Source organism: Rutidosis leptorrhynchoides, chromosome 1, assembly GCF_046630445.1.
Source record: "Rutidosis leptorrhynchoides isolate AG116_Rl617_1_P2 chromosome 1, CSIRO_AGI_Rlap_v1, whole genome shotgun sequence".
NCBI classification, from domain to species: domain Eukaryota; kingdom Viridiplantae; phylum Streptophyta; class Magnoliopsida; order Asterales; family Asteraceae; genus Rutidosis; species Rutidosis leptorrhynchoides.
The window spans coordinates 291542537-291614625 of record NC_092333.1 but is presented as its reverse complement, the minus strand read 5'-3'; the positions used below and the strand labels follow the sequence as shown (position 1 = coordinate 291614625).

General features: G+C 34.2%; 3 protein-coding genes across 3 annotated transcripts; 1 reads left to right on the top strand and 2 right to left on the bottom strand.

Moving 5' to 3' along the window:
* The first annotated feature begins 38535 nt into the window (after positions 1 to 38535).
* LOC139870050 (O-fucosyltransferase 15) lies at positions 38536 to 42366 on the top strand. Its single transcript, XM_071857904.1, has 10 exons — positions 38536 to 38852; positions 39334 to 39423; positions 39522 to 39627; positions 39776 to 39837; positions 39971 to 40059; positions 40141 to 40261; positions 40346 to 40489; positions 41025 to 41344; positions 41418 to 41658; positions 41902 to 42366. The coding sequence occupies exons 1-10, from the start codon at positions 38631 to 38633 to the stop codon at positions 42241 to 42243; spliced, it is 1737 nt and encodes a 578-aa protein (XP_071714005.1). The 5' UTR covers positions 38536 to 38630; the 3' UTR covers positions 42244 to 42366.
* Positions 42367 to 42457: 91 nt separating this feature from the next.
* Positions 42458 to 55414, bottom strand: LOC139898504 (subtilisin-like protease SBT2.4). The gene is made up of 9 exons (XM_071881248.1): positions 55172 to 55414; positions 54750 to 54826; positions 45615 to 45759; positions 45088 to 45488; positions 44453 to 44548; positions 44281 to 44350; positions 43298 to 44189; positions 42946 to 43218; positions 42458 to 42870 (listed from the first exon to the last, which is right to left on the bottom strand). Exons 1-9 carry the CDS (start codon positions 55412 to 55414, stop codon positions 42458 to 42460), a joined length of 2610 nt encoding a protein of 869 aa, XP_071737349.1.
* A 1805-nt stretch (positions 55415 to 57219) lies between these two features.
* On the bottom strand, positions 57220 to 59293 carry LOC139898495 (uncharacterized). Its single transcript, XM_071881241.1, has 5 exons — positions 58569 to 59293; positions 58042 to 58384; positions 57773 to 57921; positions 57648 to 57670; positions 57220 to 57599 (listed from the first exon to the last, which is right to left on the bottom strand). The coding sequence occupies exons 1-5, from the start codon at positions 59291 to 59293 to the stop codon at positions 57220 to 57222; spliced, it is 1620 nt and encodes a 539-aa protein (XP_071737342.1).
* Between the last annotated feature and the right edge of the window lie 12796 nt (positions 59294 to 72089).

The window sequence follows — 72089 nt, the reverse complement described above, 5'->3', positions numbered from 1 at the left end:
TTGACCTAGTCAAGGGTTGATCCCTTGTCAAGTTTAGTCCCTCAACTTTCGTTCGGGTGCGTGAATTACCTAAACGAGATAATTTAAAACGCGTATTAACGGGAGATGTTATAAGCATATAACGGAGTTTAAAATAGTATAACGAAAAAGTAAACGGAAAAAGGCGGGATGTTACAAAAAGCACGTTAGAACGATTGCATACGTGTTTGGTTAAGTTTGACTAAAAGTCAAACTTTGGTCAAGGTCAAAGTCAATGAAAAAGTCAACACGTTCGGGTCGGGTCTCGAACAATTTTTCTAAGCTTAGAAGTCATATATAAGCATGTTGGCCAAGTTTCATGTCAATCGGAGTTGCGTAGCATAGTTAGAATTTTACGAAAATTGATAATTTTGGACAGCCCCATTTTCATGCTTTAAGCCGCGCCGTGGCTAGAGGAGCCGCGCCGCGGCTTAACACTAGAAAAAAATGCTGGGATGTTTCATGTATATGCTCGAACCAAACTTCAAATAAACATAACTTATGAATCGTAAACATTCAAAACACGTATCTTATATCGTTGGAAAGGTAATTTAACAAGGAATACAACTAAACACATTTCATTAAACAAAAACATCATTTAAAATTACCAAAATCTCGCCGAAAGGTCATTATTTAACGCTTCAAGCTCAAAAATGCAAATGGTGATTCGGGAATCCAATTTACACATACGATACGCCGTTTTGAAGGTAATTAAACATACATTGTAACTAAATACTTACAAATAACATTGCAAAGCATTTAATGCATCAAATGTTTGTTTTAAGATCTATCAAACCCTAACCAAGAATCACATAATCAATAATCAAGTTAATGTAAGGTTTTCATGTCATCCAACATACCAAAACGAAGCTAATGATACTAGTAACACTTTTAACACATAAGGTTTAACATCTAACAACATTTAATCAACCAAAATCAAGGATTTAACAAACCCATTTCAAGTGTTCATGCTAGTTACTCAAAACATCACGAACAAGCAAACAAATCACATATTCATGTTATAAACGAGCCATAGACACTAACTAACACCATTTCAAGTATATAAAATGAATTAGAGAAATCTAGAGTTTTAGAAATGTTACCCAAACGAGATGAAATTGGTATCGAGTTGTAGAGGATGAAGAGAGGATTCCAAAAGTACAAATCGTTTTGATGTTTGATTGCTAGATTGGAAATGGATGATGAATCTTTTCTTATGAAGAAATGAGAGAAAGAAGTGTCAAAATGGTGGGGAGGTGGAAATGAGTGGTGGGGAGGTGGTGACTAGTTCAACTAGTTACCACTTTGGCCCAATGGCGAATTTAGTCCCACGAGTTTAAAAGCAGGTGCGTGAATTAATCGAACGAATTATTTTAAAAACGCAAATTAACGAGAGATGTTATAATTAAATAACGGGAATATTAAGAACGTTAGTTAACGAAAGATACGAATTTAGATACTGAAAGATATTATCTAAAAAAAAAGACGGGCGTTAAAATAAATTAATGAAAAAAGGTGGGATGTTACAGTCCATCGGTCATAATTATAAAATGCTCGTCAAATTAACCTTATTCCCGAAGTCAAATATTCCAACTAATTAGGGATTTAAACTGTAACAAGGTTTTAATACTTTGTTAATATTTACACCAGGTTATCGACTGCGTGTAATCCAAGGTTTTAATACTTTTTTAACAATCACCCCAATTACCCTTGTATGTAATCCACCCCTGTTTTAATAAGATATGAACATTAATTTACCCACTTGATCAGTTTGAATAATCAATTACCCAACCCGAATAATTAATTAAATGATCGTAAAAGATGTCGTATAGACGTCACTAAATAGGACATGCATAATCATTTAATAATTATTAGATTAACTAATTTGAAGATAGGTTTGACAGATTTTAATGAGTTGTCATTCGATTAGACAATACCCCCATCTATTAATAGTCCATAGTCCAATGTCCACAAGTGTCGGTCTTTTGTCTAAACCCGAATTATGGTGCAAAATCCAATAACCCCGTCTTTAATATTTAGTCTAGCATCACGATTACTTCAACTTGAATAAGCATAATAAAAACTTACTTATGAGACATTAATTTAAAAAGAAAAAACATAGCTTACAGTGGTTATTAATAGCGTAGCGTTACACGGACAGAGTTCCGACTTTAAAACCCGTAAAACATTTCTTACAATAACCCAACTAAACCATAACTTTATTATTAAAATTAACTTAAATTAAAATTATAATATAAATATATATATTGAGAATCAGAGAGTAAGATAGATGATGGTGTAATTCATCGAGCAGACTGCATCGCCTTTTATAGGCATATTTTGAATTACTGTAGCCCATGCGATCGCATGGGCTTGAAGTGCTTTTGCCATGCGATCGCATGGCCGCTGTTAACACCTATTTCCTTATAAGGTAAGGCTTAGTATGTCAACAAGATACTAGAGGTTATCTAGCTTTAGGAGGACGGAGTGTTGCCGATTGATTTTTACCCTTGGGAAATAATCCCTACAGACCCGGTTAACAAGTGTAGAAACTTATGGGGTGGCTTAATCAATCTGTCGTCCGTAGAGCGTAAAAGTGCTAGTGGGATGACTTATAGTGAGAGAAAGTAGAGAGAGAGAGAGAAGTGAAGTCTCAGCTCTCAAAGTTGTCAGAATATCTGAACTGTGTAAAATGACGACCCAAGGGGTCTATTTATAGTGTCAGATCCACCAGATTGCTCAGGGACACGTGTCAGATGATGATACGTTCTGTTACTTGTGATCCAAAATTTACGCTGAAGGTGGCATTCTCCGGCCAGGGCTTAAGCGCTAGGCGGCCTTCAGGGCTTACGCATGACGGAGCAGCCTGTACAGTGGAGAACGCTGGACGGATAACTCCACAAAACTGTTGTTTCCAGCCTTCCTGACGCTACTTTTATGCAACCATTATGCCTTTTATGCATGTATACGATAGGATATACCATTAAGTCCCCCCAGTTTAATGACTTAAGCATTTGAAAAATGTTTAAGTTATTAAACTTTTGATAACGCATGCCAAACTAGCCTGCTCATTGCCCACTTGCATCGGGGAAAACATTACAGGAATTAAATGTAGACGAATTTTACTGACGCTGTTATGATTAATTTTGCACGGTTGAGATCCTCCACACGCCTCCAGCTGTAAAAATTGTTATTTTGTACCCCACGTTCAAACTTACCCATACACATGTCTTAATCGTGGCCATAAAAATTGCATCGATGAACTCCTATATAAACCGTCATAACCCTTTTACCTTCACTTTTTTACCTTTGCCAAGATCTGAAAAGCATATTTCTCCCCAAATCTTCATCGCATTCTTCAATTTTCAACTTTTTAAGGTTTAGCATCTTTCCAAGGTCAGTTATACTTCATCATTTTGCTATTTTCTTCTTGTTGGTATCTTTTTACTGTATTTATCATGGCTTCTACTCCAAGTACTGGCCAAGAACACGCAAAGCCTTCTTCGTCAAATACCGCTAACATTCCAGAAGTTAGCACGATGGCCTCATCATTGACGAGTGAATATTTAGATGGCTTAAATATTGCCTTCCGCCATCTCAATCAATACAACCCTGTTCTTCCCACCAACATACAAACTGCCGACAACCCTCCTGAGGGGAAAATTACTTTATACGCCTTACAAATTACCCACGGCAATCTCCGTGTTCCCCTTACCAACTTTCTTCTTCGCCTTCTTAGATATTATAAGGCCTGTCTTAGTCAGATACATCCCCATGGTCTTCAAAAAATCATCCTTTTTGAAATGTACTGCAATGCTATTAATATAAAGCCTTGCATTAAAGTTTTTATCTCTTTGTTTAGAATTCGCACAATTAGTGACTGCTGGCTTACTATTGATAGTAAGCGAAATAATCATTTTGTTGGTACTAATAGAGTCTCAAATTTGAAGGACTGGAAAAGTCCATTTTTCTTTGTTGATGAGACTGTTATTCCGGAGGAGTACTCCGTTGTCCGGGAATGGGGTGCTATTGATGCTGGTCTAGGAAAGGGTGTTAAGATTTCTGCCGCAGAGCAGCGGATAGTAAATAGCTTGAAAGAGCTCCGCCTTCCGCCCAGATCATACGAGAGGTATGAGGGAATTCTTGTGCTATGCAAAGTGAGTCAAGAATGGCCAAGCAATTCTGTGCCAGTACTTCGTGAGAAAAGCCAGGGTAGGATGTGATATGATCATCCTATTATATATAAATGTGTGTCCATTGTTTGTCATGTTTTTGCTTATATTACTGTTCATGTTTAATTTTTGCAGCCAACTCCGTGATGCAGGTTCATTCTGCTCTTTTATCCGTTGATCTTGATGATGACGTGGAGGTCATTGCTCGTTACAAAACTGCTAAAGAGCTAAAGGCGGAGAGAACTGCAGCTGAGGCTAAAGCTGCTGCTGATGCTGCTGCTGCTGAAAAGGGGGAAGAAATCGTTGTTAGCAGCTCGGACGGTGAATCTGGGTCTAAAGAGACAGACACTGAGCGGACGGTGGACGACACCACCACCGCCGAGCAACAGACATCTGGTTCATTTGATATCATGGGTGAAACAAATCCCACCCCCCTCCAACCCAAAAGACAAGGAAGAAGAGCATAGGCTCTAAGAGGGTGAAAAGTACAGAGGGGGGCCAAAAGCAGAAACGCAGGAGAAGTATATCCATTCTGCTCTTTCTTGATAATGCACATGTTTTTGCTTATAACTGTTATGTTTGTTCATAATGCTAATTTATTCTTGTTAGTGATTTCAGCAGAATCTGATGATAGCCAAGGGAAGGCTACTGAGGGCGGTGAACGGGTGCCGGAGGAAAACCGTGAGAGTGAAGGAGATAAAACACTAAAAACTCCAGACCACAACTTCACTCCCTTTAATGAATCTGAGTTTGAACAGAGGGCGGAGGATGATGCCTCTTATCGTTCTCCTCCTCCCAACATTGGCAACCCTGCTGTTACATCATCAAATGTGCAAGTACCACAAGTTCCTGCTCATGTTAGTACGTTGCAGGCACTCATTGATTATCCTGCTACTAAGAGCAAAGGTTTTGCAACTGCTCTTCAGGTATTAACGATTAAATCATCTGTATGCCTGTACTTGCAATTTATTTATGTAATCTTGAAATATTTAATCATAATATTTTGTTGTTGCAGGGTTGTGCTATCCCTGAGTTGAAACCTCATTTAAACGCTCTCCGTTCTGAACAACTCAGGGAATCAACTGCTGCTACTCACTTACTACTAACCAATCAGTTGGAGTCCGTCTTGCAATTGCAGGAGCATCAGGAGTCTATTCTTGCTTTAGCCCGTAAAGATATAGCTGAAGGTGCAAATGCTCATAAGAGAGCTGTTGATGCTAAGCGTGCCTTGAGTGACGCTCAGAAAATAATAAAAGCTAAGGAGACTGAGCTAAAAAATGCTCTAGATGCTGCCACTGCCCTGCAAGAGTAGAAAGACAAGTTGGTGGATGCTGAGAAGAAAATGGTTGAGGAGGATCAGTTGAATATTGCTGAGTTGGAAAAGCAGCTATCTGCAGAAAGGGAAAAGTCTGCTGGGCTTCTCCAGAGGGCGGAGAAGGGTGAGAGCAATTTTGCCGAGCTTAAGAAGGGTATACCGGGTTTGATAGTGAAGGTACTTGAATCCAGTCTTATAGGGAATCCCTACAATGATTATGTTGATGCTATACGCACCCATGCTATTGCTGATGTGACAGACAAATTAACCAGACGCCTTGCTCCAAACACGTCTCTCTCCGCTGCTATTATGAATCTGATGCCTCCTGGAACCCTGGAGAAGGTTAATGAAACTAGAGACAGATTGATTAATCTGAAGATAGATGTTTATGATGAAGTATGCAGCAGAGAGGAGTCTTCTGCTCAGGATGTGCTCAATGTTAAATTTTCATAAATTTCTAACCATTTGATGAGCAACCATTTGTAATAAACATTGATAACTTGAATGCCACAAATATACGCTTATTGTAATGATTATACCTTGCTTGTGTGCTTGCACCAAATACTTTAATGTTTGTTATGTATAACGCATCTGTTATGCACGAAGCATATCATAAAATTTTATGTACAACTGTGTATTGTACAACTGAACAGAGCATTTTTAGGGTAATTCGTTTTTGAATTGTTTTGCACTGTGAACTTCTGCCAAAGGAATAACACATGCAAAATTGAAATCCAAATATTATGCCTTCAAACAAGTAATAGGAGATTTAAAGTATGTTGTACGCCTTCCACCATCAAATTGATGAGGAATAGTTTTGGAATGTTCTTTGAAGAGTGATTATAAAATAATCTTTCCGCCATACGCCTTCCGTAATAAAGTATATGAGGAAGAATTGCTAAATATTTTTGCCTTCATATAAAATATAGAACTTCGTTCTGTGAAGTAAGTTTTTTATAATTGTTTGTCATGACAAGTATCTAAGTTTTGTATCATGCCTCGGTGCGTTCTAGTAAAACTTAAATATTTTCTAGCCGATCCCTTGTGCCTTTTGCTGGCCGACACAAAAGCTTCTTCCATCGGAGGTATAAAAATACACTCCTTCTGTGGGCAGGATATAAATGCAATGTTCTATATTTGTCACGGGTAGCACTTTGTTTAAAAAAATACAAAATTTATTGATCAGTACTGAGCGATACATAAACGATTGATGACGAATTTAGGTGGATCAAGCCTAATTAGTACATCATGAATGTTTAGTGTATGCTTATTGCGAATACATGCACTGTAAAAATGACCACAATGGTCTACAGTAAATTGATATACGTTGCTCTTTGGAAAATGCTAATAAACTGCGTTTATTGAAATGATAAATTCTGCTCTTGATAAAAATAACAACAAATTGTTTCTTCATACGCCGAGCGCCCAGCGCTGTCCGGCCCAAACACTTGATTATGGAATGAAAAACTCCTGAACCTCATCTTCCCTGAACAACCGATTTCTCCTCCTCTGATTCATATTGCCTTCTGGTATGCTTGCAAATGTGGATCGCTCCCTTGTTGGTGCCACATACTGTGAGTGTATGGCAGCTACTCCGTTAGGAGTTGGGAATCTGATCTTTACATGGGCCGTTGATGTTATCGCTCCAAACTTTGCTAACGCTGCCCGTCCAAAAAGGACATTGAATCGTGAATTACCATCCAAGATAGTGAAATCGATTGTTTCGGCTCTTAATAGTGGAAATGTTCCCAAAACGACCTCCAAACGAACTCTTCCCATTGCATTTACTGGCGCTCCTGTTAGCCCTGAAACTTTTAAACTCGTCCGCCTAGCTCTTACCTGCACATGCCTTAGAAAAGCCTTGAAACAATGCCAATAAATGATGTCAGCCTCACTGCCTGTGTCTGTGTAAATATGGCTGACGAACTTGTTTGCAATTTCTGCTGAAATAACCACTGGCTGAACGGACAAAGCCCAATTTTGAATTGGTTGAAAAATAATTTGAGCATATATCCAGCTATCAACATTGTTATCTGACTGCTGACCGTCCTCGTAGCGACTTCCGTTCAACCACACCATTTTGATTACAATGTCTGGAGTTGACTCACGCTCTGTTATCCGGTTTCCGTACTGATTTCTATTATCTCCTCCGCCATGCTCTTCCCGTCTTCTGTTATCTCCTCGACGACCTCTTCCACCATCATTCCTTTTCCATCCAAATTTCCTACGAGGATCATTCCTCCTATATTGCTTGCCTGGTAACAAGTGGTTTAACTCTCCTGCTTTGATCTTTGCGATGATCTCTCTCATCAGGGATTTGCAATTATCTATATCATGACCCCATGCTTCATGAAAGTCACACCACAGTTCACTTTTTGGACCCTCTCTTTCTTCCATGGGTGCCAGCGGATTGAAAGTGGTCCGGATTGGTTCAGTGAAAAGAATCTCTTTCGGAGTTTTAGTTAGCGCCATTATCAACGGATGCCTCTCTATTGGCTTTCTATTGTGATGAAAATCATTGTGATGGTTGTTGCCTCTCCATCCGCCATTGGAATTGTCATTCCTCCTCTGATTTCTGTCAAAGTATCTCCCTCTGTTATGCGGTTTGCTAATCTGCTGCCATCAAACTTATTCATCCCCCGCTCACCGGCTCAAACATGCTTCTGTGCAACTTCCAACGCCTGATGTAGAGTTTTTGGCAAGTCGTACCTTAACGCATGAACAAGTGCACTAAACCGCCGCTGATCCAGACAAAAAATAAAACCAGATACTAGCTGAGATTCTGGACAATCAGGTATCTTATGTGCTTCCAGTGCGTATCGCTTCATGAAATTACTCAAAGATTCATTGTGGTGCATTGTAATCTCATGTGCATCAAGATGCGTCAAAGTACAGCTTCGAAGGTTTTGATACTGCATAACAAACTTTGCACGGAGGTCCAAATAACTGGTGATGCTTCTTGGCGACAAGCTGGCAAACCATTCCCTTGCCATTTTCTGCAGCACCATTGGAAACATATGACAAGCTACCTCGTCATCCCAATGCTGCAACCTCATAGCACCATCAAACATGGTGAGAAAATCCTCAGGATCTGTTGTACCATCATAAACTCCAATTGCCAGTATGCCAAGATTCCTGGGCAACGAATAGTTGGCAATTCGATCAATGAAACACTGAGTGGATTCTACCATAGCTGGTGGCTTTATAGCTTTCTCTCCAGTAATGAGGGCGAAGAAATTATCTACAGCCACAGCACGGACGGCGGGCTGCGCTAAGCGTTGCTTATATTTAACCGGAGTTGTCTGCTTAAGAATGTCATTCAAAAGCAACACTGCCTGCTTCTCTGACATGAACTCATCTTTGTCAGTTTCATCATCAGAGTCATTATTATCATAGCTCAGGTCGTTATCATCCCCGGAATCATCAATAAGACTGCCCAGCTTGTCAAGTAGCCTAGATAACTTGTATTTTGATATAGATTGCCTTTTCATGATTTACTTGTCTTTGCCATCCGCCATCCGCCAAAAAGGTATAAATGATGGACATCACCGTGGTTGCATCAATGGTCGTCGCTCTGGATTAGTAACAAAATTTGGAAGTCTTTCTGCACTTTTGGTTGTCGTTTCTTCGATTACTAGCCTTTTCTCTGAATTAGTTGCAAATGTTTAAGCCTTTCTGCAGTTTCAGCAACTGTTTCTTCAATCGTACTATCTAGTGGCGGAACAGGTACATCTTCGACAGTTATCATGTCGTCATTTGATGGATTGTTGACTGCTTCAAGTACAAATGGAGCTTCAGTTATTTTTGTTCCTTTTCCGTTTCGTGTGTTCTTTGCATTAGTGGATGGCGCCATTGTTAACACCTATTTCCTTATAAGGTAAGGCTTAGTGTGTCAACAAGATACTAGAGGTTATCTAGCTTTAGGAGGACGGATTATTGCCGATTGATTTTTACCCTTGGGAAATAATCCCTGCAGACCTGGTTCATAAGTGTAGAAACTTGTGAGGTAGCTTAATCAATCTGTCGTCCGTAGAGCGTAAAAGTGCTAGCCAGATGACTTCTAGTGAGAGAAATTAGAGAGAGAGAGAGAAGTGAAGTCTCAGCTCTCAATGTTGTCAGAATATCTGAACTGTGTAAAATGACGACCCAATGGGTCTATTTATAGTGTCAGATCCACCAGATTGCTCGGGGACACGTGTCAGATGATGATACATTCTGTTACTTGTGATCCGAAATTTACGCTGAAGGTGGCGTTCTCCGGCCAGGGCTTACGCGCTAGGCGGCCTTCAGGGCTTACGCATGACGGAGCAGCCTGTACAGCGGAGAACGCTGGATGGATAACTCCACAAAACTGTTATTTCCAGCCTTCCTGACGCTACTTTTATGCAACCATTATGCCTTTTATGCGTGTATACGATAGGATACACCATTAGCCGCCTTGGCCAGCTCACAATCTTTTGTTTTCTTCTTTGTCGACGTACTTATTTAATATATATATAATTTATATAATTTATATTAATTATATATATATTATATTATATTCTTGTGCATAGATGACTCGTAATTTTAGGTCCGTTGTCTCGCGCGTTGATGCTCGGTTTATGTCTCAATTCCGGATTTTCGAACTTCCATTCGTACACGTAGATATCTTGTACTTTGCATTTTGCAAATTGTAATTTGCACAAAAAATTATTTTCCTTAACTCCCAAAATCCGCGCAAGTCTTTAACTCACTTTTGAGTGCACTATGGCTTTAGTGGCAAATTTTCTTCAATTCTCTAATCACCGTGCTTCGTCTTCTCATTTATTTATTTAAACGATTACAACTTAAAAATATAATAATTACAACTAAAAACTTTACATATTGGGATGATATTGTGACTAAATATATGTTCATTTGGAGCACTATCATTTATGCATTGTTATGATTTAGTATATTATTATGGCGGTTTATATACTAATGTTGTTGATTGTTGTATGTGGTAATGCTAGATTGCTTATATGTGTATACGGGTTATGTGTTGGGTATGCGTGTAGGTAAACTATATATGTATGTGTATAAATGTTTTACTCACTAAGCAATTAGCTTACCCTCTCGTTGTTTATATTTTTATAGGTTGCAAGTGGCGGCTCGAGTTTGCTTGGGGACTAGTGCTTTACGGATTGCTTTATACTTTTGATTAGGATTGGGTAGCTTTCCCAATCACCATGCTCGGTTTTGGTTGTAAAGTGAACTAGTCGGGTCATGAACTATATTTTGGATACGTCAAATGAGTCCCGGGTTGTATTCCCATTTTGTAAACTTAATTTATGTATTGTATGTTTTAAAGATGTTTAAACTTAACATTGTAATGATGATGTTTTCAGAAACGTACATGGACTAATGTTGCATATATTATTATGATAAAAAGAAGAAAAAAAATTATGGGCTGAAAATAAGACGGGTTGGGTCGTTACAACTAAACTTGAAAATCGACGCTGGTCAAGGCAGAAACTAAAACTAGACACAAGTTGAGATTTTGGTATATCAGGTATTTTCTGACACTCAATAGTATAACGCTTCACAAAGTTGCTTAGAGACTCGTTTTGATGCGTAGTGATTTCATGTGCATCTAGATGTGACAATGTGTAACTCCTCAGACTTTGGTATTGCATGACAAATTTGTCTCTTAAATCGAGAAAACAGGTAATACTCCTAGTCGGAAGACTTGCAAAACACTCTCTTGCCATCTTCTGCAGCACCATGAGAAACATATGACATGTAACCTCATCATCCCAATGCGGCAATCACATAACTTATTCAAACATAGTAAGGAAATCTTCTGGATCTTTCGTTCCGTCATAAACAAATAGATGGTATCCCTAGATTTCTTGGAAGTGGATAATCTGCAATTCGAGTGACAAAACACTGAGTTGACTCTGCCATTGTTGGAGGCTTAATAGCTTCATCTCCTGTGATTAAAGTAAACAAGTTATCCACCGCCGTTGCACGGATGGCGGGCTACGCTAGATTCTATTTGTATTTCAATAGCGCTGTTTTTGTCAAGATCCCATCCAGTAATTCTCCTACCATTTCCTCAGACATGAATGGTTGTGCTTCCTCTTCTCTGTATTCCCATGTATTTACCAGAAAACCTTCATCATTATGCTCTTGCTCAGAATCATCCACTAAATCATTTAACTGATTGAATAAATTGGACAATTGCTGTTTGGAATTTGCCTTCCCTTTATTTGAATGATTGGTGTTTGCATCGAATGTTCTTTTAAAAGAGATGTTGTGTGTTCCCCGCTGTACTTTCCACATTCTCCCATTAGGGTTATCTAGCAACATTTTCTTCAAACGTGTTGCTGTGTCATTCACATGTTCTTCTTCTGTACCTGTATTCACATGATCCTCTTCCTCAATTGAAGTTTCTTCCAAACTTAATTGATCAAATGGTATGTTCTCGGCGAGGTTTTCAGTAATTGGGTCAAGTGGTGTTCGTATTGAAGTCATGTCAGTTGCTTTTTCGTTCTTGGTATTCTTATTGTTCTTCAAAACGGATGGCACCATATGTTGGTACTATTTTTCGTATAGTGGATGAAAGGTACAGTACAATTCTATAACATCCTAGTGTTGAGCGATATGATGTCGACTGATGTTTACCCTTGGGAAAGAATCCCTGCAGACCCGGAACACGGATGAGAAATCCGTGGGGTGGCCTCAATCAGTCTTTGAACCAAGCTGAAGTTGGTCCGTGTAGCATTCTGTTGCTAAGCGGTTAAAGTTTTATAGTGAGAAAGTACTGTGTGCGAGAGAAAGTGTACTTCTCTCTGACTGAAGTTCAAATGTAAAATGTGGTGACCCAGGGAGTCTATTTATAGGCGTAGAATGTCCAAAATTCTCAAGAACACGTGTCAAACGCTGATTAATTCAGTCATGCGATATATCTGAAACCGCCTTTGGCGTGTGCTGACGTGGCTGTGTGCAGCTCATGCGCTTAATCAAGGGCTTAAGCACAGAAGCTGCCTCCAGGGCTTACGCATGACGTTGGACGGCCTGGCTGAGCGCTGGACGAAAAATGCTAAAAATGGCAAATATTGCTATCTTTTGTGCTTTTTGATCTTTTCTTTTGTATAAAAATGATGTTTTTATGCGTGTATCCCCTAGGATACACCATTAGTTACGCTTGATCTATTTTTAAAATTCAATTACATAAGTCGTTAATCTTTTAATGTGAGTTAATTTACGATGCAAATTATGCTTCAACACTTAGGTGATTTAGACAATTAAATAAGTGATTTCAAGTGATTATGTCATTATTTTAATTGGTGATTGAAAGAGTTGTGATCAGCATAATCGTGTAACTATTTCAAGTGATTGTAATAGTTAGGGTTTTATGTGAGTTTAATCCAAATCAAGTCTCATTAGGTTAATCAAATATAGTTATGTCTTTTGAAGGAGAGCTACGTGAGTTAATAAACTTTAATTAATTTAGGGTTTATGAAAATTTATAAGACTATATAATCAAACAATAATCTGTAAGAATTGTAGAAGAACAATCCATATCGGTAGTGAATCATTCAAGTGAACACCGTTTTCTCTTATTTGATAATTCGTTTAGTTAATTTTGCTTATTCCTTTGATTAGGACCAAAACTCCCTTTTAGTTTTTAGAATATTAATTAAACTGCACTCTGTGTAACGAACTAGTCTATTTGCTTACTAATTACTACTTGATCAAGTTTAGTTGCTTGCATTGTGTGTTAGTTTTTAAGTGTTTTTAGAAGGTTATTTCAGGTTACGATCTCACACATCACTCGTAGTTCCTCCATTATTAGTTTTTGATACAGTATTCACACAACAGCGCTTACAACAACCTCAACAATGCTACATGGGAGTAGGTTCTTTATTTTCTCTAAAATATTTCGAATAAACAATTCGTTGAGTGATCCAAGTTTTTATAGTTTTGATGAATTTAGTAGTAGTTGCATAGTGTTGTTTTGATAAGAAAAAATGGGTTAAATGGGGTATAGTTGAGGGGGTAAAAGTTGTAAGTATTTATGGGTAAAAGAGCGCAAAAATGTAACTTTAAGGGTTAAAATAACTTTTCTAATTAATATAATAATCATTAGATAAAACTCACTTAATTTTTTGATGAGTTTTATCTTTTCGCTGCGATTTTGGTTTCTCTGCAATCACCGTTCAACTCAAAATAATTTTACAAATTAAATGCAATTAATTATATTCGAAACGGAGCTTTTTTAAATAAAACATTCTAGATAAATTTTATTTATGTATATAATAAACAAACCAACTAATTATATCAACCGGATGTCTAGAGCAAGTTGCAAGTTCTATGAGTTTGTAAGTAAAAAGACCCGAGTTCGAGTCCTTCCGCCCTTCCTTTTTTGTTAGCATTTTTTTTCCTAGGTCTCGCTCAACATTAGTTTCGTAAAAGATGTTAAAAAGTTCCATGTAAAGACCCGTCCTAATCCATAAGAACGAGTACAATAACATATGATTACATTGCGAGGTATTTGACCTCTATATGAAACATTTTACAAACATTGCATTCGTTTTAAAAGACAAACTTTCATTACATTGAAAGTTGACAGGCATACATACCATTTCATAATATCCAACTATAAATGATCTAATCTGTCATTTACTTAAAGGTTCTGCTTTACTGAACTCAACGACTTGAATGCAAGGTCTTTTGAAATATGCCATGAATGACTCCAAGTAATATCTTTAAAATGAGCAAATGCACAGCGAAAGATTTTTTTAATACCTGAGAATAAACATGCTTTAAAGTGTCAACTAAAAGGTTGGTGAGTTCATTAGTTTATCATAAACAATCATTTCCAATTATATAATAGACTACAAGATTTTCATATTTATAAGCAGAACCTCTCGTCTGTATAAAGATAAAATCATTCATATAAATTGAACACCTGGTAACTGACAATAACTTTAATGCATAGAATATCCCCAAACAGAACCTCTTGTCTGTATAATAATAATCTCGAAGTACTAAAGCCATCCATAACCTGAATGGGGGTTGTTAGGCCTAATAGATCTATCTTTAGGATTCGCGTCAATTAGGAACAGAACCTCTCGTCTGCCTAATTCTTAGGTTACCAAGCTAAAGGGGGTGATATTCGGTTTAATAATCTAACCATAGAATATAGTTTCGATTACTTGTGTCTATTTCGTAAAACATTTATAAAAGCAGCGCATGTATTCTCAGTCCTAAAAATATATATTGCAAAAGCATTTAAAAAGGGAGAAAAATAAAACTCACAATACGATATTTTGTAGTAAAAATATGCATACGACGGAACAGAACAATGCAAGGTTGGCCTCGGATTCACGAACCTATATCAGTTATATATATATTAACACATATCATATTTAATCAACTAAATTTAATTATATTTTATAATGTGTTAAGATTAATATCTTTATGTATATTTAATTACATTATTGCTTATAATTTGTCATAATATATATATGATATATAATTTATGTTATATCAATATGAATACTAATATATTAGTTAGTATATTAAAACATATTAGTTTTTATTATTAGTTTACTTGTAATATATTTTTATATAGATATCATTCGTTTATTAAAATAATACTAAAGTAATAATAGTTTTGCTAAAAACAATAATAATGATTAAAGATAATAATAATGTTAATAATAATAAAAGTGTTTAAAAGTAATAATAATAATAATAATAATAATAATAATAATAATAATAATAATAATAATAATAATAATAATAATAATGTTAATAATAATAATAATAATAATAATAATAATAATAATAATAATAATGATAATGATAAAAATAATAATAATTCTAATAATAATAATAATGATAGTTTTTAATGATAATAATAATAATAATACTTATTTTAATAATAAAAATGGTAAAGTTATTAATAATAGTAATAACAATAAATAGTGATAATAATAATATAGATAATAATAATAATAATATTAATAATAATAATAATAATAAACAAAATAATAAAAATGCTACCTTCATGAAAAAAGCTTTAAAAAAATTAAACGCCCCTGCTCGGGCTCGAACCCACGACCTCACATTAACCTGAATAACCCCTTAACCATTACGCTATTTCAGCTTTTCTAATTTAAATCAACTGCTAAAAATATATAACCCGTATTTGTTTCTGTTTCACCTTATTCCTCATAACATCTGGCCCAACAGAAAATCAATACCCGACCCAAAATAACCTCAGCCCAATACACACAACAGTCCATTAACCCTAAAAAAATAACCCAGTTACAATTCAAGTGTCGATTGAAAAAGCAAGTTACAGTTTTGCTGGATATACAAACAGGAAAGGAAACAGAAGCAAAATGTAATAGCTTTGATTGAATAGCAGTCCTTTTCTTTCATCATCATAATCACACGTTTGTATCATCATCATATTCACGATCATAATCTTTTCATTACCGTCACACCTCATCATCTACAACATGATTTCATGTATAATCATATCTCATCAGCTCTCGTCATTATCAATATCATAATCATCACAATTTTGCTCTAGATGAATATGAAAATAGAATGATAAGGGTAGCACGGTTGTAACAAGGCTAAAGAAAAAAATATATATATATAGGAACAAGTTATGTAGCAGAAGTAGGTTTCGAATAAATTGGTTTTTGGGTTTGTGGTTCGTGATTTAGCAACCAGAAAAACAGAAGTATAGCAGCACTATTTAACGAAGAGGATGATGATGGTTTGGGTTTTCTTTTGGTCTGATGAATTTCTTTTGCGAAATCTTAGTTAAAGAATGAAGATTACACTTAACTATAGTATCAACAAACCCTAAAGTTTCTTCTTCTTCTTCACGGTACCATCCTCTTCGCGTTTAACTCAAACAGATACAGCAGTAGGTGTGAGTGATTTTGTGGTGGTTTGTTGTGGTTAATGGGTGTCGATGGTGGTGGGTTTAGTGGGATGGTAGCAGCAACCAGGTAGTTACAGCAGCAAATTATGATGACGAGTGGTTGTTTGATGAGATAGTTATGGGTGTGGTTTTTGAATCGTATAGAGTAACAGAAGATGATGATGCATTGGCCATGGATATGAATCAAAATGGTGGGGTGTTTTGGGTTTGGTCTTCGAACAGAACAGAAGTAACACACAAACAAATAGACTCGAGCTGCAGTAGCAGTAACTTCATGATATTTGATAATGGTAACCTTTGAGAATAGAGATAGAAAAACATAATAGAAAGAAAGAAAAAGCAAAGAAGATGACGGTTAGCAGTGGTGTTTTTTGGTTGCTACAATCGAATGAGTTACAACAAAAACAGAAAAATAACAAAAACAAAGGAAACCGTACATTAGTGGCGGTAGTAGGTTGTTTTTGGTTGTCGATGAAAGTGAGGTTCAAAGTTTTCGATAAGGTGTTGTGTGATGATGATGGTGATTATGATGGTGGCGGTGGGAGGTGCTCCGGTGGTAGATGCCGAGGATGGTGAGTCATGGTTGAAGAAGGGGTTGCATGATTGATACATATATGTCACTTATGTACATGTATATATAATATATATATATATATATATATATATATATATATATATATATATATATATATATATATATATATATATATATATATATATATATATATATATATATATATATATATGGGATGAGATATTTGAAATGAAGTCAAAAGTAGAAATAGTAAAACATGATCATAAATTAATTCTCGTGACCTTTAGTTGATTATATGTGCCGACAGTTTTCTCACACAGTGTATCGTTTCCATTGCTAAACAGTTAATATCTAAAAGTGTTCTTAAAAATCTCAAAATTTTAAATTAAGTCCATTTATTTATTCTAGTCATTAAATGTTTGAAACCTGATTAAAAAGGTTCGTCTAATATTTATTTGTAGTTCCAAATAATATGTACGGAGTATTAATATTTAAAATAAAAAGGTAAAAATATATTTATCAAACCTATAATCTTCGTAATAGATTTACAGTTCACCTTTTATATTAAATCTTCATAAACTCGTATTAGATCTATATGAATACTAACGAAATGCCAACCGAGTATTACAATCATTTACTTTTTAAGCTCGAAATCATTTATTTTCAATATACTATATGTATATATAAATACATTTTTAATATCAAGTTTTATTATATAACTAAATATATTAAATATATATTTTCAAATTATATTTCAAATTAATATATATATATATATATATATATATATATATATATATACATACATATTTAAATATATATGTATCTATTTAAAAATAGTTGTTCGTGAATCGTCAGGAACAGTCAAAGGTCAATTGAATATAGTTTCAAAATTTTTAAGACTCAACATTACAGACTTTGCTTATCGTGTCGAAATCATATAAAGATCAAGTTTAAATTTGGTCGGAAATTTCCGGGTCGTCACAGTACCTACCCGTTAAAGAAATTTCGTCCTGAAATTTGAATGTGATGGTCATGGCTGACAATAAGTATGTTTTCATGACTCATATGAGTTGGAAATTAGAGTTTTATCGTCATTAAGTAATATGGATAAAATAATTCGATTATTTGAAGCGTATGAGTGAAGCTATCACAAAAGAGTGAAATGAGAGAAATAAAGTTTCGTCTTAACTTTTTACGTAGTCATGGTTGATTTCCGGAATTCAAGGGACTTAGAGAAAATCTTCGTAATAAGATTTGATTCTTCGGTAATTAAGGAAATTAGGATCTTCTTTGGTTAAATGCGATAATCTGTTTTGATTGCTCTGTCGGATATTTCACTATAAATTCACTCCCTTCGTTTCCTTATTTTCACAGCTCATACCTTCTATTCTTTCTCCCTCAATTCAAACTTTTGTTTTCTCTTCTCGACTTTAAGTCAAGCGAATAATGGTTCAATATTCGTAGGTATGAATTTCGGAATGAACATAGTTAATGTTCTAAGAAAGAAATGGTAATGGCACGATCTTGAATGGTTAAATTACCAGAAGTTACGGGAAAAGATAGAACTATCAAGAAAATATGTTCTTGATTGTTTAGAGATTGGGTAAAATGTAAGAGTCGTGTAATCTAGCACATGATGACGTTATTGTCTGTGAATCATCAAGTTCCATTAGAAACTCAGTATGACTTACTGTAATATAATCACGTTGATCAAGTGTCATTATATTATACTAACTCATGTTTCAGTCCCCAACACTACTTCAAAACATTCATATTTTAAACTCGAAGGTTTATAGAATATAGAAACTAAATAGTTTCCTTTTTGATGTAACTCTGATATTGCGAAATGATAAATGGTTTCAGATAAGAATAGTTATGAAATATCTTTAGAAATATCGAGGATATTTATAATGAAAGATACGATGATATCTTAGAATTTCTAATATTAATGGATGATGATGAAGATTTGTTCGTAAAAGTGTAGAGTCAGGAGTAAGGTATTCGTTAATAACTTTAACAGATACTGAATCATTTAGATTCTTTGAAGGCAGGTTTAGTCTTTGTGATTTGTCCACAGCCTTCTTCAAGATTTGCTCAATTCGTTTTCTAGTTCCAATTTCTCTTTTTCTGAGCTTTTCCAACATGCTATTCTTTATCATCAAACTTTTGGCTGTTAAGGTTGTTTATAGTTTGTGCTGCTTCATTCATCTTTTTCAACATTCCGAGTGTTGATTCACAGACTGGATGCTTTCTAGAATTTCAGAATGGAAGATCAAAATTCTAAGAGATAAATGCTATATGTATACATATAATTGTTGATGTAGACATGCTGCGAGATTTCAAAATACTGATTGATGATTCTCGATAATTGGTATGACAATTCTTGTTATAATATTCGGATGAGTATATGATAAGGTTTAAATGAATATAATTATTTTTCGGAAAATCAAAGATCGATGGAATTGCTGGTAAGTTTAGTGCTAATGTGGTGGGGTATAAACGGTTTCCCGATATCGATGACGAAAGGCAAACTTATATATCAAAGTTATAATAAGGTTTATTCGAATGAAAAGTCGAAGTTGTCTAGCTGGAGCTGTGACAAAATTTGCTATTTTGAAAAGGGATTGCAAAGTTATTTTCGGTAATAACAACGCCAAAGGAGCTAGCACAGATATGTGTTAACTGTTTACTCAGGTTCTGATTGCTTTCAGGTGCATAACTATATGTATCAATATTTTCTTCCGTAGATGAAGTGCGGTTGGTTCATCCTCTCGATTGAGGTGTTTCCAAGAATCATGAAAGGTTTGAACGCAGGTTGTAACCGTCAAGATACAAATGAGGTTTAAGATGAAATCAAGTGGCAGATTTGAAGAATTATTTAGTTTCATATGTTATAATCAATATTTTAATTCATTTTTATTGTCCAATGTTGGTAGTCCATAGTTAGTAGTCTACAGTTAGTAATTCAGTAATTCATATATAGTTTAATATATAATATTCGAATTAATTAATACGTTTCGTGACCCATTGAATACATGTCTCAGACTCGATCACAACTCAAAGTATATATATTATTTAGAATCAACCTCGACCCTTTATATGCTAACTCGATCATTACCGCGATATAGAGTGACTTACAGTTTTCCAAATAATATATATAGATGTGTCGATATGATATGTCAATACCTTGTATACGTGTCCCGATATTTAAAGTGCGTAAAATAAATAACAAAAATTAAATGACGATAAATAAAATTGCGAGAATATAAATTGCGATAAATAAAATGTAATCAGTTAGCTAGTAACAGTTAGCGTGGATTCTTAAAAAAAAATTCTCATAGTTAATTTTTTTGTTTCTAACAAATTTTATTTTGTTCAATGTTTTCTTCATTATGCCACTTGTTGGATTCTGATAGGTCAAAATTCAAATATGAAATTGAATGAAAATGGTTATTCTGTGGTGAATGGATACGTATATATGTGGATGTATGTAGGATAGTAAATGATCTTTGAATCAGATTCGAAGAATGTACAATGTAACTTATTAATGTGAAATCTAAATATTCCTCGGGTATTACCTATCCATTAAAATATTTTCACCACTAACAGTTTGTACGAAAGAATTTTTAATTACAATCTTTATGAAAACGTATATACATATATATTTTCTTCAGATGTAGTCATGGATTTAATGAGTTAATATGATATTAAACTCATTTGATTTACCGTTAGAACTAGAATACATAATCTCTAAAACATTAGAAATTATATAATCGTCATGTAGAACGAAGAATAATGATGTAGAACGATTCGTAGAACGATTCTTAGAACGATGATTATGCTCGAGGTACATATTGAGATGTTGAGGTGTGTGATGTTTAAACTTGGGTTGTTGGTGATACTGGTATTGATGTTGGTGGTACTGTTGGTGTTTGATGATGTTGCTGAAGCTGGTAAGTTTTGCACCATATTCTCCAAATTGATTATTCAAGCACGAAGCTCGTTGACTTTTTCCACTATTTCGGGATGATTGTCGGTCAGAATGAGCGGATGAATAAGGTTTTGAATTTGAGATGGTATATAATCCTGCGAGATATTCGGGAAATGAGGGTGAAAATGGTGTTTCGGACTGGTGTGCCGGTAAGTGCTCCAGGTTCATCGCCAAGAGGTGAATGTGATGGATGGAAGGGATCACCTTCTTTTTGTCTCCAATGATTAAGTAGGCTACGAACCCATCAGATGAATTGGGGATGGCTGATTGGTTGATTCATTCTAGTGACGCTGCTTCCAGAGCTTAGGTGAACATCCATGTCGGAATAGCTGTCGAGTTCCGAAGAACTTGCACTAGTGACGAGTTTTATTTCATACGATTGAGTAAAGGATTTTTCGATAGGAAATGATTTCCGGCTATCGGATGGTATTCTAATTATATAGAATATCTATATGTATAGAACAAAAGATTTCATAGATTACGGAAGAATTTACAGAATATGTCAGTCAAAGTTTACAGTAACAGATACGCTAAGATATAAATTTTGTCTATACACTATTCATGCAATCAATGCAGTAAGATGTGTCTAGACTTAAGAATGATAAGCAGGTAATTTTCGACATGAAATGATAAGCAAAACTTTTGACATGCAGACACGGTCGAAGTCCAGACTCATTAATGCATCCTAACAACTATCAGTTAGACACACTAATGTAATACCTGGTTCGCTAAGACCACCACTCTGATACCACATGTAAAGACCCGTCCTAATCCATAAGAACGAGTACAATAACATATGATTACATTGCGAGGTATTTGACCTCTATATGATACATTTTACAAACATAGCATTCGTTTTAAAAGACAAACTTTCATTACATTGAAAGTTGACAGGCATGAATACCATTTTATAATATTCAACTATAAATGATCTAATATGTCATTTACTTAATCATAATCTTTACTGAAGTCAACGACTTAAATGCAACGTCTTTTGAAATATGCCATGAATGACACCAAGTAATATCTTTAAAATGAGCAAATGCAGAGCGGAAGATTTCTTTAATACCTGAGAATAAACATGCTTTAAAGTGTCAACCAAAAGGTTGGTGAGTTCATTAGTTTATCATAAACAATCATTTCCAATTATATAATAGACCACAAGATTTTCATATTTATAAGCAGAACCTCTCGTCTGCATAAAGATAAAATCATTCATATGAATTAAACACCTGGTAACAGACATTAATTTTAATGCATAGAATATCCCCAAACAGAACCTCTTGTCTGTATAATAATAATCTCGAAGTACTAAATCCATCCATAACCTGAATGGGGGTTGTTAGGCCCAATAGATCTATCTTTAGGATTCGCGTCAATTAGGAACAGAACCTCTCGTCTGCCTAATTCTTAGGTTACCAAGCTAAAAGGGGTGATATTCGGTTTAATAATCCAACCATAGAATGTAGTTTCGATTACTTGTGTCTATTTCGTAAAACATTTATAAAAGCAGCGCATGTATTCTCAGTCCCAAAAATATATATTGCAAAAGCATTTAAAAAGGGAGAAAATGAAACTCACAATACGATATTTTGTAGTAAAAATATGCATACGACGGAACAGAACAATGCAAGGTTGGCCTCGGATTCACGAACCTATATCAGTTATATATATATTAACACATATCATATTTAATCAACTAAATTTATTTATATTTTATAATGTGTTAAGATTAATATCTTTATGTATATTTAATTACATTATTGCTTATAATTTGTCATAATATATATATGATATACAATTTATGTTATATCAATATGAATACTAATATATTAGTTAGTATATTAAAACATATTAATTTTTATTATTAGTTTACTTGTAATATATTTTTATATAGATATCATTCGTTTGTTAAAATAATACTAAAGTAATAATAGTTTTGCTAAAAACAATAATAATGATTAAAGATAATAATAATGTTAATAATAACAAAAATGTTTAAAAGTAATAAAAATGATGATAATAATAATAATAATAATAATAATAATAATAATAATAATAATAATAATAATAATAATAATAATAATAATAATAATAATAATAATAATAATAATAATGTTAATAATAATAATAATGATAATGATAAAAATAATAATAATTCTAATAATAATAATAATAATGATAGTTTTTAATGATAATAATAATAATAATACTTATTTTAATAATAAAAATGGTAAAGTTAATAATAATAGTAATAACAATAAATAGTGATAATAATAATATAGATAATAATAATAATAATAATAATAATAATAATTATTATTATTATTATTATTATTATAATAATAATAATTATAATAATAATAATAATAATAATAATAATAATAATAATAATAATAATAATAATAATAATAATAATAATAATAATAATAATAATAATAAACAAAATAATAAAAATGCTACCTTCATGAAACAAGCTTTAAAAAAATTAAACACCCATGTCGGGCTCGAACCCACGACCTCACATTAACCTGAACAACCCCTTAACCATTACGCTGTTTCAGCTTTTCTAATTTAAATCAATTGCTAAAAATATATAACCCGTATTTGTTTTTGTTTCACCTTATTCCTCATAACATCTGGCCCAACAGAAAATCAATACCCGGCCCAAAATAACCTCGACCCAATACACACAACAGTCCATTAACCTAAAAAAAATAACCCAGTTACAATTCAAGTGTCGATTGAAAAAAAAAGTTTCAGTTTTACTGGATATACGAACAGGAAAGGAAACAGAAGCAAAACGTAATAACTTTGATTGAATAGCAGTCCTTTTCTTTCATCATCATAATCATACATTTGTATCATCATCATAATCACGATCATAATCTTTTCATTACCGTCACACCTCATCATCTATAACATGATTTCATGTATCATCATATCTCAATAGCTCTCGTCATTATCAATATCATAATCATCACAATTTTGCTCTAGAGGAATATGAAAATAGAATGATAAGGGTAGCACGGTTGCAACAAGGCTACTGAAATATATATATATATATATATATATATATATATATATATATATATATATATATATATATATATATATATATATATATATATATATATAGGAACAAGTTATGTAGCAGAAGTGGGTTTCGAATAAATTGGTTTTTGGGTTTGTGGTTCGTGATTTAGCAACCAGAAAAACAGAAGTATAGTAGCACTATTTAACGAAGAGGATGATGATGGTTTGGGTTGTCTTTTAGTCTGATGAATTTCTTTTGCGAAATCTTAGTTAAAGAATGAAGATTACACTTAACTATAGTATCAACAAACCCTAAAGTTTCTTCTTATTCTTCACGGTACCATCCTCTTCGCGTTTAACTCAAACAGATACAGCAGCAGGTGTGAGTGATTTTGTGGTGGTTTGTTATGGTTGATGGGTGTCGATGGTGGTGGGTTTAGTAGGATGGTAGCAGCAACCAGGTGGTTACAACAGCAAATTATGATGACAAGTGGTGGTTTAATGAGATAGTTATGGGTGTGGTTTTTGAACCGTATAGAGAAACAGAAGATGATGATGTTATGGGTGTGGTTTTTGAACCGTATAGAGAAACAGAAGATGATGATGCATTGACCATGGATATGAATCAAAATGGTGGAGTGTTTTGGGTTTTGTCTTCGAACAGAACAGAAGTAACACACAAACAAATAGACTCGAGCTGCAGTAGCAGTGACTTCATGATATTTGATAATGGTAACCTTTGAGAATAGAGATAGAAAAACAGAATAGAAAGAAAGAAAAAGCAAAGAAGATGACAGTTAGCAGTGGTGTTTGTTTGGTTGCTACAATCGAATGAGTTACAACAAAAACAGAAAAATAACAAAAACAAAGGAAACCGTACACTAGTGGTGGTGGTAGGTTGTTCTTGGTTGTCGATGAAAGTGAGGTTCAAATTTTTCGATAAGGTGTTGTGTGATGATGATGGTGATTGTGATGGTGGCGGTGGGAGGTGCTCCGGTGGTAGATGCCGAGGATGGTGAGTCATGGTTGAAGAAGGGGTTGCATGATTGATACATATATGTCACTTATGTACATGTATATATAATATATATATGGGATGAGATATTTGAAATGAAGTCAAAAGTAGAAATAGTAAAACATGATCATAAATTAATTCTCGTGACATTTAGTTGATTATATGTGCCGACAGTTTTCTCACATAGTGTATCGTGTCCATTGCTAAACAGTTAATATCTAAAAGTGTTCTTAAAAATCCCAAATTTTTAAATTAAGTCCATTTATTTATTCTGGTCATTGAATGTTTGAAACCTGATTAAAAAGGTTCGTCTAATATTTATTTATAGTTCCAAATAATATGTACGGAGTATTAATATTTAAAATAAAAAGGTAAAAATATTTTTATCAAACCTATAATCTTCGTAATAGATTTATAGTTCAACTTTTATATTAAATCTTCATAAACTCATATTAGATCTATATGAATACTAACGAAATGCCAACCGAGTATTACAATCATTTACTTTTTAAGCTCGAAATCATTTATTTTCAATATACTATATGTATATATAAATACATTTTTAATATCAAGTTTTATTATATAACTAAATATATTAAATATATATTTTCAAATTATATTTCAAATTAAAAATTATATTTCAAATTAAAATATATATATATATATATATATATATATATATATATATATATATATATATATATATATATATATATATATATATATGTGTGTGTGTGTGTGTGTGTGTGTGTGTGTATGTGTGTGTGTGTGTGTATCTATTTACAAATAGTTGTTCGTGAATCGTCGGGAACAGTCAAAGGTCAATTGAATATAGTTTCAAAAATTTTGAGACTCAACATTACAGACTTTGCTTATCGTGTCGTAATCATATAAAGATCAAGTTTAAATTTGGTCAGAAATTTCCGGGTCGTCACATTCCACCCAACACGCGTGCCATTAGATATATATTTGATGTGGGTGTGACCACGAGCTCCAAATTTCAAATTGATAAACTTGGGTTAATATTGAACACAAATTAGTTCATGTTTAATTCCCAAGTATATTCTGTTTTAAAGGGTCATTTCATGTGCACATCAGCTGGTAATGATTTTGAATTACCTACCATGTGTAGAACCAGCTTTGAAGTCAGCTCCTTACTCATCAAATGTCTTAAGGCTAGCTTACAACAATCGGGTCAGCATGCAAAGTTTCATATTCCATGTGGACAGCTTTGGCGTCCACCAGAATGATGAACAACGTAATTTGGGATCCTTTCAGTTTGAGTTTTGATTAGAATATAATCTACTCAGATTGGATGGATATGTTAGTGTTTATTTTGCAAGAATAAAGTTTTGAAGTTTTCAATGGCTAACTAGCTCGGAAGATAAACCAGCACGGGTTGTTACAATTTAATGTCAAGGCAGCTCTAAACAAAGTTCAGGTTAAAATAGGTTGAAGACCAAGTTCATTCAATTGGGTTTGATCTGGTTATGTTAACTCAACATTGAAGGGGTTATTATGGTGCATCTTAATATTGAGCTGTCATGAAGAAGAGCCAGCACAACGTTGAATCAGCTCAACGAAGGGCCAGCAACAAGTTGAACCAGCACAACATTGAATCAGCTCAACGAAGGGCCAGCAACAAGTTGAACCAACATAATGTGAATGATCAATGAAGGGCCAGCAACAAGTTGAACCAGCTCAAACAAGAGCCAGCTCAAAGAACATATGATTAACTTTCAACTTTTAGGTTACTTAAGAGGCAGCTTCAAATGAAGTTAGTTCGACCAGCAAATGGACCAGCAATTGGTGTTAGTTTAACCAGCAGAAGTTGTTAGTTCAACTAGCAAGAAGAACCAGCATAAGTTGTGAGTTCAACCAGCACGGGGGATCTGTAGAGCCAGCAAATAAGAGTGAGTTCAACCAGCATGAGTTTTACTTAGTATACAAACTAAGCACTCATCACGATGGAAGCTAGTTCACTCAGCTCTTATAACTAATGTTGGACCAGCACTGATCTTTGATGCTTAATCAGCTTTGGAAGTTAATGATCACCAACTTTCGAATGTTCTTGCCAACCAGCACAAGATGATGAAGTTCAACCAGCTCAAAACGTTAAAGCAAACCAACCAGCTTTTAAAGATGAAGACCAACCAGCTTGACAATCTTCCACGAGCACTTATACTTTGAAAACATTTAAAGCTATTTCAATTCAATAACCAGCTCAAGACATGTGCTTAACACGTGTGTGGGTGATTCTAGAATGTTGGGTTGTCCAAGGAAGATACTCATCTATCATTGGCTGCTTTTAATCATGGAAGGAGCATTACAAAGTGGCAGGCCTGTTCAGATTTTGTCTTTATTTTTTATTGGCTAATTTGTAAATGCTTGTCCTTTTGACTCTTTTTCCTTTTTATGTTTTTGTCTTATTTACAAATAGCTGTAATGTTTCCTCTATAAATAGAGGCCGATTATCATTGTAAAACTTGATTGATGATGAATGAAAAAGTTTGATAGAACTTATCTATTTCCTAAAATCTCTACGTCTTTAAGAATCTTTGATTCTGGTGACTATGAGTGGTTTCTTTATCAGTGTTTGTGGTGTTACTTTATCAAACATTGTGATGAAATCCCAAATCTTCATTTCTGAGTTTATAGTTGTGGTAGAATCTTTATCAGCTATAATCGAGGGTGTGGAGTGTTTCTAGATTGCTGATTGTGGTGGTATCTTTATCAATTAGGAGATTAGATTCTTAAATCTTCGTTTCATTCTCTGTAATTGTGGTGTTTTGCTTTATCAGTTGTAGAGGTGATTTGGAGTGTTTCCTTGATTCTAGTTGTGGTGGCTTAGCCTTTATCCGCTAGGGTTGGGATTCTCTATCTTGGTTACTTGTTCTTGAGTATTTACACTCTGTTTTGCTGGGTTAGCTATTCGGTTTGTTCAGATCTGTTGTAGAAGAAAGCTTTGAGTGAAATTGCATTTTTAAAAGTCATAATCACGCATCAAAGTGGTATCATAGCTTAGGTTGCTAATCAAAAGCTTTTTTTTTTTATCATTTTTAGCGTTGTTTAAGCTCATACTCTGTTTTAGAACTGTTAAGCTTTATTTCAGATTTGGATTTCAAAGTTTCAGATCTGGGTTTTGTTTGTTGCTGAAAGTTTCAATCAGATCTGTTTTGTTAAAATGGTTTCAAGGTTTCCATGTAATTTGTTCTTAAAAGAAGCTCACCATTCTGATTTGGATAGAGCTATTAAGACTCTAGAAGAACATGTGGGTATGATTACAAGTCTGTTGGAAGGTGATAAAAGATTTAATGTGAGAAAGAAGAAGCACGTGGCTGATCTGAAAAATGTGAAGCTTTACCCACCTGATTTTGAAGGTTCTTCAAACCCTAAAGATTTTCTTGAATGGGTCCAAGCTATGGACAGATTTATTGAAGTCAAGGGTTATGATGAAAAGAAAGGAATGAAGGTTGCTGTGATTAGGTTAAAGAAATATGCTTCTTCATGGTATGATGACCTAAAAGGAGAAAGGCATATTTGGGGCAAAAAGAAGATCAAAACCTAGTTAAAGCTTAAGGAGTGTATGCGAAGAAGATTTGTTCCAGATTCTTATGAGCAAAATTATTATGATTCGAAGAACAATCTGAAGCAAATGAAAATGAAGAATCATTGCAGCTTGGTTACAAAGTGTAATGATTTCACCAAGTCTTACAATCTCATAGAATCTGATATTAAAGTGAAACCAATTTTTGGTCAAGCTGAAATTGAAGAGACTATTGGAGAATCTGAGTTTGAAGTGAAACCAGTTTATGACAAAGCTGAATTTGAAGAGTTGGAGATGGTTTGTTATGATACTGAGTTTGAAGAAGTGCAACCAGTTTATGATGAAACTGATGCAACCATTGATGAGGCTGATTGTACTGAGTTTGTGATGATTCGAATGCTGCCTTCAACAGCAGCTCCCCAAGAAGAATCGAGCTTAAGTGAAGACGATGATAGCTATGTCAATATAGTATCATTTGGTTCGAAGGAAGAGCTTACAATGGAGCTAGTTGCAAAGGAGCAGCAAATCACCATCAATCAGTTTGCAATGGAGCTGGTTGCAAAGGAGCAGTAAATTAGCAATGATCAGCTTGCAATGGGCCTATTTTATTCTCCTACACTTCAATGTACTAATCAAATTAGTGAGGTAACAGATTCTCGTTCACCAGCTGCACTATATTTAATTGAAGGTGCTTATTTCATTGATGTTAAATGTGATATTAATCATATGAATATTAATCATTCAGTGGTAGGAAGACCATGGTTCATTGATAAACTTAATTGTCTTGATTATCACTTGATTACCTACTCATTTGATGAAAAAGGGGTTGAAGCCGATCCTTTAGTTACTGATTTGGCTATCATTTCTAATGAAACTGATTCAAGTAATGTCTCCTTTGAACCTGATCCAGGTGATACATCTTATGAATCTGATTTGGAAGATAATATTTATGTTGCTGATTTGGTTACCAATTTTGTTCAAACCAAATTGGATGAACATGGTTTGGGTGGTGATTCTTTTGAGTCTTATTTGGCTGCTGATGTTGTTGAACCTGATTTGGGTAATGGTTCATTTGGATCTGATATGGATACTGTGTCTCTTGAATCTGATCTGGTTGCAACATATACTGATTCTAATTTGGTAGTCCTTATTAAAGATTTCGATATCAAGTTGTGTAATCAGATCTCAAGCCTAGTATATTCTTCACTTGCTGAATTTAATGAAGTTTGCAGTTTTGGGCTTGTTCATCAAAGTGGTATCATGATGTCGGAGTTATGTGGTTGCTGGTTGTTTTTGAAAGATAAGGTTAATATCAGCCACCGACCAGCAAACATAAAAGAAGGGGTGATTGGAAGATAAGATGCAAGATGAAAGGGCAACAATTTCTGATTGACTGGATAGTTATATCCATTGTTAAATCTGATGCTGACCACATGAAGGTCTATAAGGATAATGGCTACCTTAAGGACTTGAGGACAAGTCCTAAATTAGAAGGGGAGGATGATGCGGGTGTGACCACGAGCTCCAAATTTAAAATTGATAAACTTGGGTTAATATTGAACATAAATCAGTTCATGTTTAATTCCCAAGTATATTCTATTTTAAAGGGTCATTTCATGTGCACATCAGCTGGCAATGATTTTGAATTCCATACCAAGTGTAGAACCAGCTTTGAATTCAGCTCCTTACTCATCAAATGTCCTAAGGCTAGCTTACAACAATCGGGTCAGCATGCAAAGTTTCATATTCCATGTGGACAGCTTTGGCGTCCACCAGAATGATGAACAACATAATTTGGGATCCTTTCAGTTTGAGTTTTGATTAGAATATAATCTACTTAGATTGGATAGATATGTTAGTGTTTATTTTGCAAGAATAAAGTTTTGAAGTTTTCAATGGCTAACCAGCTCGGAAGACAAACCAGCACGGGTTGTTACAATTTAATGTCAAGGCAGCTCTAAACAAAGTTCAGGTTAAAATAGGTTGAAGACTAAGTTCATTCAATTGGGTTTGATCTGGTTATGTTTACTCAGCATTGAAGGGTTATTATGGTGCATCTTAATATTGAGCTGTCATGAAGAAGAGCCAGCACAAAGAAGAGCCAGCACAACGTTGAATCAGCTCAACGAAGGGCCAGCAACAAGTTGAACCAGCACAACGTTGAATCAGCTCAACGAAGGGCCAGCAACAAGTTGAACCAACACAACTTGAATGATCAACGAAGGGCCAGCAACAAGTTGAACCAGCTCAAACAAGAGCCAGCTCAAAGAATATATGATTAACTTTCAACTTTAAGGTTACTTAAGAGGCAGCTTCAAATGAAGTTAGTTCGACCAGCAATTGGTGTTAGTTTAACCAGCAGAAGTTGTTAGTTCAACCAACAAGAAGAACCAGCATAAGTTGTTAGTTCAACCGGCACGGGGGATCTTTAGAGCCAGCAAATAAGAGTGAGTTCAACCAGCATGAGTTTTACTTAGTATACAAACTAAGCACTCATCACGATGGAAGCTAGTTCACTCAGCTCTTATAACTAATGTTGGACCAGCACTGATCTTTGATGCTTAATCAGCTTTGGAAGTTAATGATCACCAACTTTCGAATGTTCTTACCAACCAGCACAAGACGATGAAGTTCAACCAGCTCAAAACGTAAAAGCAAACCAACCAGCTTTTAAAGATGAAGACCAACCAGCTTGACAATCTTCCACGAGCACTTATACTTTGAAAACGTTTAAAGCTATTTCAATTCAATAACCAGCTTAAGACATGTGCTTAACACGTGTGTGGGTGATTCTAGAATGTTGGGCTGTCCAATGAAGATACTCATCTATCATTAGCTCCTTTTAATCATGGAAGGAGCATTACAAAGTGGCAGGCCTTTTCATATTTTGTCTTTATTTCTTATTGGCTAATTTGTAAATGCTTGTCCTTTCGTCTCTTTTTCCTTTTTATGTTTTTGTCTTACTTACAAATAGCTGTAATGTTTCCTCTATAAATAGAGGCTAATTATCATTGTAAAACATGGTTGATGATGAATGAAAAAGTTTGATAGAACTTATCTATTTCCTAAAATCTCTGCGTCTTTAAGAATCTTTGATTCCGGTGACTACGAGTGGTTTCTTTATCAGTGTTTGTGGTATTACTTTATCAAACATTGTGGTGAAATCCCAAATCTTCATTTCTGAGTTTATAGTTATGGTGGAATCTTTATCAGCTATAATCGAGGGTGTGAAGTGTTTCTATATTATTGATTGTGGTGATATCTTTATCAATTAGGAGTTTAGATTCTTAAATCTTCGTTTCATTCTCTGTAATTGTGGTGCTTTGTTTTATTAGTTATAGAGGTGATTTGGAGTGTTTCCTTGATTCTAGTTGTGGTGGCTTAGTCTTTATCAGTTAGGGTTGAGATTCTCTATCTTGGTTACTTGTTCTTGAGTGTTTACACTCTGTTTTGCTGGGTTAGCTATTCGGTTTGTTCAGATCTGTTGTAGAAGAAAGCTTTGAGTGAAATTGCGTTTTTAAAAGTCATAATCACGCATCAATATTTGTTTTACTTGAGAAGAGTTAAAGAAAACACTATGATATATCATGTTGTTAGTATTTAGTTTTAATAGAAATAAAGAAAAGAAAGTATCAGTATAAAGAACTTTGCTTTTAAAAATACCGTGTTTTCAAAATATTCAAAGTAAACGTACGTAGTCATTTTGTACATAAATATCGTTTTCTACTATAGACGGGTACCATACAACGTATATCAAATGTCGGAACGCGCAATCCGATTACTTTCTAGTTTTAAAAATCCGTCACATTAAACTATACCATTATAAGTTACAAATTCAACAAAGAATGTACCATTATGAAAAGATGTGACATGCAAATCAAAATTATAATATTCTCTAGTAACAAAAAAAAAAAAAATACTCGAATAATCTCTCCTATGTTATAATTCAGTAGGCTTATAACTACCTTTAGTGGTTTGATTCTTGATGTTATAATTCAGTAGGCTTATAACTACCTTTAGTGATTTGATTCTTGATTAAGAATACTAATAATGAAGTGTAAGAACAAAGATGATAATGGAGAAAGAAAGAAACACTTTGTAAGTGTGTGAAATGGTGCAAGTTTAATGCTTGCATTCATGAGTATTTATAGCCTAAAATCTCAATATAAAAATACATACTTTGTGTACCAAAATTGACTATATGTATACACCAAAATTGACTATCCATATCTATATTATTATTATTATTATAACACTCCCCCTTGGATAGCAATTTTATTTTGTTGAAGATCAACTATAAATTACTGCCTCGTTAAAAACCTTGCTAAAGAAAACCCAGTGGGAAAAAACTTTAGCTAAGGGAAAAAGAGTGCAGCATGGAGTTGACTCCCCCTCAAGTAGACATCGCTTCAGCTGTTACATCTTTTGAACATGTCTCATGCCAATGTTATGAACGTGTGTTCTGAAAATAGCAGTTGGAAGTGCTTTCGTGAAAAGATCAGCAGAGTTTTTGCTAGATTGCACATATCTCATTTCAATCTGGTTGTCCTTAATGAGATTTTGAGTGTATGAGAAGAATCTAGGTGGTATGTGTTTTGTTCGGTCACTTTTGATATACCCTTCTTTCATCTGTGCTATGCAAGCTGCATTATCTTCATAGATAGTTGTTGGACTTTTATCGCGTTCTAGTCCACAAGAATCAGTAATGAGTTGTGTCATTGATCTCAACCAAAAAACATTCTCGAGTAGCTTCATGTAATGCAATCACTTCGGCATGATTTGACGATGTAGCAACAAGTGTTTGTTTTTGAGAACGCCATGATATTGCAGTACTTCCATTTAGGAATACATATCCAGTTTGAGATTTAGCTTTATGTGAATCAGATAAATAACCTGCATCTGCATAACCAACCAAATCTTGTTTTGATTCGTTAGAATAAAATAATCCTAAATCAGTAGTTCCTCGAAGGTATCGAAATATGTGTTTGATCCCATTCCAGTGTCTTTTGGTAGGAGCAGAGCTGAACCTTGCCAACAAATTAACTGCAAAAGAAATGTCAGGTCTTGTACAATTTGTAAGATACATAAGAGCTCCAATTGCACTAAGATATGGTACTTCTGGTCCAAGAATGTCTTCTTGATCTTCACATGGACGAAATGGATCAGCTTCAACATTGAGTGATCTAACAACCATAGGAGTACTTAATGGTTTTGCCTTGTCCATATTGAAACGTTTCAAAATCTTTTCAGTATATGTTGTTTGATGTACAAGTAAACCATTAGGCATATGCTCAATTTGTAAACCAAGGCAATACTTGGTTTTTCCGAGATCTTTCATTTCAAATTCTTTCTTTAGAAGTTGAATGGCTTCATGGATCTCTTTATTTGTACCTATGATGTTAAGATCATCAACATAAACAGCTATGATCACATATCCGGATGTTGTTTTCTTAATGAAAACACAAGGGCAAGTAAGATTATTTGTATACCCTTTGCTTATCAAGTAATCACTTAATCGGTTATACCACATACGTCCCGATTGTTTTAACCCATATAAAGATCTTTGTAATTTAATCGAATACATTTCTTTGGGTTTTGCATTTGATGCTTCTGGTACCTTAAATCCTTCAGGTATCTTCATATATATATCACTATCAAGTGATCCATATAGATAAGCAGTCACAACATCCATGAGATGCATTTCTAAATTTTTAGAAACTGCCAGACTGATTAATTACCTAAAAGTAATTGCATCCATAACAGGAGAATAAGTTTCTTCATAATCAATTCCCGGTCTTTGAGAAAAACCTTGAGCTACAAGTCTAGCTTTATACCTTGTAACTTCATTTTTCTCATTTCTTTTTCGGACAAAAATCCATCTGTATCCTACAGGTTTCACATCTTTAGGAGTGAGAATGATGGATCCGAAAACTTTTCTTTTATTGAGTGATTCTAATTCAGCTCGTATTGCTTCTTTCCATTGAGCCCAATCATGTCTATTTTGACATTCAACCATAGATGTTGGTTCTGGATCATCATCATTATTCATGATGTCATATGCAACATTAAATGAAAATTTCTCATCAAGATTTTTCATTTCATTTCGGTTCCATAATATTTTTGAATATGCATAATTGATTGCAATTTCTGTATTGACATCATCAATCTCCTCTGCAGTAGGAGTACTGATTTGTGGTTCTTCTTGAACACTTTCTTTTACTTCATTATCAGCTGATTTTCTTTTTCGAGGATTTTTATCCTTTGAACCGATTGGTCTTCCACGTTTCTGACGTGGCAAAGATTCATGAGTGACGTTATTGCCAGCTTTTGGAATTTCAATTCGAGCTGGAGTATTTACTGCTGGTATATATGATTTTGTCACCGTTTTTGTATCTGTAAATGCATCAGGCAATTGATTTGCAAGTTCTTGTATATGCATTATCTTTTGAACTTCTGTCTCGCATTCTTTTGTGCGAGGATCAAGATACTTTAATTGAGGTTCACACCATGAAACATCATTTTCTTTATTTTTCATTTCTCCCCCTAATCTAGGGAACAATGTTTCATTAAAATGACAATCAGCAAAACGTGCTGTAAAAACGTCACCTGTCATAGGTTCAATATACCTTAATATTGAAGATGTTTCATATCCAACATATATTCCCAACCTCCTTTGAGGACCCATTTTTGTACGTTGTGGTGTCGCAATTGGAACATACACTGCACAACCAAATGTTCTAAGATGGGAAATATTTGGCTCTTGACCAAAAGCAAGTTGTAGGGGGGAATATTTATGACTTGCACTTGGTCTGATGCGAATCAATGCAGCAGCATGTAAAATTGCATGACCCCATATAGATACAGGGAGTTTTGTTCTCATTATCAATGGTCTAGCGATTAACTGTAAACGTTTAATCAATGACTCGGCTAAACCATTTTGTGTATGCACATGAGCAACAGAATGTTCAACAACAATTCCTATAGACATGCAATAGTCATTAAATGCTTGAGATGTAAATTCACCAGCATTATCAAGTCTCACCCTTTTAATAGTGTAATCAGGAAAATGAGCTCTCAATTTAATAATTTGGGCAAGAAATTTTGCAAATGCCACATTACGGCTTGATAACAGACAAACATGAGACCATCTGCTAGATGCGTCTATTAGAACCATGAAATATCTAAATGGTCCACATGGTGGATGAATTGGTCCACATATATCACCTTGAATTCTTTCAAGAAACATTGGTGATTCTTTCTCAACCTTAAGTGGTGAGGGTCTAGTTATCAATTTTCCAAGAGAGCAAGATGTACATGGAACCATTGTATCATGATGGATTTTTCTATCCTTTAGTGGATGTCCATGAGTACATTCAATAATCCTTTTCATCATTGTTGATCCTGGATGGCCTAATCTGTTATGCCATAAACTGAATACACCAGGATCAATATATTTTTCGTTAACTACCATATGTATTTCTGGTACATTTATATGTGTATAATGTAATCCAGAACTAAGTCTTGGCAGTTTTTCAACCACATGACTCTTGTCAGTGATACTTAAATATTTCTCATTTTCTGTTGTCACTGACTGATAATCATACCCGTTAAGGTATATGTCGGAGAAACTCAATAAATTTCTGCTTGACTTGGGAGAAAATAAGGCATCATTTATTAAAAATTTTGTACCATTTGGTAGTATGAAATTTGCCTTTCCTATCCCTTTTATCAAGTTAGCAGGTCCTGATATTGTATGTATAGTTCCTTCCGTTGGTTTTAGATCAATAAAATATTTCTCGGATTTAAGTATAGTGTGTGTAGTTCCACTGTCTGCTATACAGAGATCTCCACCACTTGATTGATGTTGTATTCCAGCAAAATTCATATTGAACTTCATATATAAGAAATAAATAGTGAGTACATTAATATTACACAATATTTTAAACGCAAATAGATAGTACTGAAACATTTAGCAAACATAATGACAAAGACAGACGATATTAAATCGTTTATTTTTCGAAAGACACACAACTTAAATATTCAAGAAATCTTCATATAAATCAGATGGTTTCTCAGTGACTGTTGGATCGACGTTATCCACAAAGTTTACTTCCTTTTCTTTATCTTTCAGCGAATCCTGATACATCTTAACAAGATGTTTAGATGTTCGGCAAGTATTAGCCCAGTGGCCCATTCTACCACATCTGTAGCAAGATTCTTCAGAATTTTTAGAAGAATTTTCTTCAACATCTTGTTTAATGGGCTTGTTTTGTGGTTGATATTTATATTTTCGTGGATTACTATTTCTTTGACCACCACGGCCACGACCACGACCACGTCCACGCCCATTACCATTACCATAAGGATGGTTTCTACCATAGTTATGGCTTTTGGCATGATGATGGTGATGGTTATTATAACCACGACCTTGCCCGCGTCCTTGTCCCTGTTTATAATTATTTGCAGTATTTGCTTCAGGGATTGCAAGTGTACCAGTAGGACGGGATTGCTGATTTTTCATTAATAGCTCATCATTTTGCTCTGCAACTAAGAGATATGAATTAAGTTCAGGATATGTTTTGAACTTTAGCATTCTCAAATTTCTTTGCACTGTGATGTTTGCAGCATTCATTGTGGAGAAAGTTTTCTCCATCATGTCTGCATCACTAATTTCATGTCCACAGAATTTAAGTTGTGAACATGTATTATACAGAGCTGAGCTGTATTCATTTACTTTCTTAAAGTCTTGGAACCTTAATGTTCTCCATTGTTCCATTGCAGCTGGAAGTAAAATTTCTCTTTGATTATTGAATCTGCTTTTGAGACCTTCCCATAAAACATGGGGATCTTCTACAGTCACATAATTATTTTGTAAGCATTCATCAATATGTTGATGAATAAAGCAACATGCCGTAGCTTGTTCTTTTTCAGAACAAGTGTTGTTTTCATTTATGGTTTCAAGAATGCCCATTGATTTAAGATGCATTTTTACTTTTATAACCCATGGCATGTAGTTGTTTCCAGTTGATTCTAAATGAGTAAATTTAAGCTTTTCCAGATTCGACATTTTCTATTATCAAAAATTAAAACAAACATCATGATAAATTAGAGTCAATTTATATTCATAAGTATATAAACATTAAACATAAATTTAATATAACATAAATGATAAGTAGGTGACAGTGTCGACCATGTGTAAGCAATCATAAATAAATGTTATATAACAAAAATATAAATATTAGTAAACATAAATGAAAATTTGGCGACAGTGTCGACCATATATTTTTTCAGGTGGTATAACCGACCTATATCATTCTGGTGGTATAACCGACCATATATCATTTTGGTGGTATAACCGACCATATATCATTTTGGTGGTATAACCGACCATATATCATTTTGGTGGCATAACCGACCATATATCATTTTGGTGGCAGAGCCAACCATATTTAGTATTAAGATTATCGTGCTGATAACGTGTTATAATTCAGTAGGCTTATAACTACCTTTAGTGGTTTGATTCTTGATGTTATAATTCAGTAGGCTTATAACTACCTTTAGTGATTTGATTCTTGATTAAGAATACTAATAATGAAGTGTAAGAACAAAGATGATAATGGAGAAAGAAAGAAACACTTTGTAAGTGTGTGAAATGGTGCAAGTTTAATGCTTGCATTCATGAGTATTTATAGCCTAAAATCTCAATATAAAAATACATACTTTGTGTACCAAAATTGACTATATGTATACACCAAAATTGACTATCCATATCTATATTATTATTATTATTATAACATCCTAAAACATACTCCATATATGAATCAAAACTCATAAAATTTGACAGGCAAAATTTTTCAATAAAAAAATCCATAAATAAATTCATCATAAAATCTGACTCCTTTATCCCCGAATTTAGTACAGAACATAACCAGACTCCAAAACTCATAAGTTTTTTCATCATCACTTCACTGTTATAGATATATATATATATAGATTTACAGATATACAGAGACAAATTAGCTCGTTTCTTTGTATTGTTGATTGTGTGTTGTAAATAATACTTGTATGGACCAAAAACAGCAGCAGAAGATGCAAATGATGATGAAGAAAAAAATGACAGGTTTCAAATTAGCATCAAATCGAAGTCGTTTAGCATTTGGGTTTTTTTTACTCGCATTCTTCATTCTCATGAATTTCTGGATGCTTTCTCGGATCCAAGATTCGGGTCCTGTTAAAGGTCTCAAGTTGCGTTTCTCGAAATCAAATTCATCCATAGTCTCACTTCCGGTAATAATTACATAAATCGAACTCTTTTTTACTTTAATTTTATGTTTAATAAATATAAATATAAATATTTAATATTTCATCATTCTGAGTTAAATTTGTAGTAAAACCTTATCAATTCGTGAGATTTCAACTAAAAATAGGTAATTTTGATTTAATTGTGTGTATCATCGATAAGTTGAGCTGGAATTAGATTTCTACTAGTAATTCCACAATGCAGTTTTCTATTTAAAAAGAATTTGTAGATCATTGCAATCAAAATGCAAACATATATGTTTCAAAAAAGTTTTGATTTTGCTTGACGTTAAAGCATCAAATTGTTATTGAACACTTCAACAGAGATATAAAAGTCTAAATACCTTAGATTTTGTTGACTTAATTGATCCAAATTGAGAAACAAAATTCATTGATCATAATGTTCCTCATTGGAAATATTCATATTCGTGTAATTAAGCGATTCACACATTGTTTTGATTTGTTTCAGCAAGAATTGAGAAAGATAGCTAAAGGTAAAAAGCCACATAAAACGGCTTACGCAAGACTGTTATATAAAGCTGGCCATGCCTTAGCAGAGGTAAGTGTACAAGTCCTTTTAGTCATATTTTTCAAAAAAAGAAAAGAAAAAAAAAAAAAAATAGCAATATCATCATTGATTTTTCTATTATGTTACAGAATCAATACAAGTCTACCGAGCCCAAAGATCTGTGGATGGAAACTTATCATGCTGTTGCTGCAACCTGGCAACCTTGTGCTGATCAACGTGTTTGGAAACCTAGTGGTGATCATTCTCTCACTTTCGTTACAAATTTACACACGATTGTCTACATTTAACATGGAATTGGGTATTGTTATTGTTGTTGTTGTTGTTGTTGGTGCTGCTGCCTTAACTTGGTTTTTGTATGGTGTATGATTTATTGTATTTTCAGAAGGTAATAATGGGTACATTATGGTTACTGCAAATGGGGGTATAAACCAGCAGCGAGTAGCTGTAAGTTGCTTTTAAATTGCATTTCTGACCTCTTTTTATGAAATTTTAAATTTTCAAGTATCCGCAAAAGACGGTTTTTGGAAGTTTTATCGTATCATGATTTTCAACCTCACTCTTGGTTTAATAACCTCAGGTCTGCAATATTGTTGCAGTTGCAAGATTACTTAATGCAACTCTCGTGATCCCAAACTTTATGTTCAGCACTGTTTGGAGAGATACAAGGTAATTAAAATATTCGTCCATATATGTTTTAGTTTTTAATATAATCTATTCATTGATTGTTGATTTTTCTTTATTTTATAGTCAATTTGGAGATATATATCAGGAGGACTATTTTATTGATTACTTGAAGCCCGATATACGTGTAGTGAAGGAATTGCCCAAGGAATTACGGTCGTTGAACCTTGAAGCCATGGATAGTGTGGTTTGTAGTTTATCTAACTTGAAAATAACTCGTTTTAATGCTGAAATTATTCATATATAATGTATTTAATAACTCTATTATTAGGTGACGGATGTTGATATTCCGAAAGAGGCGAAGCCGAGTTTTTACCTGAAATATATTCTTCCGCTTTTAATGAAGAATAGAGTCGTCCACTTTATTGGGTTTGGTAATCGTTTGGCATCTGATCCAATACCATATCACTTGCAGGTACCTTATATTCCGTTTCCATTTGTTGCCTAATTCCATCTATAGTTATTGTGTTATAAAAATTGGACCATTTGATCTGAAATGTTTTTAATGGAAAGTGTTTGGCACTTCGATCATATCTTAGATATCTATAATCAAGGTTGCAAATCTCACTACTTGGAGTACACGTTCGGGACTTTTTAGGGAGTACTCGGCCACTCGGGAATACTCAGATGTTGACCAAGTTTGACTTTGACCTAGTTTTTACCGATTTTCCGAGTAATCCCGAGTTTTGGCCTTTTTTGACCTAGTTTTGACCAATTTTCCGAGTAATCCCGAGTTCTGCAACCGTGTCTAAAATATGATTTCTGGTGTGGATTACTACCTTTTCCCAGTTTGTAATAACAATAATCAGCAAACACGTAATTATAACTCTGAAACGTCCGAAATGATAATGTTGTAACTATCAAGGGAGATTTTCGAGAAGAATATTGTTGTTGAAACTTTGATAATTTCAAGATTAGAGATGTTTAAACGTGTCCTTGTTTTTGTACAGAGACTACGATGCAGATGTAATTTTCATGCACTGCAATTTATTCCAAAAATACAAGCAACGGCCGCATTGCTGATTCAAAGAATGCGTCAGAATGCAACACATTCAGGGTTATTGGATGAAAACCTGGTGGGACCGTTTGCCAAGTCAAAGGGAAAAGTCAAAAAAGATTTCCGATTCTTAGCTTTGCACTTGAGGTTCGAGATTGATATGGTAGCTCATTCTTTATGCGATTTTGGCGGTGGTGAAGAAGAAAAGAACGAGCTGCAAGCGTATCGTGAAGTTCACTTTCCTGGATTAGTGGACCTAAATAACGCCACTAAGTATGGATTACTATTCGTAAATTCATGTTTGATTTTTGTAAAGCTTCGTTCTAAAAGTTTCGATAATTTTCAGGATACCGTCACCAGAAAGGCTTAAGGCAGAAGGTCTATGTCCGTTAATGCCTGAAGAAACCGTGCTTATGCTTGCGGGTCTTGGTTTTAAGCGTGACACCCGTATATTTCTAGCCGGGTCACATATTTATGGAGGAAAATCAAGGCTTAATGCTTTAACAACTCTGTATCCTAATATGGTTACTAAAGAGAATCTGTTGTCATTATCTGAAATTCAACCATTCTTGAACTTCACATCTCAGGTATATTCAACATTTACTTGTCTTTCGAAACAAACAAATGCTTAATTCAGTGTTGTAAAACTCCCCGAGTACTCCTTTTTAGTAACTAACCGAGCCGATTTTCCAAAATCTGAGTAATTAATTGGTCAAAGTCTGTCAATGGGTCGAGATCGGATTTAGTTGGTCAAAATTGTATTTAATCAGTCAATAATTGGTCAATATCTTTGGCTTAGTGGGTCCCTGGTTGTATGTACCATTTTGCAGCTAGCTGCACTAGACTTCATAACGTCTACAGCAGCCGATGTTTTCGCAATGACCGATTCAGGAAGTCAACTGTCATCTTTAGTATCGGGTTACAGAGTATACTACGGTGGTGGGAAGATGCCTACAATCCGACCAAATAAACGCAGACTTGCAGACATATTCACGAAGAACAACACAATCGAGTGGAAAGTGTTTGAAACCCGAATTAGAAAAGCAGTGAGACAAAACAAACGGGTCTTTTCACGACCCGTTGGAAGGAGTGTATATAGATACCCTCGTTGCAGCGAATGTATGTGCAATACACAAGTTATTTTACCTTTTCGTCCTCCAACATCTTCCTAACCTCGTACTTACTGTTTTCCTTTAATTTCTCTCATTCATTCATTACATTAATCTTACACAATTTGTATGTTATACGAATGTAACAGTAATAGTGATAGCTTCTGTGAAATTTTATAAAATGATAACGCGTTTATTCTCAATCCACACTTATTGATTTATAACTTGTAGTATCAGGGAATCAAAAATTGATCCCTTTTTCAGTTTAAACTCACAATTAGGACACCGAAACAGGTAATACTGAGACGGGTATCTTAACGATATGTTTCAAATTTCCTGTTAATACAATCTCACCGTAGCTAAACGAGTCTTGTACTTGTGTGACGTTAAGTATCACTTCCAAATCTTGTGTTCCTTGCGGAGTTATAGTAAACCATGTTGGATTCAATTCGACAGCTACTCCGGTAGGCGGGACAACCGCACACACGTACGTCTCCGCCTTGTCAGCAACATTCTTGACCGTCCTTTTTACTACCTGTGACCCCGACAGCGCTGAAAGTGTCACCGAAGGGACGTTTAGCTCCGATGGTGCGTGAAAAGAGTGCTCACATCGTTCACCGATTGCCGTCTTGATGATTTCCGGATCCGTGTTTGGCAACGAGCACAAGAAACTCATGTAGTCTTCAAATCCTGTTTCACGATCAGTTTATTAGTACTGTACAAGTCTTTAATGCATGTCTAGTAGGAAATCTGTAAGATCATCACGTGAGTCAAAAACCAGCCCTGGATCAACGGCGTGGGTGGCACTAACAAGGCCTGCACCGTGATCAAACGGCGTTGAATGATGCAAAGTGTAGAGTTCCTGGCCTTGGGCCATTATCGGCTCCCCGTCTATATCATATGTAATTGCAGTTGTTGCCATTACTGATGCAATCATCGATGGTGACCATGTAGGATTCATTTGTTTAATCAATGCTGCTATCCCCGCAATATGAGGTGCCGCCATACTCGTACCAGATATCAGCCCGAAGTTAGAACCTGAAAAGTTTGAAACTAAGGGTTGACTTTGACCTGTGTGTTAAAAGGTCAAACATGCACACAGTACAAACAACTTTACCTGACAGAATCGGATGCTTTACGCTCATCGGGCTCCAAGCTGCCCAAATATCGTGACCCGGAGCTAAAATATCTGGCTTCAGCAAATCGATCGGGTTTTTTGATTTGTCAATGAAACTCGGTCCTCTTGAAGAGAATCTGCTAACTATAGGAGCTTTGTTGTTGTACGTAGCAAATCTTCCTTCACCGATTGCTGCTACCCCGTTAAACGCCGTTACAACTCCTTTATCGTTTCGTTCTGTTTGTTTCTCGTAGTAGTCGAGTATAACCTGTGTGTCGCTAGCTTTTGAAATAATAATTCCGGGAATAGAAAACGGATAAGGCTCTGCTATGAAATCACCATAAGTAGGATTAGCAAGAAACACGAAACCCATGAACCCTAGGGTCGTAGCAGTGTTGACAATTGCCGGTATAGATGACGATCCGTTTATAAACCCTTCTGAAAACATGCATATAACAACACTCCGTTGTACAATAACAGGGTCTAGCGCTTCAGGATGTTGACACGCGTCTACATATTCAGGAGTCTTTGGATAATCTCCATTTACCAAGATTGCATCTTTGGCCAAAACTAACATGTATTTTAGTAACCCTTTGCCGAAACTGGGGCCCGCTAGTCCAATGCCACTTATTTTCTGACCATCTCCAAGAACGAGAGAACCAGGGTAGGTTCTGTCAGTGTCACAGGATGCCACACCTATAGCCCAGGGGCTGTACGAGGCAGTCGTGTATGGGTTCGGACCAAAGTTCCCGACAGACTGAATCACCAAAACACCGGCCTTACGAGCAAACAACATAAAGATGTCGAACATGCTTAACATAGTGATGGTTTTTTCAGGTGGTTCATCTGGTCCTATGGAGAGTGATAAGATATCAACTCCATCTTTTATTGCCTGCACCATTAATTACAATTTGTTTTGGTGAGTGCTCACATTATGATTTATTGGGGTGTTACCAGTTATAATATGGGTATGCAGTTCTTACTTGATCAATGGCTGCAAGAACATCTGTTGTTGTTCCTATAGTTGGATATACAGCTTTATAAACAGCAATTCTGAGTAAAAATTTCTTCATAAGTATCTTAGATATCAAATATTAAATTAAATATTAATTATACTATAATAATAATAAAAAGGTAGAATATCTGAGTTAGTACCGTGCGCGTGGCGCCATCCCGCTAGCTCGTCCATAGTTGAAGCCATTAACCACGACTGGAACTCCATAGTTTCCAGCAGCAGTTGATGCTACATGACTGACAAAACAAAACCGGAATGTAGCTAAAAGCAAAATAGATCAAACCGATAGAATTGTTCGTACGTCACCCATAGAATATTGAAATAGAAAAACGTGTTCTTCCTACTAAATATTATATTTTGTATATTCAGTGTTCTAATATGTTATTAGTTCTTAATGGAGTTTAGTGTTGTAGAACTCAGAATTACTCGGTGTGTACTCGCGAGTATTCTTTTTTTTTTTTTTTTTTTTGCAACTCAAGGAGTACTCAGTCAAACTTTGTCAAACTTGGCCAAAACTCGGAATTACTTGGAAAATTGGTGAAAACTCGGAATTACTTGGAAAATTGGTGAAAACTCGGAATTACTTGGAAAATTGGTTAAAACTCGAAATTACTTGGAAAATTTGTCAAAGTCAAACTTGATCAACATCCAAGTACTCACTGAATTGCCGAGTACTCCCTAAAAAGTCCCGACCGAGATGTAAAAGTACAACCAGCCTGACCTGTTATCTACCAAATATCGACTGACGCACTCATTTAGCTACTACGATGTATACCTGCCATGTCCGATTGGATCGTAGGGAGACAAGATGTCAACGGAAGCATTAAGAGTGGCACGTGCTTGAGCTCCGGCTGAGAAAAACCTTGCTGAAACTATCTTTCCATTACATGAACTCCTTGGAAACATAGGTCCCTCATCACAAAAACTAGGAAACAACTGAGTCCGACTTTGAAGGTAATCGTCCTTTCGATCATATGCGAAACTGGGGTGAAGTGGATTGATTCCGGAGTCAACAAAACCTATCACAATTCCTTCACCTGCATTCCTTGGACCTCCCTCTGAAGCCCAAACTCCTTGTGGTAAGTTTAAAAATTTGGGAGTATAACTTGTCATCATTTTAACTCCTCTATCTTTCTCTATCAGCTTAACGCCTGGTGCATTCTTTAACTTGTTCACCTGTATACAAATGTATCTTAATAAGTAAATAAAGATAAAGATAAAGTAAAGATTATAATAATAACAAAAGAATATTATATGAAAGTAATAGACCATAAAAGGGGCATGCATAGCATATATGAATACCTGAGCAGGGGTGGTATGGAGAGAAAAGCCATTGACAATATGGTTGAAACTATATAGCTTTTTGTAAGCACCTTCCTCTAAAGTGCTTTGTAGAAACTCATCATGGGATTCTTCCAACTTCTTTGCATGAGCCTTTAGAATTTCACTATATATATACATGTACATACAATCAAACCAACAAAGTAAGTAATTATTAAACATACAAATGTCACAAAAGTTATGTATCTAAGTGATTCAATGTATAATATTTTTTTTTTAATTAACCTCATGCTTATGTATAAGGGACACAAGTTTAATCCCCACCTGCTTTACTTTGAGGGCTTGGCTTAAAAAAAAAAATTTACTTAAAAGTTGTCGTGTAGTGTATAAAAATGTGTCACTAACATCACCCACGCACGTATAAGAGGGATACACTTTTTTGAATAAAAATGGGAGTAAAAAAAAAAATTCTTCGTTTTTAAAAAAAAAATTTGTTACAAACATTAAGATTAGGTATAAATATGAACATTTAAAAAGACACTTTGTGATAAATATTACTATTATATTGACTAGAAAACGTTCGAAGAAATAATATTCATCCTTAAATGTAATTCCTTCTAACATTCATCGTTATGCTGTGCATGTTATTTTTCGAGCCTTTTTTTCATCTTCTGTGATTTTTTTCTTCTTCAAAATTTAGCCCGATTTAGAGTTTAGGGTTTAGGGTTTAATATTTTGAGTTTATCCCAAAACCCTAAACTCTAAACCGTTCATGTTAAAAACTCAATCTAAACCTTAAATCTAAACCATAAACCCTAATTTTAAACCCTAATTTTTAAATCCTAATATCTAAACACTAAAAAAACGCTCGAATAATAACATGGATTACGATGAATGTTATCAAGAATAACATTTATCGATGAATGTTATTTCTTCGAGCATTTTCTGGTCGCAATAATTAACATTTATCACAAAGTGTCATTTTTAAACGTTCATATTTTCACGTCATCTTAACTTTTGTAAAAAATAAAAATTTTAAACAAAAATTTGCTTCCACCTTCCCTAAAAAAAGTGTTCCCCTCTTAATTATATATATATATATATATATATATATATATATATATATATATATATATATATATATATATATATATATATATATAGGAGAGATCAAGGGATAAGTGACTTTTTTGGGAAAAGGGGATAAGTAAAATGAGACTTTTATATTTTTTTACATTAGAGCTCCAATTTAAAAAAAAAAATCCGTGATCTACTGACATTGTGTAGATTCATAAAAATTTGTTTTTTTTCAACAGGAGCTTAAAATGCATCTGATGCATGTTAATATGTTTTGAGGTTTTTTTGAGTTTTTTTTTTAGGATTTAGCCCGATTTAGAATTTAGAGTTTAGAGTTTAAGGTTTAGGGTTTAGGGTTTAGGGTTTTCGGGTTTACTTCATAAACCCTTAACCCAAAACCCTAACCCCTAAACCCTAAACTCTAAACCGTTCGTATTAAAAACTCATTCTAAAACCCTAATTTCTAAACCCTAAACCCTAATTTCTAAACCCTAAACACTTATAACAACCCTCATATTTCCATACCTGAATTTACTAATTTGACTATAGAGTTGTTATCCATACGTAATATATAATTAAATTTGACATTGATCAAATATTTATTTTTAGTCGACACTTTTTGTTAACTAAAGTTTACACTAATTATATAAAATAATTTTAGTTAATATTAATATTAATTCGTATTATATTTAAAACTATATGAAACATAATTATTAATTAAATGATAAGTTATTTTAATCATTATATATATATTTTTAGCTTATAAAAAAAGAGATTTTTTTATAAATTAAATAATGAGCCCATGAATTTTGACTAAATATTTTCAAAAATAAAAACTTATTAAAAAAATTTTTAACATGTTTTTATTTTTTGTCAAAATTGGCACCTTTATTTTATTTATATTTTTTTTTACCAACCATTTTTTTCCTATAAATACCCACTTCCATTTCATAAAAACTTATATCAAATCTTTGGAAAAACTCTCTCACAAACTTGGGAAAGTACTTGAGGTATTTTCTATATTTTTTATCGAATTACTTTTATTTTTTTGTATATTCTTTAAAAATTCAAATTTAATATATATAAATTATTTTTATATGTTATAATTAGTATTATAAGTATTATGATGTATAAAAATAATTTTGATAATTTATGGAATATTATTTATAATTAAATACGAATTATGTAGTATTTAAACAAAAAAACAATATAAAATTCGTAATAAAATATTAAACAGTAATAAAAATAATTATAAATTTTTTTTGAGATTATTATACTTTTATAAACAAGCAAAAATTATAAAACTTAAATAAATGGGACGATTAGTATTTAAAAAGAATTTACTTTTGCATTATTCTAAACCGAGAGAAATAATAAAGAAAATACAAAATAAATAAAAACGTGTATTAAATATTTTTATAAAATTTTTATATGATTAGTAGCATCACTAGATACTTTAAAAAAAATATAAAAATTAATTTTAAATTATTTTTCCTATTTATTTAATTATAGGCCGATTACAATGGTTAAATAATTAGAAAACATTAAATAAATAATATTTTGATATAAAATTTGATTTAATAATTTTTATAACATTTTTACATAATATAGAACCTGTAAAAAATATAAAATTATTTATTTAGGTCGATTTAATATTTATTACCTAATTAAATTTGATTAATATAAACCGAGTATATATATAAAGAAAAGTGGGAAATAAATACAAAAACTTGATAAAATTATTTTTATAAAATATCCTACTGAATTTTATAATTAACTAAGTTTATAAAAATTATAAATATAATATTTAATGAATTAATATTCGAATTAACATATATTAGTATGATTTTCGATTAACATAAGTATATTACATATACTAAATTAATATTATTATTATAACTTACGGTTAATAACTAAGTATACTATATAATAAAGTATAATACTGATAATGTAAGTTAATAACAATACATTATTAATAAACACATGTTTTATAACTATACTAATTTAATAATAATAACTTATAGTATATAATATAAGATAATCAAATTGTTAATACATTAATAAATATAATATAACATATATAATAACATATAAACCTAAAGTGAAGGTTAATTAAAGATAATGTACAATTCATGTGAACTTCATCGCTACTCACGGTCGTAAGTGAATGATGTCTAGGTTGCCATTTATGGGTAAGCTTGTGGATCTCGAATGCCATGACTTAGATTCTGGTCAAGAGTCCTGGGCCCCCGGTTACATCTGGTCATTCCTGACTTATTTGATAGCAACGAAGTTTGAGTAAAGTTATACAACGTCTTGCTAAAGATTAACCCGAACTTTCTAAAATTGGAAAATTACTATAAGTGGAAACTTTTCATAAATAGTAACCTTTCGAAAATGGAAATTCTTTAGTGAACCATTACTATCAATATAGTACTATATACTATTGTCTGTTAGGCAATGTCTGATCATACGTTCTATCTCTAGGTTGAGATCTCGGTCACGTCCTTCCGTTCAATTCTTTCGTGGAATACTCTTTTGTGCTACTAAGGTGAACTTCATAGCCCCACTTTTTACTGTTTCATAACTGTTTTACAACTTTTGGGGTGAGACACATGCTTGCTTTATAACTGTTTTACGCTTAGACACAAGTACTAAATTGTTAACTATGCTGTCATACTTTGATTCATGCTAAATCCCTACCGTAATATCGTTAATTGCTACGTTTAAATGCAAACTTAATTATTGTGAGTAGGCCTATTGAAAGTAACGTCTCTAACCATTCGACCGTTGGTCTTTGGTTACATAATAATGATTCCACGATACTGACAGTACAAGGTGTCATAGGGTAAATTGTTTAGTAGCGATATTACAAACTGCAGCAACACTTTTAGATTGATATATCTATATTGATCAACTTTAAACTAAATCTTGTGGTCTAAAACTTTGGATATTATTTATAAACCTGTGAATTTCACTCAACCTTTTTGGTTGACACTTTAAGCATGTTTTGTCTCAGGTGATGATTGAGCTAGCTGTTTGCAACTTTGTGATGATAGATTTGATACTTGCATGGAGTCCACATCGCATATTATATTTTAGTTCATAAACATTTATTTTATGTTTTAATAATAATGTAAACATGTATTACTGCTTCCGCTGTTTTATTAACAAAGGTTTTATTTAAAAAGTCTCATATAGAGTCGTTCTCGTTTATACAACTGTGTTATGATATGATTGGTCACAATTACCCCTGGTCCATTTTGGGGGGTGTAACAACACTGTTTTTTTTAATCAAGTGTCATTTTTTCTTTATTTTTTATTAAGATGCATTTGAAGCATGAAAGGCAGTTAACATGCATCAAACAGCGGATAACATGCATCAAATGCATGTTAACGCTCCAGTTAAAAAAAATTATTTTTTTTCTGAATCTACACAATGAAAATAGATACCAACAAGTTTTTTTTTTTTTTTTTTTTTTTTTTTTTTAAATCGGAGCTGTAGAACTAAAGATTTAAAAATTACAAAATCACTTATCCCCTTATCCCACACATGAGTACCTAGCACTGGATCCTTTATATGTATATATATATACACCTTTATATATATATATATATATACACACACACACACATAGTCAAAAGTTCAAACGAGAACAAAAAAAATGGCGAGAACTGCGAGAACCATTAAATTACAAGGATTTTCACACGTGAATAAGTTGAATCACATATAAATTTCGATGGAGAGTAAGATTTAACAAATTTTTTTTTTTTTTGAAAAAACCTATAATTTTACTATATAATCAAATATGTAATTTTTGTTCACGTGTTTGTAAACAATACGAGCATTTCATATAATTCACAATTGAATATGTAATTTGTGGTTGTGAACATTTATTGTCAATGATATGAACATTATATAACAGTTATATGTAATTTGTTGAATATGAATGCATATAAACTATATAATTTAATGGTTCTCGTAGTTCTCGCCTTTTATTGGTTCTAGTTTGAATCTCTCTCTCTCTATATATATATATATATATATATATATATATATATATATATATATATATATATATATATATATATATATATATATATATATATATATATATATATATATATATATATATATATAATGTGTTTACTCAAAACATTTTACGTATAAAATGTATTTTACAGACACTCAGATTCTTGCAAGGTGCAATTAGTAAGTTTTCATACGAAACACATGATTTGAATGTCATTATCAATCTACACATTTGTAAATAATATGTTCACAAAAAACCTTTGTGAAAATATACTTTTGAGCTTTATGCTACATTAATTTTTCATAAAAATGTTACATAGTAAAAATCAAACTATAACTTTTTGACATACATTTAAATCAAGGAGCATTTCATATTAACGAGTAACGGAATGGCCCGCACATTGTTGCGGATGCGGTTGAATTGTTGTGATTTTGTAGTTGTTTAGTTAGGGGTTATAGTATAATATTATTCGATATCATTAGTGTTTGTGCAACATTAGTTATTTAGATAAATAAAATGGCTATAACGTTTGTCTTGTTTATTTCGCTACATACATAGGGAATGTTTTACGACTATTCCTTTTTTTTCGGGATCTTTGTCTTCATTTTCTGAAAACAACATTCTTCTTTGCAGTTGTGTTGGTTCCACGTTCTTCGTGCTTGATTGGAGTGAGATGTATTTATTTTATAAATAGATAATTTACGAACAAATAAAAAATAGTAATGAAAACTAGATATATCCCTAAGATAGATTAGATAAACGCATGTAATCCAATACCTCATATTTGATATATTGGGCCTTAAAATCTTTTAAAAAATCAATAACAAAGACAAATAAAAGCTAGATTCGAGCTCTTGACCTTCTGTTTGAGCTTAAGAGATGAGTGTATGATCGATCATTCATGCTAATTCAACATATGTTATATATATATATATATATATATATATATATATATATATATATATATATATATATATATATATATATATATATATATATATATATTTACGAAACATAATATTTAAGACATACCAACGACATACTAAATAACATAATACGACAACATTCGGTGTGCTTTTTAATATATAAAGAGTAATGATGATTGATGTTTTTTAGCTAGTCGATGAATGAAAAAATCAAACGTGTGAGTGGAAGAATTTAAGTTTGGGGGTATCAGCAGATCAAATCGCTCTTTTTAATAGGCGAGTGCTTTTTATAGGGTATTGAAAGTAGAGTACAAGATCAAGTATGATCTCAATTTACTTGAACAGAAAACTGTGAACGTAGGGTATTTAATTGGATGTATATGTAGCATACATAATAACTAAATAAGGAACCAAGAATCCTTGAAGAACAACCCAATTATATGCTTTGGGAACAAGCCAAACACGAAGTTTCATGAAAACTTCCTTTGCCTTAGGGAACACGTTTTTCCCTTTCCTTAGGATCACGTTTCCAACAATATCCACCTTGAGCCCAAGGATATAGTTTCAAGCGTTGATGTCGCCGCACCCCTAAGGGTATTAAACTCGAATGATACCAACTAATTCCAGACACTAATGGAACTTAGTTGGTGGTAGTACTTTTGTAAGCATATTGGCCGGGTTCTCGCTTGTATGAATCTTTTCGACCATTATTTCACCTTTTTCAACTATATCTCGAACAAAATGGTATCTAGCTTCAATATGTTAGGTCTTGGAATGGAACTTGTGATTCTTCACTATGTGTATTGCACTTTGATTATCACAATATACTGTAAGAACATCTTGAGACAACCCCAATTCATTTACCATACCACGAATCCATATAGCTTCTTTCATTCCTTCTGTATTTGAGATGTACTAAGCTTCCATTGTTGACAGAGCAACAATTAATTGTAACGACGAGAACCAACTTATAGCTGAACCACAGTGAGAAAATACATACGAGGACAAACGTTTTCCCTTGTCTAAGTCACCCCCATAATCAGAATCAACATACCCCTGCACACCGTGTATACCTGCTCGATTCTTATCATATGATAATCCAATGTTCCTTGAACCCTTTAATTACCAAACTATATTTTTTACTTCTTCCCAATGGAGTTTTCCAGGGTTATGCACATAACTGTTTACAAAGCTCACGTGAGCTAAATCAAGCCGAGTACACACCATGGCATACATAAGACTCCTAACAACGCTTGAATAAGGTACGGATGACATCAACAACTTTTGGTCTTGCAATGATGGACACTAATCGGAGTTTAGTTTAAAATGTGGTGTTAGAGGGATAGACACAGGTTTAAAATTACTCATGTTAAACCTTTCTAATATCTTTGAGATGTAGTTTTATTGTGATAAAGTGAGCTTACCATTCTTGCGATTTCGTGTGATATCCATTCCGAAAATTCGTTTAGCTGGCCCGTGATCTTTCATCTCAAATTCCTTGTTTAACTGATCCTTTAGCTCCCTAATGTGTGCTACGCTTGAGGATGCCAGTAGCATGTCGTCCACATAGAGGACTAGATAAACAATAGACTCGTCCGGAAATGTCTTAAAATAGACACAATCATCATAATTGATGTGACAATATTTGTGTTGTAACATGAATGAGTCGAACCTTTTATACCATTGGATGAGCGATTGCTTTAAGCCATAAAGAGACTTCTTGAGTTTGCACACATACTCTTCCTTTCCAGGAACTTCAAATCCGTCTGGTTGCTTGATGTATATTTGCGTTGAGCATGGAGGAAGGCAGTCTTAGCGTCTATTTGTTCAAGCTCTAGGTCTAGAAGAACAACGATCGAGAGCATTATACAAATAGAGGTACGGCGTACTATGAGTGATAATACCTCATTAAAATTGATATCTTCTCGTTGGTCAAAACCCCAAACTACAAAACGTGCTTTTTATCTCTTACTTTCGACACCAGGTGTTCCTTCTTTGATCTTGAACAACCACTTGCAGCTAATGGCTCGTTTATTATTTGGTAATTTCATTAGATCCCATGTTTTATTCTTGTGCAGACTTTCCACTTCCTCCTACATTGCTATAGCCCATTTATCTGCATCATTACTTACTATAACTTCAACATAAGATCTGGGTTCATTATTTTCAATCTCTGACGCTGCTGCAAAGCTGTATGCTACGATATTGTATTCGTAGTCCTCGAGCCTCAAGAGTCTGATAGGTTGTGATCAATCCTAGATTAAGATGTTACTTTAATCCACAACTGAGTGCAATAAAGGGGTGGAATGGGTGGTTGGTGATGTTTATGGGACCTAATGATCGTTTTTCATTTAGAAAAGCAATGATCGATCACCCCCGTCCCGATCTTGAGGAAATTACCTTAACAGAATGTGAATTTACACTTGGGCGTGATCACAAGTCAATCACAAAGGCTAGAGCAATTCCTTGGAATCAACAACCTAAAATGAGAGGCCAAGCTCCCTATTTATAGGTTTGGAATTCTTAGCGAATTCTCGTTTTGTGTCCGCGGTTCGCCATCCACCATAACTTTGCAAATGTCTTCCGCAACCCTGAAGGTTCGCGAATCTTCACTTCACACTAGTTTGTTACCTTTGTGGTCTTTCTATTTCTCTGAACTACTCTCGCTTTTAGCCTTTTTACGCTTAAAATATACATACGCAAGGCTATGTATATAATCAAGTCCCTCCAGTTTATTATGTTGCATTTATGCATAAAAAATGCAACATGATAAACTCTAAAGATAATTGTTTCTAATAGAATTATCTTTAACAGCTCAACCATGCTTAAGAAAATTCGCTATGTTTAATCATGGAAATGATTAATGCGATATCCACGTCTTATCAATTGCGTCAGAACGGTTTAATTAATAACCGTTAGATTAATGGCTATTCGATTATAGCCGTTAGATTGCTCATCATAACAAGTGAGAATATACAATCTCTACTCCCCTATAAATATAAATTAACGCGATCGTAACTCAGTCACACTCGTTTCTCGATTACGATTCCATATTTCATAAAATTCATTCGCTTTCTTCCAACAACGCACTTATCATATTTCTCACGTTTCTTATTCACCTTCGTCCAACAAACATTATGTCTACTAAACCTTCATCTTCATCATCAGACATACCAACTCCAAACGACTTTGTATCCTACATGTCCGATGAAAAAATTAGCCAACTAAAGGCTTATTACCCCTCAATCGCACCATATTCGCCCACCGCACTGTCAACGACGGACAGAGCGCACAATCCCCCAAAAGGGATGGTGTCGGTGTATGAAGCCGCAATGTTCCATAGGAACTTACGATTTCCCGCTACAGATTTTTTTCTTCAAATTTGCAGCTTTTACCAAATTGGTCTTTCACAACTGCATCCTAATGCAGTAAACAAGATCATTTTATTTGAAATGTATTGCAACGCAATCAACGAAATCCCAACAGTCAACGCATTCCGTCACTTTAATAGTTTTTGTTTTTGCGACAAAGGGTGGTATACATTCAAATCGCGCAATAAAATCATGAAAACGCCAAAGGATTCCATTGGGAATTGGCGCAACTCCTTTTTCTTCGTGAAGGACTCTGTAGGTAGCGGACACGCAGAGCTATTACAATGGTCCTTTGAAATCAATAAGGAAACTACCATGCCTCCTACCCTTGACGACAATGACACAACAATGTTCAACATCGTCAAAGATTCCAACTTGATAATGCGACCATACGGGATTGTTTCGCTATACATTGGCAGAGTGTCAACTTACTGGTCGTGAAACGATCGCAATGACCTGTTTTTGAATGGCCAAAATCAAGGTATGATACATAACTTATAGATTAATTAATTTCGCAATTTATTTATTTACAGAGAATTCCCATCTAGTAACATATGTCCGTTTATTTTGCAGAAATTGGCCTGAATACCGTTATGAAGCTTGATGATGTTCGAGACATCAGAGCTAAGGGTAAGTGGAAAATGGAGGCATCGCAAGCTGTGACGCCAACATCAAAGCGGACACGCGCTACGCGTGACCCCGACTCTGCAGCGGATGATACCACTGAAGACGTAGAATGTAAGCAACTTCACAATCGCGCGCGCTGTTACTGCATTTACTTAGTAGAATGCTTACTTATTATTTGTTTTCTTAGTTGTTATTTTGCAGCGCCTACGTTGGATCTAACCCATGACGATGACAACGTCCAATTCAACATCCCAGGCGCAATTCCCGAAAACATTGACAACGCTTTTGAGAATACTGAAAACATGCCGTATGACAACATTCTCAATTAAATCGCCTCTCCTCCCAACACTATTACCTCAATACGGCTTAACCACTTTTCATAACGCCTTCATGTAAGTCATGAAAGCGCTACTAATCAGTACCACCGTCTTGCTGACGCGATACCTGAAGATGTTCTTAACGAATATCGTAATCTTGGAGATAGAGAAGCGGAGGGAATTACAGTCCAAAACTGCTTTAGCGTAGTTTGCTCTGAACTCGATGGGCTTGAGCGCAATTCTCGAGTGTTCAAGGAGCTCAAAGCGGAACGCGCTAAGGTTAAACGTCTTGAAAAAGAAAATTTGAAACTTAAGCGCCAACTTAGTACTTCAGAAGAAAAGGCTGCGAATGCCTTAGAAAAACGAAAACTGCGGAAGATCAATTCCGCAAACTTCTAAAGTATTTGCCCAAGCTCGGGTACAAGATAATGGACTCCGTATCCGTTACATAAAAGTTCGGGGACTATGTCGCAGCTTTGAAGCTGCATACTCGCTGTATATTTTTTGACTTGCTTAGCAGCGTCGTCAATCTTCCCTCCTCGCTTCCTGACAACATTTCCTCACAAATATGCGAAACTGAGGATGCAACGTTAGATTTAAAGGAGGCTGAACAAGCGGTTGTGAAGATTGATATCCCCTCGCTCATTGAACTTAGCGAGAGGGACGATGCTACCGTAGATGATGTAATTAATTTAAAACTTTAAGTCCTTAGTATTTTAGCTAATTTGTAATTCTACCATCCGCAATTATCATTGCGTATTTTGTGTTTTTTGCCGCACATACTTTGCGGGTTTATAATGAAATATTTTCTTTCTTTCAGTTGCAACTGTTATTTTATTTATATAACGCTTGATTAATGTACTCATGATTTCTAGACTTGCCCTTTGCAACCTCCATGTTCGCTATTGTGCACATAACAAACACGTACTATTGTGAAACAATCTTTTACATATCATGAATATTCTAAGTCCACCATAGCGATCCTTAGGTATATGTATGTCTACAACGCAAAAGTTTGAAATTTCAAGTATGCGACCTTGCATATTTTTGCGTTATAATTCTATCACTTTTTTCATATTAAAGTTCACAAAATATTGAACAAACTTTATTAATTCGAATAATAAAATGAAGTGGATTACATGCTAGTTTCACGACTTATACTATAGCGCGAATGTTGCAATTCCAATTTGGTTATACTATCAGCCTACTTGTACTCTATTTCGCTTAACTATCAGCGCACATCGTTTGGAAATTGCTAAGACTTCTGTGTTTATTCAAAATGCTTTCTCCTTACTATTATCTGCCATCATGTGGCCTTCCACACCAACATTTTCCCATGCAGCTAATATCGTACACACCTCCTCTGTGATCGTAGAGTTTAATGTTACAATACCTCTGCACGTTGCAAATTTAACAATTCCATGAATTGTAGATGAAATGGCGCCCAACTGATGCAACGTTGTACGCCCTTGCAACATGTTATAGCATGAAGCGCTACGCAAAACATACAAATTCAATTTCACCTTTCGCTTTAACGCAGCATCAAATTCATCTACCAATTCAACATCCAATTCCAACTGCCCTATGGGCCATGACGATTCACCGGAGAAACCAGAGAGCGAAACCGCAGTAGGCTTCAAGCTCGCCTTGATTTCTTAAGGTAATTTTTGGAAAAAAAATTCATACATAACATCAACACTACTTCCTGTATCCACATGCACCTTCCTGATCATAATTCCCATATCAGCTATGTTGCAAGAAACCATAATGGGTTCTTCTGAAAATCCACCACTTTGTATTGGCGGCAAAGGTATCAGTACATTTCACCATTCTTCCATATTAGCGGCATAAACAGCCCGCTCAAAAGCCTCATGATTTATTTCCACCATGTTTATAACCTTCACCTCTTGCAAATTCTCCTTCCTACCCACAAACTTCACACTCAAATTTTTTACTGCTGGGGCCTTTCGTTCTTGCTAAACATTGGCATTAACAATTGCCGTCTTAGGAGTATTTGCCCCATTTTGCACAATCACTGCATTCGCTGTGCTACTCGCTTTGTCATTTATCAAATGTTATAGCCTTCCCTGAGTAACCACTTCCGCAATTAATTCAACCAGGTCGCGACACCTATTGGTATCATGGCCGTGATCATCATGGAAAATGCAAAACTTCGATTTATCCCGCCTATTGTTGTCTGACAATGCCATAGGATCCGCAAAAGCTCGAGAAACTCGATCTTGAAGCAATATCTCCTTTGGTGTCTTTGATAACGTGGCAACAATGCTAAATGAATCGCTACTCCATTTGCGTGAAGAGTTCCTGTCGCGATTATTGTAACCTTGGTTATCATTGTTACGGTGCCTATTTTGCCCATATCCACCACCATTATATCTTCGATGATAATTACCTCCCCGGTTATTATCGCGATAACCATCGCTGTTACCATCATGGTACGAATCATTATCATCACGCTAATTTTTATCTTTTCCCCAGCTACAAGTTTGCACAATGCTAATATCCTCACCGCAGCGAATGTAATCATGTGTTTCCTTCATAACTATCGCAAAGGTTGGCGGAACATCCCTTGGGCAATCTTCGTACTAAAGTTGGGTGCTTCTACGGATTAATAGCGTGCACAAAACCTGAAATCTTTTGATCCTCTTGTAAATTCGGGATTTTCTGGCATTCATATACGTAGCGAGTTAAGAGCGCAGCTAACGTTTCCTTAAACCCTTGTTTAATATCGTGGCATTCGATATGAGTCTTCTTTTGCGGTAGAAAATTTTGAAACTGCAGCAGAAATTTTTCGCGCAACTCAATAAAGCCAGTAATACTTCTCGTGCTTAGGTTATTAAACCATTCTCGTGCTAACCCCTGTAGAACCATTGGAAATACTCTACACGCTACAGGCTCGTCCCAATTGTAAGTGCTCACCACACCTTCAAATCTTTGAAGAAAATCCAATGGATCAGTTAACCCCGAATATACGCCCAGAGTTGCGGGCACAATGGGCGGCGTTGTAATGGGGTAATTAGATATGTGTGGCACAAATTTGTCATTGACAAGGGTTATTTCCGTGGCTTTTTTGGGACATGTGTCATTAGCCTCTTCGCAATATTTTTTCATCATTTGCTGGAGAAAATCTGGTTGCTCAAACTTGTATTGCATCTCTTTTGGCGCTATCTTGTGAAAGATATCTGTTAGAAAAGATTGGACATTCTCTCTTTCGATGGCATGTGAATTTTCGCCTTGCTTCCATACATCGCGGAATCGGCGTAGAGTTTCGCTTTCGTTTGACTTGCTGTATTTTGACCACCTCAAGATCACTTTCTGAAGTGTCTGCATGATTTGGCTATGTGAAGTTTTTAGCATGCATTGGTGAACCGAAAGCACCACGTCCTCGGGTATGAACATCAACATCACTAACTTGATTAACAAATTTCTGCGCTTTTGACAAAACATCATTCATCGGCCATTCATAGTTGCGAGGTATCTGAAGATCACGGCCTTGATCATGAAGCAATTTCTGCGTTATTGCCTCTTTCCCTACCTTTTTAGCGATATTAAGAGCGCCTTCAATTGGCAAATTTTTTTCTACATTCACTTGCGAATTAGCAGATGTAGATTTTGAACGGAGTTCATCCAAAATATATTCTTCGCGATTCTGCTGAGGATTTCTTCGCGCAACAGCCATTTTCTCAAGCACAACGCTTGATTGCGGGTCATTACTAGGCACAGTGCCTTCAGATGTTTTAGCAAGCGATTCTTTTAATTGCTTGCTCGTGTCAGAGCTCGTTTAAATATCAAACGGAGTTGAATCTTACGAATCAAGAACATTAGCAGAACTGCTATTTTTCTTTTTTGTCGCCATTTCAGTTTCGCCTTTATCTCGGCAGCGCGTTTACCTGCAGATCATCAAACAGTGTACAAAATTTTAAAATTAAACTCGAAATTAATCAATTCGTTATTACGACATTTAAAATTTCAAATTCAATTTTATGTGTGTCCCACGGATGGCGCCAATTGATCAATCCTAGATTAAGATGTTACTTTAATCCAAGATTGAGTGCAATAAAGGGGTGAAATGGGTGGTTGGTGATGTTTAAGGGACCTAATGATCTTTTTTCATTTAGAAAAGCAATGATCAATCACCTCGTCCCGGTCTTGAGGAAATTACGTTAACACAATGTGAATTTACACTTGGGCGTGATCACAAGTCAATCACAAAGGCTAGAGCAATTCCTTGAAATCAACAACCTAAAATGAGAGGCCAAGCTCCCTATTTATAGGTTTGGAATTCTTAGCGAATTCTCTTTTTGTGTCCGCGGTTCGCCATCCGCCATAACTTTGCAGATGTCTTCCGCAACCCTGAAGGTTCGCGAATCTTCACTTCACACTAGTTTGCGTTCGCGTTACCTTCGCGGTCTTTCTATTTCTCTGAGCTGCTCTCGCTTTTAGCCTTTTTACGCTTAAAATATACATACGCAAGGCTATGTATATAATCAGTTTGTCATCTTGCTCGATCACGAGCCAACAAATAATCAGGTTTGGTCTGTTGTACATCAGCATCATCAGAAACATGCTCATGTTCAGTTTCAGGCTGGGCAGCACCGATTGGTTATGTGTTTATTTGGAGATGTGTATCACAGTCAAGCTCCACCTTATCAGTGGTAGTGTCGACAATTTTTTCGAGAGGTTCCGAGCTTTGATTTCTCGTGTTTGGATTTAGAAGGGCTTTTTCGTGAAATGTAAGATCACAACTATGTATGATTTTCATGTACATTAGATATGGACACCATACATGATAGCCTTTTACTCCAGATCCATAGCCTAAGAATATACATTTGACAGCACGAGGGGCAAGCTTACCCTCGCTTGCGTGAACGTATACAGGGCATCCAAAACTTCTGATATGAGTGTATTGCACTTGGTTTCCAGACCACAATTCTTCCAGAATTATGTCTTCAAGTACCGGCGAGGGAATTTAATTCAACAGTAAAATGTGAATGTCGGGTATTGAATTGTATGTATATGTCGACTAGGGATGTGCCTATTTTTACAGGCGTACGTAATAGCTAAATAAGGAAACAAGAATCCTTGGAGAACAATTCAATTCTATGTTTTGGGAACAAGCCAAACACGAAGTTGTACGAAAACTTCCTTTGCTTTAGGGAACACATTTTTCTTCTGCTTATGGAACACGTTATTCCCTTTTCTTCAGGATCACGTTTCAAACAGGTGTGGATGGATTTGCATGATTCAAGGCAACCGATCTCGAGTTTTATTGGTGGCATCACTTTTAAGGAGCGGGCCAATTTTGTTGTTACAAGTATTCGGGTTTTCGATGTGTACTCTCTTCAATTTGGCGCGATTCAAAACTCGTTCAAGAAATGACTGCAACAATGACGATTTTTTGGTCAATAACACATACTCTAGCGATTCTCTTTCTCAAGTGTCTAAAGTGAAGATGGTTAAAGACGTTTTGGGCTCCAACTCGGATGAACATGTTGACTCTTTCTCAGCTGATTTGCTGAGTAGGGTTGCTCAAATTTCGAGCTTTCTAGGATGATAAGAAGGTGGTTCATGTTAATATCGAGTAAGTTACGAATTGTTCGTGTTGTGTTGAATTTAATAAAAACTTTCAAGCTTAATGTTAAAATAAATCAGACGGCATAGTGTTTGTCGAGGATGGCATGTCTTTGGTCCAGGTTGTTGAGATCGATTAATGCTTTGATAAGGGTGGTGAAAGAGGAGTTATTTCTACGGGGTTGGATGCAGTCAAGTACTCTAAGGCGATTCGCGGTTTGGGTAAGAAGACCAAACAAAAAGGAAGTTCAGAGGTCTAAGCGGGTGGTAAGAAGTCAGTTTTGTTTGGTAAGGCAAAAAATTTTACAAAGAAAAGAGAGTGCTCGTCCCGGCCAACAAAGACCTTGGAATATCTCAATTTTTTTTTTTTTTTATAGAATTTCCGCATTAATATCTCTATTAGAATTTTCGGTCAAAATACGAGAAAAGTCCATTAAGACGTATTTTTAGTGATTACGGAGTATTATTTTTGATTGTAGATTCATCATAAAATCAAAGGTAATGATATATACCCATCAAATTACAATTAAACTTTTGATCGTAGGTTAATGATATATCCAATATCCTTTTTACTACATCCTTCATAACTGCACATTAATATGTTGTACAGTACAACATATTAATGCATACTATATGGTGGATGTAGTAAAAAGGATATTGGATATATCATTAACCTACGATCAAAAGTTTAATTGTAATTTGATGGGCAGAAAAAGCTGTTAAAGCTCATTGGAAAATGGAAGATGCTATATTGGTAGCTTAGGTGTCATCTTTAAGCACCACACAATAATACATATTGCATAATTACCAAGTTGAAATTCTCTATATAAAAAGTAGTACTGTAACTAGATGTTTACCAACTGTCATACAATGATGAGAATGAGAACATAGGTTAATTTACTACTCCTACTACGGAGTATTATATATAAGTCTACATCTACATTTAAAATTAAATTAAATAACTGTAATATATAACCAAGGTTATATATACATTAAACGTACTAGCAACTTAATTTATACAGTAATTCATATAGATTAGATATAGATGTATAAAATCAAAATTAAGTCACCTGTTAGGGTCAAGCTTTTTGCCAGATTGAAGAGTAACCATGCTATCTTCCAAAAAGGCTACGGGTGGATCACCTTCTACCATCACCAAATATATATCTCGTTCTTCATCACCATAACATTTGGTACTGCAAAATAATAATACGAACACAAATATTACCTTCCAAACCGCCATTGCAAACACAAAGAGCTAGCTAGCTACAGAATAATTAATTAATTATTTGGATGGTGAATGGTGAATAAGTTAATTAATACTATTTAATCAACCACATGTTTAATGTGATAATAAAAAGCTTGTTAATCAGCTGGCTTTTTTATGTAATGGAGTACTTACTTTTCCTTTTTTGTCATGATTAAAAAAAACGTGTTCTATGTTCATGTTTCTTGTGAAGAGGTCAGCATAATCCATTCATATTGTAATAGTAGTAACTTTAAGTAAATTACTGTACCTAATTGTTACTCCCTCCGTCTCAATTACATAGTCCTGGTTTCTTTTTTTGTCTATCACAATTCAATAGTCCACTTTCATAAATAGATTAGAAGAATTGGTTAAAATACTTTTATACCCTTATTTTATTTAAGTAAGACAAAAATGTAGGCAAAAAGTAAGGGGTAAATCTGAAAAGTAGACAAGAAAGTACATGCGTCAGTCTATTTTTTTTAAACTATGTATTTTTTATCTGTGGACTATGTATTATTTTTATACTATGTATTTTAAACTATGTATGTATTTTTTTAAACTATGTTACTTGTTTACAAACTCTGTCAAAAGATATACGGAGTAATATATAAAATAATACGTATATTAAATTTATTTCAGTAAAATTTGAATCTGTCACAGAATAAAATATTAATCAATTAATGTTATAACTACGGAGTATATTACATAACGAACAGAGAAATGTTGACTATCGTGCAAGTATAATGAGTTGTTTTTCCGGTACGTACGTATAGATTCTCTATGTGACTTTCTGTTTTTGTGTCATTTCTCTAAGTAAATTTTTAGCGCTCTATTAATTATGAAGTAGAAATTATCTAATGTGTGTTATAAGGGTAGACTTGCCCGGAGAATTAGTTGTCAAGCCGGCAATTTTTCCTTCATCTACCTTGGTCTTTCAATTGGTGCGAAAATGAAAAATTTATGTGATTGGAATCCGGTTATCGAGAAATTCAAGAAAAAACTTTCGGAGTGAAAAATGCATTCGTTGTCCTTTGGAGGTCGATTGGTACTTATCAAGGCGGTCCTATCTAGTCAACCATTGTACTATTTCTCGTTGTTTCGTGCCCCCCCTGGATGTAGACAAAAGAAAGATAATCAAGTGGGTCCCACGTGGGCCATACCAATAATGTAATATAGATAACGTGTCCTTGTAATAATTGTATTGTACATACGCGTGTTTAGTGTGTGGGCCATGTAGGCCATAGGATCCAATAATGTTAGCTACGTGTGCGGTGTAGAATTAAATAAGCCTCAGTGCGCAATTATGTATAGGTAGTGCGCGGGTCCAGGGCATCTGTAAATAGTTCTATGGCTCGCCTATAAAAGGAAGCCTCGGTCATCAGTTGTAATCAGGTTGTATTTTGATAATAAACCTCACTTGGTTTTCTCTGTTGAGTCTATTAGATTCTGAATAGCAGAGCTATCGTCGTTGAGTCCTAACGGATTCTGAATAGCGACACCTATCCGAGCATTATATAATTGAACACAATTCATCATTCATCAAATATCGTATAATCATCCATTAACATAAAGGCACACCACTATCTATATTCTTTCTAGCATCCGTTCATTTACAAATCAAGAAATATGAGATTCTCCACTATCATGGAATATTGCATTAATCACCATCCATTATGCATTCATATTAAATACTAGTAAATATTACACGGATCCTCACGATCCTAAAATTAAACACTTCCGCATCAACAACGTAGTAGTAAAAATTCTGGTCTCAGAGCCTTGTAGTACGATTCAAGAACCAAGCAGCACGATTCAGAAGCCTTGTAGAAAAACGCAACATCAAGAGAAGTACTTGCACGCCCAGAAATCTACATCAAAAATAATCAAGAAGAAACTTTCAGGTATATTTTCTAAAAATTTAAAAAAAAAAAAAAATATGTCTAAAAATCAAGAAGACATATCTAACGAATTAGAAGAAGATATTTCTATTATAGACAATATAGAAGATGAATCAGGTTTTATGACCGATATTATGATAAATAAAAAAGCAATAAGAAAAACAAATTTTACACTATCTGAAAAACATAATTTTGATAGAACAAGGAAAATTAAAGATATTTTATTTAGAAAAAACATTATTTATTTTGGAAAAATGATAGGAGAAGAACCTGTACCTATTGAGCAAACAAAAGGAGATATATTAATTCCTATCATCAACAGAAAACAAATAAGCGATAGAATTAAACAAATGAATGAAAAGGATAGAACTAAAATAGCTTATGTACACATATCGACTATACAAATTATATTTAAAAGTACCTTCATGGGATGTAATACACCTATTGAATTAGAATTAAGAGACGATAGAATAATTGATAAAAATGAAAGTATAATAGCAAAAGGAAAAGGAAATTTGTCCGAAGGAAAAATTAAATTTGATGTAAATATTCAATTAGGCCTAAGTCTAAAAGATAAAGATCTAAACAAAAGTATTACAATAAGATATGAGTTATTAAGAAAAAATTTTATGTATAAAGGAAACCACCCTTTTACGGTTACATATCAAATTAATTATGCATTAACAAATTCTCATCACAGTATTACTTTTAAAACAGATGATAGAATATATATATAGATAAACTTTTTGAACCTCTATTAAACCTAGAAACACCCAAAGTATTTACTGGTCAAAAATATATAGAAAGAAGAAAATCAACCTCAGACCTACCATCTGTTTGGATACCAAGAATAGAAAAACCAATCTCTGTAACAACAGGTGAAACAGCAGACGAAAAAATAGAAAATATACAGCAAACTTTACGAACCTTAAGTCAACGAATTTAAAATGAACAAACTTGGTAGTATAGCTTCCAACAAATTTAGGAATAAAATTGATAAAGAAATATATAGCGAAAACCTCGAATTAGAACTAAAAATAATTTATAGTAAAAAAACCTATCAATTAGAATATATAAAAACCAACAACTATAATAAAAAACAATTAGAAATCTTATATTCCGCGATAACAGAAAGAATTAAAAAAGAAGAAGAATTATCCATAGTTGATTATTATAACAACGAAGCAAGAAAAAGATTTCAGAAAAGAATATGGAAAAAACAAATAGAATTAGAATTAAAGTTATGAGTTCTAGAGTACAGATTAAGTGTTCTGAATTAAATACTTTTTGGAAAACATATTTAGATAGAAGATGGGAAGCTATTAAAGGGGATTATGAAATTATAGAACAACTTAAGAAAGAATTAAAAGAATTAGAAGCTGGTTTAGAAAAAGAAAAACTAAAACCTGAAGAAACACGTAGGTATATTAATTGGATAGTAATTTATAATAAGGAAATTAAAAGGAAAAAGTACTTGATTCATAAAAAACATTTGAGTATTAAAAATAATTTCGAAACTATAAAATATCATTCTAAAAATCTTACAATTTGTTAAAAGTTCATGGATTTATCAAACATTAAAATAGGAAAAGAAGGAATCACATCCAACAAACCATTTATACCATTTAATCAAACACTTTTTGAAATACCCAAAAATTTACCCGATGAATCAATTTACAAGATCGATATAGAAAATATTTCAGAAAAACCTATAGGAGAAAAAATAGAAAATTTAAACTCTACTTTAAATAATATTATAGAAATTCTAAGTTTTCTAACACTAAGACAACTTCCAGAAATAAAAACAATTATAGAAAATATAGACAAAATAAAAATAGTAAAACAAGACATTAATCATGAACATGCTAGTACAAGTACTATAAAATATGAAGAAACAGAAGAAATCGATACATATCAAGAAGAATCAAGTTCAAGAAAAAGGTATAAAATTATTCCACCACTACGAATAGCATAATTTTTACCATGGATTCAAAAATACAAATGAATAATTTCAAAAATAAACTTTGGAAATCATTTTTAGACGAAACATGGAAAAGAATTTCTTTATTAACTAAATACATCGAAGAATATGAAAAGTATCTTGAAGATGAAAAAGACATTGAAGGCATAGAACTTTTATCGTCTATCATTAGCACACACAAAAAATTAGTAAACAGCTCCTTAAAAAGTATTAAAGAAAGTTCAGCAAAGTTAGTAATATGTTAAAGCATACATTGCTTTGGGCAAATATTCCATGCAGAATTTATCTTCAAGAAATATTCATTAAGCATTACAAGATCGATGAAGTCCAAATCATACTCATGAAAACAGCTCTTTTGAGCATATGAAAAGCAAAAAGCGTCAAAGCATATAAACTATTTTTACAGGTATCCCAACAATGGAAGCAATCATCAAGCAGATTCAGCACCAGTTACAGCAAAAAAGAGAACAAATTCAATCACACCAACGACAACTCTCAACTTTTCAGAGGGAGGAAGAGGAGTTACAAGAAACACTAAAAATTCTAACCCAACAAAAAACCACTCCCAAAAAAGAAACTCCAGAAAAAATCAAAAAAGAATCATCTTCGTCAACAACACCTTTATCATCAATATCAAATTCACAACCACCACAGGAACCAATTGTCATTAACCTAGAAGAACCAGAACAAGCCCCTCAAACACCTAAGAAACAAAGTTGGTATGAAATGGCCGAAGAAGAAGAACAATCTCAGCAAACATCAAGTCCAGAAGAACCAAAGAAAAAATGGTATGTCATCTTTGACGGACCATTCAAGGGAGTATACAATGATTGGCTAATAGCAAATCAACACATAGCAGGAAAACGTGTAACACACAAAAGTTATACGTCTCGAGAGGCAGCAATTACAGCATACAAAGCAGCATACAAATCAATGCTAATGCAACAACCTCTTGAAGCCAAACCTCCGGCAGGATCAGGAATGGTTAACCTCGGTCAGTATTTACACGGTCAAAAAGCAAGCCTCAATGCCATAAATAGAATACGAAACATTCTCTCTACAACAGAATATGAAGACAGAAAAAATCCATCAACAGAAAAATTCCAAAGGCTATGGGATAGCCTTGTAAATTACAACGAAACTCATACAGCAATGATGTTTTATCCCAAAAATAGGAAAACTGGCCTCAAAGCAGTTTTTCTACCAGAAGCATCACCATTAACAATATCAGAATATTTTGTCCATGGACTGATCGATACCCTCTATATAGATGGTCGGACACTTCATGAAATCAAAGAATTCCCTCAAAAAATGCAAGAAGCAATCACACGATACAGAGATAACTTCGCAAAGGACAGAGAAATATTTCTCAGAATACATTCAAGCTACCCAATATTTAACGAGAGTTTACAACTACTCGTTCCAGTATTCACTATAGCATATTTAGGAGTAAGCAATGGTAATTATCCAACAAGAGATGAAGCACCCCAAATAACACCCACTATCGACCACCTGGTAACATCTCTAGCAGGAGTTTACTTTAGCTCCTCAAAAATAGGAAATGGTCCAGAACAGCAAGAAAATATAAGAATAAACTACATTAACAAAAATATACTAATTTATTCAAACACCAGCGAAAAGATTGATGAAAAAGGCCTCAATTTAATTCAAAAATTTGAAGAACCTTTCGAAGCATTCACTGGACAACTCGCATTATTACCAGAGGACATGAAGAGACTTTTATGCAGGCATATTTCTCAAGCACCAAGACACAGCTGTGAATACTGCTCAGACAACAGCACAACCATGGAGTAAAAAATTACCAAGTTTTTTCAGAACGCTAGCTTTTTCGGCGTGGGGAGGATGTAGACAAAAGAAAGATAATCAAGTGGGTCCCACGTGGGCCATACCAATAATGTAATATAGATAACGTGTCCTTGTAATAATTGTATTGTACATACGCGTGTTTAGTGTGTGGGCCATGTAGGCCATAGGATCCAATAATGTTAGCTACGTGTGCGGTGTAGAATTAAATAAGCCTCAGTGCGCAATTATGTATAGGTAGTGCGCGGGTCCAGGGCATCTGTAAATAGTTCTATGGCTCGCCTATAAAAGGAAGCCTCGGTCATCAGTTGTAATCAGGTTGTATTTTGATAATAAACCTCACTTGGTTTTCTCTGTTGAGTCTATTAGATTCTGAATAGCAGAGCTATCGTCGTTGAGTCCTAACGGATTCTGAATAGCGACACCTATCCGAGCATTATATAATTGAACACAATTCATCATTCATCAAATATCGTATAATCATCCATTAACATAAAGGCACACCACTATCTATATTCTTTCTAGCATCCGTTCATTTACAAATCAAGAAATATGAGATTCTCCACTATCATGGAATATTGCATTAATCACCATCCATTATGCATTCATATTAAATACTAGTAAATATTACACGGATCCTCACGATCCTAAAATTAAACACTTCCGCATCAACAACGTAGTAGTAAAAATTCTGGTGAATTTTTACTACTACGTTGTTGATGCGGAAGTGTTTAATTTTAGGATCGTGAGGATCCGTGTAATATTTACTAGTATTTAATATGAATGCATAATGGATGGTGATTAATGCAATATTCCATGATAGTGGAGAATCTCATATTTCTTGATTTGTAAATGAACGGATGCTAGAAAGAATATAGATAGTGGTGTGCCTTTATGTTAATGGATGATTATACGATATTTGATGAATGATGAATTGTGTTCAATTATATAATGCTCGGATAGGTGTCGCTATTCAGAATCCGTTAGGACTCAACGACGATAGCTCTGCTATTCAGAATCTAATAGACTCAACAGAGAAAACCAAGTGAGGTTTATTATCAAAATACAACCTGATTACAACTGATGACCGAGGCTTCCTTTTATAGGCGAGCCATAGAACTATTTACAGATGCCCTGGACCCGCGCACTACCTATACATAATTGCGCACTGAGGCTTATTTAATTCTACACCGCACACGTAGCTAACATTATTGGATCCTATGGCCTACATGGCCCACACACTAAACACGCGTATGTACAATACAATTATTACAAGGACACGTTATCTATATTACATTATTGGTATGGCCCACGTGGGACCCACTTGATTATCTTTCTTTTGTCTACATCCTCCCCACGCCGAAAAAGCTAGCGTTCTGAAAAAACTTGGTAATTTTTTACTCCATGGTTGTGCTGTTGTCTGAGCAGTATTCATAGCTGTGTCTTGGTGCTTGAGAAATATGCCTGCATAAAAGTCTCTTCATGTCCTCTGGTAATAATGCGAGTTGTCCAGTGAATGCTTCGAAAGGTTCTTCAAATTTTTGAATTAAATTGAGGCCTTTTTCATCAATCTTTTCGCTGGTGTTTGAATAAATTAGTATATTTTTGTTAATGTAGTTTATTCTTATATTTTCTTGCTGTTCTGGACCATTTCCTATTTTTGAGGAGCTAAAGTAAACTCCTGCTAGAGATGTTACCAGGTGGTCGATAGTGGGTGTTATTTGGGGTGCTTCATCTCTTGTTGGATAATTACCATTGCTTACTCCTAAATATGCTATAGTGAATACTGGAACGAGTAGTTGTAAACTCTCGTTAAATATTGGGTAGCTTGAATGTATTCTGAGAAATATTTCTCTGTCCTTTGCGAAGTTATCTCTGTATCGTGTGATTGCTTCTTGCATTTTTTGAGGGAATTCTTTGATTTCATGAAGTGTCCGACCATCTATATAGAGGGTATCGATCAGTCCATGGACAAAATATTCTGATATTGTTAATGGTGATGCTTCTGGTAGAAAAACTGCTTTGAGGCCAGTTTTCCTATTTTTGGGATAAAACATCATTGCTGTATGAGTTTCGTTGTAATTTACAAGGCTATCCCATAGCCTTTGGAATTTTTCTGTTGATGGATTTTTTCTGTCTTCATATTCTGTTGTAGAGAGAATGTTTCGTATTCTATTTATGGCATTGAGGCTTGCTTTTTGACCGTGTAAATACTGACCGAGGTTAACCATTCCTGATCCTGCCGGAGGTTTGGCTTCAAGAGGTTGTTGCATTAGCATTGATTTGTATGCTGCTTTGTATGCTGTAATTGCTGCCTCTCGAGACGTATAACTTTTGTGTGTTACACGTTTTCCTGCTATGTGTTGATTTGCTATTAGCCAATCATTGTATACTCCCTTGAATGGTCCGTCAAAGATGACATACCATTTTTTCTTTGGTTCTTCTGGACTTGATGTTTGCTGAGATTGTTCTTCTTCTTCGGCCATTTCATACCAACTTTGTTTCTTAGGTGTTTGAGGGGCTTGTTCTGGTTCTTCTAGGTTAATGACAATTGGTTCCTGTGGTGGTTGTGAATTTGATATTGATGATAAAGGTGTTGTTGACGAAGATGATTCTTTTTTGATTTTTTCTGGAGTTTCTTTTTTGGGAGTGGTTTTTTGTTGGGTTAGAATTTTTAGTGTTTCTTGTAACTCCTCTTCCTCCCTCTGAAAAGTTGAGAGTTGTCGTTGGTGTGATTGAATTTGTTCTCTTTTTTGCTGTAACTGGTGCTGAATCTGCTTGATGATTGCTTCCATTGTTGGGATACCTGTAAAAATAGTTTATATGCTTTGACGCTTTTTGCTTTTCATATGCTCAAAAGAGCTGTTTTCATGAGTATGATTTGGACTTCATCGATCTTGTAATGCTTAATGAATATTTCTTGAAGATAAATTCTGCATGGAATATTTGCCCAAAGCAATGTATGCTTTAACATATTACTAACTTTGCTGAACTTTCTTTAATACTTTTTAAGGAGCTGTTTACTAATTTTTTGTGTGTGCTAATGATAGACGATAAAAGTTCTATGCCTTCAATGTCTTTTTCATCTTCAAGATACTTTTCATATTCTTCGATGTATTTAGTTAATAAAGAAATTCTTTTCCATGTTTCGTCTAAAAATGATTTCCAAAGTTTATTTTTGAAATTATTCATTTGTATTTTTGAATCCATGGTAAAAATTATGCTATTCGTAGTGGTGGAATAATTTTATACCTTTTTCTTGAACTTGATTCTTCTTGATATGTATCGATTTCTTCTGTTTCTTCATATTTTATAGTACTTGTACTAGCATGTTCATGATTAATGTCTTGTTTTACTATTTTTATTTTGTCTATATTTTCTATAATTGTTTTTATTTCTGGAAGTTGTCTTAGTGTTAGAAAACTTAGAATTTCTATAATATTATTTAAAGTAGAGTTTAAATTTTCTATTTTTTCTCCTATAGGTTTTTCTGAAATATTTTCTATATCGATCTTGTAAATTGATTCATCGGGTAAATTTTTGGGTATTTCAAAAAGTGTTTGATTAAATGGTATAAATGGTTTGTTGGATGTGATTCCTTCT

Excerpts from the sequence above, each read along its gene's own strand:
- LOC139898504 (XM_071881248.1), bottom strand. The coding sequence starts at position 55,414 with ATGTATAGCGAAACAATCCCGTATGGTCGCATTATCAAGTTGGAATCT. Across the intron at positions 54,827-55,171 it reads TTTTATTGCGCGATTTGAAT|GATACAAAGTCGTTTGGAGT; the intron begins GTATACCACCCT and ends TCGGACATGTAG. Across the intron at positions 44,190-44,280 it reads TTCTTGCAGCCATTGATCAA|GCAATAAAAGATGGAGTTGA; the intron begins GTAAGAACTGCA and ends TTAATGGTGCAG.
- LOC139870050 (XM_071857904.1), top strand. The coding sequence starts at position 38,631 with ATGGACCAAAAACAGCAGCAGAAGATGCAAATGATGATGAAGAAAAAA. Across the intron at positions 39,628-39,775 it reads ACGTGTTTGGAAACCTAGTG|AAGGTAATAATGGGTACATT; the intron begins GTGATCATTCTC and ends TTGTATTTTCAG. Across the intron at positions 41,345-41,417 it reads GACCTAAATAACGCCACTAA|GATACCGTCACCAGAAAGGC; the intron begins GTATGGATTACT and ends GATAATTTTCAG.
- LOC139898495 (XM_071881241.1), bottom strand. The coding sequence starts at position 59,293 with ATGCAGACACTTCAGAAAGTGATCTTGAGGTGGTCAAAATACAGCAAG. Across the intron at positions 58,385-58,568 it reads TTTGTGCACGCTATTAATCC|CGATGGTTATCGCGATAATA; the intron begins GTAGAAGCACCC and ends TGATGGTAACAG. Across the intron at positions 57,671-57,772 it reads GCCGCTAATATGGAAGAATG|GAAGGTGCATGTGGATACAG; the intron begins GTGAAATGTACT and ends AATTATGATCAG.